Raw genomic sequence first — 72,089 nt, forward strand, 5'->3', positions numbered from 1 at the left:
AGTTCAGATCAGATCAGATCAGATCAGATCAGACCAGATCAGATCAGATCAGATCAGTTCAGTTCAGATCATATCATGCTTATATTTAAAAACTTATTATTATTAAATATCTTTCACTACATATTAATAAAAATTATAATAATTGAATATTAATAAAGTACTCATTGAGACGAATCAAACAAGACCCCACATGACTATATTTTTTTCTTATATATTAAGAAAAATCTAAAAGATTATCTCAAATTGTGAATAGTGTCAAGATTCTAAGTGACAAAGATAAAAAAATACAAAGGGGTATTATTATTTACTAGTACATTTGTTCAAAAGAATTATTATTGTTGTTGTTGTTGTACTTATTAATTATTAATATTGGTAATTATTATTAATGTTGTTGTTACCATTATAAATGTCATTGCTATTATTATATTAAGTTATTTTGTTGTTATTAAATAATAGAAAATTAAAAGCCACATGTTAAGAACATAAGATTGACGCAAAAATAAGAAATATATAAAATATGATATCTCAAATTCATGACAACGAAACTACTAATTTCGGATTACATTTCAAAATAAGCTAAGTGTGACATACAAATTAAATTTAGATTCGGTATACCTCTTCTTACCGAATTCCAAATCTCTCTAGCTATTTGAAGTTGCACGATATTTATTTATTTTTTGCTCAATCATAGTTGTTTGTATATCTTGTTCTATTTTATATGGAAAAAAAAAGAGTTCAGTTTGCCGACTTCTCAAGTGTGAAACTTTTTTTTAAGGGAAAGTGTGAAACATTGTATAAGGCTCTTATAAAATAATGACTTGAGTTATATAATTATTTTTAGTAATTAATAATAATATATGATTGTTGTTCTAATAATAATGATAATAATAATAATTATTATTAATAATAAAAGTTGTATAAAAGTTGTAATAGAAATAAAATGATAATAATAGTAACACTATAAAGAAGATCTTATAATGTATTGCATAATAATGATTTACAAAGTAATAATATAATAGTAATAATATATTTTATAAAAGATAAGATCTTGTTGAAAAATAAGTTCAGATCAGTTCAGATCAGATCAGATCAGATCAGATCAGATCAGATCAGATCAGATCAGATCAGATCAGATAGATCAGAAAAAATAAGTTCAGATCAGATCAGATCAGAAAAAATAAGTTCAGATCAGATCAGATCAGATCAGATAAGTTCAGATCAGAAAATTTCAGGTGAACTGAACATAGCCTAAGTTAGTTGGTTAATAAATGATTATCAGTCACCATTTGTTCATGTTTAATTTTAAATATTTGCTTGAAAGCGAAGAAGATTTGTCTTCTCCATTCGTACCCCTCTAGAAAACCATCGACCCCCTTTAACCAATTCAGCAGTCACTCGTTAATTTTGCTTCGGAGGGAAGGATTACAATAAATCGTAGACTGAGGTTTTATTTCTCTAAACAATAGAGAACCTAAACTTAGGGGGTGTAATCGAGTTTAAGCTTTTACTAATTCGAACTGGAGCTTGGCTAGAATTGGTCTTTGTTCATATTTTAGAAATGAATTGAGTCTGAACAAAATTAAAAATCGTATTTAAGTGACCTTTGAATATGATCATATGATTAGGCATCTATGTAAGTAAGTCCAGGGAGGAGTTATGGTGTTCCTTTTTTAAAAGACTTTTTAACCTTCATTTAATATAAATACTTATCTATTAAGATTTTGAGATTTTCCTCAATCATTACCCTTCCTGGGAATCTTTATAGTAAATCTGGGTGTACCATGCTCATGGTACACCCAAGGCTATTTTCGTCAAATGAGCAAATGAGCAAATGAGCAAAATGAGCAAATGATCAAATGAGCAAATGAGTAAAATGAGTAGATGAGTAAGTATTTCTACTCATTTAAGAAAATGAGCAAAACTTGAATGAGCACAAATACTCATTTAAGAAAATGAGCAAACTTGAATGAGCACAAATACTCATTTAAGAAAATGAGCAAACTTGAATGAGCACAAATACTCATTTAAGAAAATGAGCAAACTTGAATGAGCACAAATTATGTAAATGAACACTGCTGCACACCACCACCACCATGAATAAGTTACTTTCTCTCTCCTCAACAACTAGTATTATAATAACATGCAAATCAAATTATCAATATAGGAAGAAAAGAGAGAAAATTACAATCTCATATTCATCAAATAATCCTATAACTTACAACCTGTGAAACAATTTCGAATCATTTGGAAACACTTAAAATTCCATAATACACACAAAACTCCACTATCAATCTCTTGACAAAAACAAAGAAAATTACAACAATCGCATAAAAACAACTTAAAGACAAATTCATTTGAGTTCTTTCTGAACTGAAATTGACAGCGAAGCAAGCAATTCATTCCCATTTTGTTCAACTCTTTTGCTCTCAAATTTTCTCCACTGGTTGATTGCAAAAGTGCATATCACTGAAACCACAAAATCACATAATCACCATTAAAACACAATTAACTTAACCTAATCTAGAGAGAGAATGACAAAAAAGGATGGATGTAGAAGAGTCATGCTTCACTATATGCATCCATTTATCGAGTTGGTCGCTTTAGTTTATGTTGCTTAGTTGCTCACTATATTATAGTTATTGTTGGTGTAAGATAAGTGAATACTCCCCTAAGGAGGCTCTGTAATGTTATTCACAATATATATGAAGAGTACAAAGGTACAATATAACCTAGTTACCATATTTACATAATACTAGGAATGGAACATATATATTTACATATATTTACTCTAATACACCCCCTCAGTTGGAGCAGTAGGAGGACGGATGCTCAAACTGGAGCGAAAATCAACAAATAAAGGTTGTGGGAGACCTTTGGTGAAGATATCCGCAAACTGAGAGGAGGAAGGGACATGGAGCACCCGAATGAGGCCAAGAGCAACCTTCTCACGCACAAAATGGATGTCCATCTCGACATGCTTGGTGCGTTGATGCTGCACAGGATTATGAAACATGTAGACAGCACTGATATTATCGCAATAAACGACCGTGGCTTTGGACATGGGACAATGGAGCTCGAGAAGAAGGTTGCGGATGGAAGTCGTTTCAGCAACAACATTAGCAACGCCACGATATTCGGCCTCAGCACTCGTACGAGACAAAGTAGCCTGTCTTTTAGAAGACCCAGAAATGAGATTGTAACCAAGAAAAACACAGTAGCCCGATGTAGAACGACGAGTGTCAGGACAGCCACCCAAATCAGTATCAGTGTAGGAGACAAGGCCAGAAGCAGGAGTAGAGGAGAGATGCATGCCATAGTCAAGAGTACCTTTAAGGTATCGTAAAACACACTTGAGAGCGTGGAAATGAGGCTCACGAGGAGCATGGATGAAGAGACACACCTGCTGAACAGCATAAGATATATCCAGACGAGTGAAGGTGAGATACTGAAGAGCTCCAGCTAGCTGACGATATAATGTAGGATCAGTCATAGGTTTTCCACAAGTAGCACTCATTTTCGACTTCGTATCGACATGAGTAGCAGCTGACTTACAAGAGGACATATCAGCACGAGCCAGAACCTTAGAAGCGTACTTGCGTTGGCTGAGAAACATGCCATGTGGAGTACGAGAGACAAAGATACCTAGAAAATAAGATAACGGACCAAGATCCTTCATAACAAACTCAGAACTTAGTAGAGCAATAATGCGAGAGCGGAGAGCATCAAAAGAGCAAGTGAGAATAATATCATCCACATACAAGAGAAGATAAGTTGTTTCCGTACCACGACGGAAAATAAATAAAGAAGAATCACACTTGCTGTTAACAAAGCCCAAAGAAAGGATATAAGTGGAAAACCGCTGATACCAAGCCCGTGGAGCCTGTTTAAGGCCATACAAAGATCTCCGAAGAAGACACACATGCTTAGGTTTTTCTGGATGAACAAATCGGGGAGGCTGATGCATATAAACAGTTTCCTGAAGATCACCATGAAGAAATGCATTCTTCACATCAAGCTGATGAATAAACCACGGGCGAGAAACCGCCAAACTCGGAACAGTGCGAATGGTAGTAGGGCGCATAACAGGACTGAAAGTCTCACCACAATCAACTCCAACCTCCTGACTCTTACCATTAGCCACCACACGGAGTTTATGTCTCTCAAAGGTACCATCTGATTTTTCTTTGTGAGCAAAAACCCATAAACAACGAACAACATTGGCATTAGGAGGACGGGGAACTAAATCCCAAGTATGAGTGTCAATCATGGCCTTATATTCATCACACATGGCATTATACCAGTTGGGATCAGCAAGAGCACGCAAAGGAGATCTTGGAAGAGGGGAAATCGACGGGGAGGAAGAAGTAACAAGGACAAGACTCGCATACTTCGAATTAGGCTTAAAAATACATTATTGAGCCCGAGTACGCATGGAGTGGACTAACTGGACTGAGGAGGATAGGCTCGTGAGAAGCAGGCTGAACATTTGAGCCGAGGAAGCGTCATTAGGCGCAAATAGCGTCTGGGCCCAAACGCGAAGAAGAGAGGGAAGGATGTGGAGAGACGCGTGTGGGAGACAGAGAGGTTGGGCCTATTTTTGACGTGGGCTGAACAGAAGGCCCAAGAGGAGGAGAGTGGGGCGCTGAAGGAGAAGGGAAAGAAGGCTGGGTTGCGGAAGAAATAAATAGAGGGGAGTAGCTATGTGGAGAAGATTCATCATCGAAAAACCCAAAATCCGAAGGTTTAGGAGTATACTGAGAGGAATTAGGGAAAGTACCTTCATCAAAGATGACATGGCGAGATATAAGCACTTTGTTAGTGGCAAGATTAAGACAACGATATCCTCTATGATTAGGAGGATAATCGAGAAAAATGCAGGGTGTAGAACGAGGACTCATTTTGTGTGGAGATGTGGAAGAAAGATTAGGAACAGAGACATCCAAACGTTCGAAGATGATCATAGGAAGGAGCTTTGTTAAAAAGAATGTGCATGGGAGTGAGATTATTAAGAAGAGGGGTAGGGCGGATATTGAGCAAATAGGCCGCCATATTTAAGGATTCGACCCAATAAGTCGGAGGAAGAGAGGCATGAAATAAAATAGAGCGACAAATATTATTAATAGTACGAATCATACGCTCTGCCTTGCCATTTTGGGAAGAAGTATGAGGACAAGAATGACGCCATATCATGCCATGGGTTTGCGAAAACGAAGTGAATTGGTCATTATCATACTCCCGACCATTATCACACTGTAAAGCCTTAATAGAAATGTCAAATTGAGTGTGGACATAGGCATGAAAACGGACAAAATGAGAGAATACATCAGATTTAGTTTTGAGAGGAAACACCCATAAAAAATGAGAATAATCATCCAGAAACAACAAATAATATCGAAAACCTGAAGGACTATGAATAGGGTATGTAAATAAATCTGTATGAATAATATCAAAAGGAGCATAAGTCTTAATGTGAGAAGCAGTAAAAGGAAGACGACAATGTTTTCCTAATTGACAGCCATAATAAACACAAAAAGTGGGCTTATTATTACATTGAATAAAACTATTGTTTTTAAGAAAGCTAAGAACATGAGCGCCAGGATGTCCCAAGCGATTGTGCCACACTTCAGAAGATAGAGCTGCAAAAAAGATGGAGAGGATGATAATGGAGAAGAGGTAGATGACACTGGATAAAGATTGCCCACACTATTGCACCTAGTAGTCTCCCCGTCTTGAGGTCCTTTACAGAAAAACCAAAAGGATCAAATTCAACAGAAACACAATTATCAGAAGTGAATTGACGTACCGAGACAAGATTTTTAATAATTTTCGGAGCGTAGAAATGTTTTTAAGAGTAAGGGGAAGGGAGGAGGAGAGAGAAAGAGTGACGGATCCCTTAACTGGTATTTTAGAGCCATCACCAACCAAAATGTGAGAATTTAAATAACGACAATTAACCATAGAAGGAGCCATACCTGTATCATTCATGAGGTGAGAAGTAGCCCTTTATCCATATACCAATTAGAATCCGGAGGTTGAAGAGATGATGCATTGAAGAAGGTAGGCAACTCGGTAGGCTGATAACTACTATGGGCAATAAGAGCCTGTTGGGCCGTATTCGCATTAACAGGCGTGCGGCCCAAAACCCCAAGCTGCTGTGAGGGCGCACGCCAGGGCCCTTGAGATTGAGAGGGAAACGGGCAGGGGGGGTAGTACATAGGTTGGGCCCACGGATTTGCCCAAGAAGAGAAGACCATAGATTGGGCCTGCTGAGGAGACATACGGCCCTGATGAGAATGCTGCCCAGAATTTACATTCTTATTTTGGTGGCCCTTGTATTTCCCCTTCCCTTTTCCATAACCACTTTGATGTTTATGTCCAGTAGAAACCCGATTACCACCAGCACCACTAGAGGTGGTCTGAGGCGGTGATTGCGACGGCGGTGCACCGATGAGAAGAACCATGTCAGAAGGGGAAGAGTGTGGTGCGGATTTCTCACAACTAATACGGTTAAGTTCAAGCATGGAGCATACTTTATCAAATGAAGGTAGAGGGGAAGTTTGCTGAATCAAAGTGGCAACCATCCGATAATCAGAGGTTAACTTACCCACCAACTGGAGAACAAGCCGCTCGTCGGAAATAAGATGGTCAATGGCGGCAAGTTGAGTAGCAACCGTTTTCATTGCTTGACAATAATCCGCAAGACGAGAACTGGGAAAGATGGAGATTACCAAAATGATTCTCGAGGTGCACCACACGAGTGCCCTTATTATCCTGGAAAATATTACGTAGGTGTTCCCATGCATCCATGACAGTAGACTTGTCATCAAGAATCTTGAGTAGAAGATTAGTGGAGATTGTGCCATATATCCATTGACATACAATAGCATCCAATCTCCCCCATAGGGCATCATCAACGTCTTTGGGGCGCTTGATTTCAGGATCGATATGATCCAATACATTGTACACCTTGGCCGTGTTGCGGAAGAGAGTAGCCCAAGGATTGTACGAGACCTTCTCGAGATCAAGCACAAGGGGAATGAGGGCCTTGACATTGGTGACATTCAAGGCGGGATGATATATGTGCGTGACTGGGGGCGGGGGAGGATGGGCCTCAGTCATGGCAGAAAAAGAAAGAAGCGAGAGAGAAGCAGAAGGAAGACCGGAATTGGCCTGATACCATGTAAGATAAGTGAATACTCCCCTAAGGAGGCTCTGTAATGTTATTCACAATATATATGAAGAGCACATGGGTACAATATAACCTAGTTACCATATTTACATAATACTAGGAATGGAAAATATATTTACATATATTTACTCTAATAGTTGGTGTTATACAAGTCAATTTTCGCTTATAATTATGACCAAAGGACTTCTTATATATTTAAGAAGCTCATTCATTTTCATCTAGGAAGTTCATCATGCTGTTCAATAATCTCTCAAAACCTACTTAATGAGCTTGATATAAAAAAATGAGCCAATAAAAAGTCTGGCCTAAACAAGATCCTACATGAATCGAGCTTAAGCAAACTTTTGCATTTGGTTGATAGCTTGAGCTCACACTCAAGTTTTAAAGAGTTGGTGCTTTGGCTCATTCACACAATTACCTTTATCAAATGAAAAAAAAATCTTATTCCCACCCTAGCATCATGTAGAATATGATGAATACACCAAAGAAGGATGAAAAGGTTAACAACACATTATAAGTTGCTCTCTAGTAGAAGAGCACCATTGATCTCCAAGAATAAAGTAAAGCATTTTTTTTATAACGAGAAATCATACATTAATTAAAAGAGCAAGTATAGCTAATATTAATACAACCAAATCTAAACCAAACAAACAAACCTAAATGAGTTTTAGGAGCTCTTACAATCCATAGAAAACAAAAATAATCAAAACCTATAAAGAATTGCATGTGAAGGAGGGCATTGCTGGTCAATGCTGGTGATGGTGGAGTCAAAGGTTTAATGGTTGATGGCAGTGGTAAGCGTAGCGAGTGTTGTTCACGATTCGGACAACGAACAATCAACGGCGAGCATTGCATCTTACCACATGAGCAATCCAACAAACGCTATTGCTTGGTATTTTGGGACACCTCCGTTTGGTGAAATTGGAAAACACACATCCCAACCATGAAAAATATTCATCGCCTCGACCAAGTGCAAAATCCTCTTCATTCACCTGTACCCGCATCACAGATTACAAAAACACCACAAATTCTACTGTTATGAATCCCCATACCTTATCCAACCAAGTGACTCCTAAACTTTTAATAAGCACTACACATAATAAGAAATGGATAAACATTTTGTTACTTAATTAACCACTTGGGGGAAAAACTAACAACCGGGGGGGAGGGAAGCACAAAGACCAGGGGGAGGGAAAAGGGGTGCCCGACACAAACTTGAAAAGTCATACCATTAGACCCAAGGGTCCTTAGTATGTCGCTATTCTAATTAGGTACATTTTCTATATATAGTTGATATATTTCTTTAGGCACACTTGCCCATACGATTGTTTTAACCTTAATAACTCTAATTATTAATAAAATAAAATTTGCAAAAAGTTGAAATTTGGAAAATATAATATAAGACAAATCACAAATGTAACAAAATTACTACCTTTGTTTCACAATACATGCATGCACCATTTTTCACTTGAGTACTATTCATCAACCAACTTTAAGAGTCTTTCTCTTTCCATTGTTTAAGAAATAACATAATTAAGTGTGATTTTATTAAATCCTTCTCAATGCGAAGATTCCAAATACCAATTTTTTTATAATTTTTACTTATACGTAATTAGAGATATTAATGTTCAAAGAAGCGTGTTGGTGCATGTGAAAAAGTAAATGGTGCATGTATTGAAAAGCGGATGTGGTTTTTTAAGTACAAATTACAAAAGATAGTCAAAATAATGGATGTAAATAGTGTCTAACTCATAGTGAGGAAGTACATAAGTTGATATGAGGAGGTGGTAACACTAGTAGGTATAAAGACAAGATAAAAATTGAGGTGAGACGATACTATTCAAAATCATACGGAACAAGTGATATATATATTATACAAGAAAAAGGACTTTAACTAATTAGATCATCTTTGATAAAGATTATAGAAAGTCATGTTCGATAGTTGATTGTATTGGCAATAATAAAGTAAAGTCATTTTGTGTTTAAGAAGCCTCTCAATGTTTTTTTTGATATTATAGACGATGTAGGAGACATTATTATCTTCTGCAAGATCCTTCTGTTCACGGGACAATGAGAATAGAAATAGCAGAAATCAAACTCAAATCCATTGTCATAAGAAATGTTACACTCAGGTCTCCCTTTTTATTTTTTAAGGGAGAAATTTCATTAATGAAATGCCAAACGGCATCTCCATATTAAAGAAAAAAAAAGATGCAATCAAATAAGGTTAAATCAAATTCGCTTTCGAAGAAACTACAATGAACCAGATCGAGCAATATAGCGCAATCCCCTTATATCTGCCGAATCAAGCATCTATTGATGAGAAAGTCTATCATTCTGACATAGTTTGGGAAGAACATTATTGATCGAGTCATGTTTACCGCATCCAAGATTTCAATACCTTCATGTTGAGTCTCGAACTTCAACCAATGAGAATAATTTCTCCTACCTAAAAACAAAAAATCATACTCACAACTCCCATAGGGGAGAAGGAGATCTCCACTTAGAGACTAAAAGAATCCCATAAAAGAGATACTAATTTATTCAACAATACAAGAAAAAAAATTAAAAACTAAAAATAAAAGGAAAAAAGGGATTACCATGGATGAAAACATACATGACATCCCCTAACTGATGAATAAGGGGTAGGGGAGGCTAGGATTTTAGAGAGAGAGAGAAAAAAGAGGGGGGGCTATAAGAAAATTGTTCATCCGTCTCCCATTCTATTTTATTGGTTATTCCGTTGTTTTTCTACTAAATTTGACCGGATTAGCAACGCTAATAAAATTATTGTCGTTAGGACTTACTAGATTTGTTTCTACACCTTTATTTTTAAGATATTAGTTTTTTAAAAATAAACGATAAAATATGTAGATGATCAAACGTGTGCTTAGATAAAGTTGGAAAGCATTCACCCCATCCCAGTGGCGGATCTAGGAATTATGTAATAGGGGTACAAATACGACAATATCAAATAAAATAGCATAGGATGATAGATTCAATTAACTACTCAAAATTCAACTCAAAATAAAGAAAAATTATTGAAGGAAAATAGTGATAACATATTAGAATAATAAAGAATATAGTATAGCATATTCTTTATTGTAAATATGTCAAGGATTGTATTCCTTGATATTCTCTTGTAAATTAGTTAGTTTGTTATTTGTTTCCTATTTTGTAGTACTATAGCATTAATTATTTTCACATTTGAATGAATGAGAAAGTTAGGGAAAATATTCTTTTATGGTATCAACTTTTCTCCTATGCCTTGTTCTTCTTTCTCTTCCCATCTACCACTTCCGCTGACTCGGCCTCCTCCCTTCCGGCCACCTTCTCTTCTCGGTCGTTTCTCTTCTTTTTTCGATCAAACACCATGCCTGACGGGAAATCAAGCTTCCATTCGGCACTAGTGGTTTCGAAAATTCGAAATCATATCTCCATCACCCTAGCAATGGAGAATGTCCAATACTCTACTTGGGCGGAATTATTTAAAATCCATGCTCTTTCTCACAAGGTTCTTCATCACATTATTCCACCGGAAAAAGGGAAAGAGAAGGTTCCTACCACGGATGAAGAAAAAGAGCTATGTTCAACCCTTGATGCTATGGTTCTTCAATGGATCTATGCCACTATTTCGGATGATCTCCTACATACTATCATTGAAACCGATTCCACGGCCATGGATGCTTGGAATCGCTTATGAGATATTTTTCAAGACAATAAGAATTCTCATGTCGTCACTCTTGGACAAGAATTCTCAAATACGCATATCGAGGATTTTTTAATGCCTCCGCGTATTGTCAACATCTCAATTGGAAAATGTTGGGGCCCCGGTTTTTAACAATCGTCTTGTTCTCCAAATGGTTCGGCCTCACGGAATCCTACAATCAAGTTGCTACTCTTATCTATCAAAGTGATCCCCTTCCACCTTTCTACCAAGCCTGATCTATGTTAACACTTGAGGAAGCGGGTCTTGCTAAGAAAATATCCACTGGTGCTGCCATAGTGGTTTGTGATGATGACTCTGATTTGCCCATAAACAATTCTCACTCTCACCATCACTTTCATGGCGGGAAAAACAATGGCAAAAACCGTGGAAATGGGGAAAATCAACACAATTGGAACAACGGTGGCGTTAAGGGTGGCCAGAACTCCAGTGGTGGTGGTCGGCAGTCCGGCAGTGGTGGCAACAACGGCGGCACAAGGTTCTACCCAGGGGTTTGGTCACAATGCATGGCCTTAGGCTTAGGGTCATTGGCCCATGCCACCTTCTCCTTATCCTACCCTCCCATGGGCCCATACCACAATGAACTCCTTCTCCTTGGCCCAGACCTACTGTCAGCTTCCTTCTTATGGGCCAACGGGGGTTTTAGGGCCCAGACCACAACAACAAGCATTTACAACAACTTCAGACCCTCGTCCTATCCTAACAGACATTGAGGCAACTTTCTACACACTTGGGCTCACTCCTCCCGACCCAAATTGGTACATGGACACCGAGGTTACCTGACACATGACCTCGGATCAAGGTACACTCTCTTCCTATTTTAATACGAGCAAATCTCTTGGTATAATTGTTGGTAATGGTAAATCTATTCCTATTCACGGTTATTGAGACCCTCATCCTATCCTAACGGACATTGAGGCAACTTTGTACACACTTGGGCTCACTCCTCCCGACCAAAACTGGTAAATGGACATAGGGGTTACCTCACACATGACCTCGGATCAAGGTACACTCTCTTCCTACTTTAATACAAGCAAATCTTTTGGTATAATTGTTGGTAATGGTAAATCTATTCCTATTCACGGTTATGGAGACGTTCACTTACCTCCCTCCACTCCTCATCAGCCCTTAAAAATGTTCTTCATGCATCCAAACTTGTAATATATTTAATTTCCGTATGTAAATTAACCACCGATAATTCTGTTTCCGTGGAATTTGATCCTTTTGGGTTTTCTGTGAAGGATTTTCAAACAGGGAGGCACCTAATGAGATGTGAGAGTCGGGGAGATCTTTATCCACTTTTCACCATCTAACCACAAACTTTCACTTTTGCCGCCTTGACTTCCTCCTTATGGCATGAGTGTTTAGGACATCCGGGAGCACCTATTTTAGATTCGCTTGGGCTAAATAATATTATTGAACGTAATCAAACTCATATATCAAGTGACTTTTATTCATGTCCTCTTGGAAAACTTGTTAAGTTACCGTTTGTTGCTTCTAATCCATGTACTAGATACTATGCCGTTTGATATTATTCATGCCAATATTTGGACATCTCCCGTTTTAAGTTCATTGGGTCATCGATATTATCTTGTCTTATTAGATGATTTTTCAAATTTTGTGTGGACTTTTCCGTTATCTAAGAAATCTCAAGTATATGCCACTTTTCTTGCATTTCAAACATTTATTCGCACTCAATTTGAAAAAGATATTAAGACCCTCCAATGTGAGAATGGGCAGGAATTTGTTAATGGCCCTTTGTAAGAATTTTGTACCAAAAATGGCTTGATTTTTCTTTTTTCTTGTCCCTACTCTTCTTCCCAAAATGGAAAAGCCGAGCGTAAAATCCGCACCATTAACAATATTATACGTACTAGTCTTGCACATGCTTCCATTCCGTCCTCTTTTTGGCATCATGGACTCCAATTAGCAACTTACATACTTAACAGTCTTCCCAACAAAGGATTAGCCTATCAAACTCATCACAAAATTCTCTATCTTCGGGATCCTTCTTACTCACATCTTCGGGTTTTTGGGTATTTATGTTATCCATTATTTCCCTCCACCACCATCCACAAGCTTCAAGCCCGCTCCACTCCATGTGTAATCTTAGGGTATCCTCCTAATCACCGTGGTTACAAATGTTATGACATTCATCCCGCAAAATAATTATTTGTCGTCATGTTGTATTTAATGAGTCTCAATTTCCATTTTCTATCGTGTATTCCCCTCCTACACATGCTTACGATTTTTTGCAAGATGGTCTTCCTAATGCTATCATTCACACCCTCACCCACACTCCTCAACAAGCCCAGCAGACTCCTCTTCCTACTGGCCCATAGGATCCCCCTCCCCCAACTCCTCTTATCCCAACTACAAGAGGCCCAAACTCCTCCTCTCCCACGCTGACCTCACGTCAACCCAGCCCCCAGCGCTGCTATCCCAGCAGCAGCCCAAGCCCATACGAGGCCTCCACTCCACTCGAGCCCCATTCCTCTCTCCTCCCCAGCCCAATTCCTCCTCATGGCCTACTCCCATCCCACCTCCACCTCCAGTGCACTCTCGGCCCGTTACACGCAGCCAACATGGAATTTTTAAGCCCAAACGCCACTTGAATCCCCATACCCACACTTCAAATCTCCATTGCCTCGTAACCCCGTGAGTGCACTTTGTGATGTGAACTGGAAAACTGCCATGACTGATGAGTATAATGCTCTTATTAATAATAAGACGTGGGAATTAGTACCTCGTCCACCTGATGTGAATGTAATTCATTCTATGTGGATTTTTACTCATAAAGAACATTCTGATGGTACTTTTGAGAGGCATAAAACCCATCTTGTAGGTGATGGTCAAACTCAGCAGGTGGACATTGATTGTGGGGAGACTTTTATCCCGGTTGTCAAACCGGCTACTATCCGTATAGTATTGAGCTTGGCTTTATCTCGCTCGTGGTCTATTCACCAACTGGATGTCAAGAATGCATTCTTATATGGAGACCTCAAGGAGACTGTCTATATGCATTAACCACTGGATTTTCGAGATCTACATTTCCCCACTCATATTTGTCTCTCGAAGAAGTCATTATATGATCTTAAACAGACCCCATGTATTCTTTATTATTCTAACAATAACAAACATAGGTAAGAAAAAGTTTTACCCAAATAGAGATAATCCACTACAATCTGCAACAAAAAAAAGTAATACACTATAATTTGTGTCACAAAATCAAAATTTTTATATGGGATTAAACAAAAGCAAAATTATGTCAACTGATACAACTAGAAACAAGAACTTAATTCAATAGTTCATATGTCACTAACCCACCCCCTTTTTATTTCAATAGTCAGTAAAGAGATAGGATGATAAGGATAAAGATCATTCGACTTAGTTTTGATAATTATCTATATTCTTGTTGTTAATATCTCATTATCTCTTTGGAACCACCTACGTAATTCTATCTTCTGTTAATATTAGTTTGCTTGTCTTTAGAATATTACGTTTGTAAACTCTATCCCCTAAGATAGACTTGATGTAGCCTGTAGCTACATTTGTAAAGGCTTTACATAGCCTACTCTTTTGTTGAAATAGATTATTCAATTCTCCAAACCTTCACATAGGGAATAGATGTTACGGCCGACAGATGAGAGAGTAAGAGAGAGGGAATAGAATCAAGAGAGGAAGTGTGCTGACTGTTGCGTAAGTACTTGTGACTTGTGAGGAGTGATTGACATTTTTTCCCACCTTAGTCAATTTTACTTTCTTTTTTTCTATTTTTAGGAATGGGGGTACAACTGTACCCACTGCACTCTCTCCAAATCCACCCCTGCCCCATCCCGACCTACTAACTCAACTTGAACCTAAACCGGCAATAACGATTAAGGGTGGATATTTATAACCTATTTAAGCAAATGGGTTGACACGACAAAGTCTTTTTGTTAGTAGGTTAGGTAAGGTTGGCATTTTCAATCCTATGTCCTGAGTAATATCCAAAAATCTTATGCTGAGAAATGTAAAACTTAGTGAAAATTTTAGAAATATTAGTAGATAGAACACATTTACTGAAAAAAAAGTCTAATCATGTATTTGTATTTTTAAAAATAATAGTTTTAATTAAATTTGATAATAAGAACTATGTAACTGAGTTAAACTGTGTAATAGGTAACCTATTAATTACCATCCTAACTATGTACCTGATATATTGACAAATCCTATACTTGGATGTTAGAAAAGAAAAATAAATGAAAGAACTAAAAAGTAGTCGATTTTAACAAAAAGAAACATTTATAAAGATGAGGAAGGAATATTTTTCAACGTATCTTTAAGCCAATTAAAAAAATAGAAAACCTATTTTGAAACTTAGAACCCAACGGAAGACAAATGTTGTGTCTGGATCAAGTTAACACAAAAATCAATCTAGTCTTATATGATATCAGCTCGATCCGAGAGGGTTATTAGAGAGTTGCTCATGGATGCCATTTTTACTATTTTCTTGGCCCGAGATCGATACTAATTAATAGCACTATGGGCTAATACGCCTCTTGCGGTTTTATCCTACTCATTTCAACCAAGAGAAAAAAGTATAATTCTAAAAGGAGAACTACTTATGTAGAAAATGGGATAGACGGACATACCTCTCTTTTGACATTGCACGAGTCCCCACTCCCCACCACAAATTTTACTAGCGTCTTCCAAATCTAACCCGAGGGCGGAGAGTCACAAGACTTGCGGCTGCTAGCTTGACATGTGAGTCGGCACTTGGCACGACCCGAATAATGGTCGATGCCAAAACTCTTGTTGCACACCTGAAAACACTACGAGTCCAGGTCCCTAACTTTCTACGGACCTTCCACTTTAAAAAATTCTCTTTCTTTATTACTTCCTCCGTTTTTTTTACTTGCAATACTTTCCTAAAAGGGAAATAATTAATTGCTTGCAACACTTTCCTAAAATAAGAAATAATTAATTACTTGCAACACTTTCCTAAAAGGGAAATAATTAATTACTACAACACTTTATATTTTTACTTTTCTTTCTCTCTATCTCTCTCCAATCATATGTGGTCCTCTCTTTTTTTTTTTTCTTTTCTATCTCTCTCATACCCAAATTTTACATTGGAGTCGATGGAAAAAAAAGAGTTTTGCTAAATGCCGCCCTGAAATTTCTTACTAACACCTTGTATTTTTGTACACAAATACATGGATTGTATTTAATACATGGCATTCTCTCCTTTCATCTTTCCCTTTTTATATTTAAACCCCCACACTTTTCATGTTTTTGACATAAATCACCACCAAACTTTCTTTATTCACTTTCATTTTCTATCAAGATTTTCGGAATTGACCAAGGTGTTTGTCGGCATTGACCAACATTGATCGGCGTTGACCAATCAAGAAGAATCACCTCCGGCGTCATGGCAAACGATATGAGCTTTTCAACGGTGAAACTGGTCAGACGCCTAATTAAGTTAGGCGCTTGATCAGCTGGTCAGGCGCCTAAAATAGGCGTCTAACCATCAGGTCAGGCGCCTAATTTAGGCACCTAACCAGCTGGTTGAACGCCTATTTTAAGGGTCTGGCCAGCTAGTTAGACGCCTATTTTAGACGCCTGAACGACTGGTTAGATGCCTATTTTAGGCGCCTGACCAGTGGATATGATTTTTTTTAAAAAGCATGATCTAACTAAGGCGCTTAAATTATCAGTTTAAGCTTAAAATTTTGAATATCTAGTAGAATAATATCTTTACATGGTAGAATATATGGAAAATTTAAATGATTTTAAGTAGAAACGTAGAATTTACATGATGTATTATCTGTAGATTTTTAGCATATTATAATAGTTATATTTACATTTTTAACATATTAGATGTAGAATTCACATGATGTATTATATGTAGACTTTTTAGCATATTATAATAGTTATATTTACATTTTTAACATATTAAATGTAGAATTTACATGATGTACCATATATAAATTTTTAACATATTATAATAGTTATATTTACCATTTTTACATATTAAATGTAGAATTTGCATGATGTATTATCAGTGGATTTTTTAGCATATTATAATAGTTATATTTACATTTTTTACATATTAAATATAGAAATTACATGATGTATTATATGTAGTTTTTTAGCATATTGTAATAGTTGTATTTACATTTTGTACATATTGCAGTAGCTATAATATAGTAGACATAAATTATTTAAATAGTGAAAACTGCACGTAAATAATATTAATTTGCATATTTAGAATAGGTTTTAAGCTCACCTTAAATTAAAATGTATGAAATATGGACATTATTTTTTTTCGCATTAAATTATTTACAAGCGCCTCGTTTAGACGCCTATTCCATGCTACAGGCGTCTAATAAAGGCGCATGCACCACTTGTTAGGCGCCTTTGTTAGACGTCTGACCTATAGTGCATGCGTCTTTATTAGACGCCTGACAAGTGGTGCCGGCGTTTTTATTGGACGTCTGACCAATAGTGCAGACGCCTAATTTAGACGCTTGTGTAAGTTTATTTCTCATGATTATTATTTTTTTAATTTGTCGTTGGATTTTAACTTTGTAATTTAGATTTATAATATATTAAACAATTTATATTACTTGTATGGTCTTTAATAGGTTCAATAGTCGACAATGATAGGGACGGGGTTAATTCTCATGGTAGGTTTAGGATAAGTGATGGATTCACGACGGTTATAGAGGCGTGTGATCATCTTAATGAAATCGGAGTTTTCATAGGTTTTGAATTGGTTATTCACTCGTATAAGCAGAAGGCAAATGGTTTGCGCATTTACCATTTGAAAATGTTTCATGGGGACGAGATACAAGGGGGATAAGGTAGGCCCGAGACAGGTGAAACGACCTAATACATCGATAAAGTTTTGTTGATGTCCATTTAGGACTAACTTAGTTGTAGGGGGCCAATGGTATGTGTTTATTCCAATTAGTAAATATGGTTTTCACAACCACACATTCATAGTATATCCGGAGGGCCACAGACGGGCCAGGGGGCTCGATGATGATGCTAGGTGGATGGTTCGACAAATGACTGATGCTGAGACCGCACCCAGAAACATTCAAGCTGCTGTAACAGAGGCTTACCTGCATCTTCATGAAACGATAAAGCATATATACAGCTAGAGGTTTTTTACAAGATGGAAGGGCGTGAAGAGCGGACTTCAGCTGAAAATTTTCTGCACCTTGCTCGGTCGAAAAACTATGTGTCATGGTCATTACAAGATGATGATGGAGTTATTACTCATGCATTCATATCTCATCCTGGTGGTACTTCCGCATTTCGTACATATCATTGGGTAGTTGGCATCGATTCAACGTATAAAACAAATCGATACGGTATGCCTTGCATTGAGTTGGTGGGGGTGGCACCGACAAATATGAACTTCCTTATCGCTTATGCCATAGTGAAGGATAAGACTACATTACTGTTGGGTGTTGGAGTGCCTACGTAATCTACTTGGCCATCATGTGAGTCTGCATGTCACATTTACAAATCGTGAGTTGGGTTTGATTAGACCCATTAATCAAGTTTTTCCAGATTTTATTTGTTCATCTTCTTTGTACATGGCATATTAACAAAGATGTGGAGGCACGAGTTAGTAGAATATGTGGGGCCGCGTCATTTGGAGAGCGATTTCGTGCTGGTCATTAGTAGAAGTGCTAAATGCAAACGCATAAGATGAATATGAGGTTGCATTGGCAAATTAGAAGTCCGGCTGGGCATGCATGGAAGCATTCTGTTATTGATTATGTTGAGACAACGTGGTTGAATCCCCACAAGACCAAGTTTGTGAAAGCATGGACTAGCGACGTGCTTCATTTTGCGAACACAACCACATGTAGAGTAGAGAGCGCACATGCAGCTCTGAAAGCATGGCTACAAACTTTCACTTATGCCTTGGATACATTCTTTACACGTGTTAATTTGTTCATTGATAGCCAAATTATCAAGATCATGGATAACTTAGAGAAATCTAGGTGCAGAATTAGTAGGCAACATATGATAGAACCTTTTCGTCATTTGGTTGGTCATGTCTCACATTACTGTCTCAATTTCCTGAAGTTGGAAAACACTAGACGCCTAGACATGGGAGATGGGGTGTTCGATTACTGTGGTTGTGTGCTTTTTCTACTTTTGCTATCCCATGCGCATGTACTAGCCATGAATTGTCATCCTCTGTCACCTTCCTCTTGCCCGCCCTACTACTCCCGGATCCCTCAGCATTGCACGATGCTCCATCTGAAGAACGTACAAAATGACCACAAGAGGTACATGGTTTGCATCCCCGAGAAGCACAACCTTCCTCTGGGCCCGTTGATGGATGCTCCGACTGACTATCATAATAAGCTCCCGCATCTTGCTTGTTCCTCGCCATTGGATTGCCTGTCCAAGGTGAGTGAGGTCTCCGCACTTCTACAACCATAATGGTAGTAGGCAATGCAACGGACAAAAGAGGAATTTCCAGTACTTCCTCTGTTTCTGCACTTGATGAAGACTGAGTGCTCCTGAAAAGCAACTCTCTAGCCTTCCTCGATGAGATTGGCACTCCTCTATCATGAGGATGACGATGACCCGAATCTGTAGGCAAAGACTTTGCTTTGCCCTTGTCTCCCCCACTCATCTTTAATTAAACGTATAAAATTTTAATTAATGTTAATAATGTAATAATATGAAAAATCAATTATATTCAATAATTTAATTTGTTCTCAGATATATAATTATTTTTCTAAAGTTTATTAACTATCTTTTCCATTATATTTCATTAATTTTCCGCAATAACACATTTTTCTACTTTGATACACCATAATTAACAATTTTATAATCATTTTTTTTCTAAACTAAACAAAATCAAATATATAACATAAAAAAATATCAAAAATTACCTAAATTAAGCGCCGAAAACAAAAAAAAATGGTTTAGGCACCTAAATTAGGGGCTTGAACCAGTGGTCAGGCACCTAATTTAGGCGTCTGCACCAGAGGTCAGACGCCTAATGTAGACGCTTGTACCTTAGGTGAAGTGCGTAAATTAGGTGTCTATACCACTGGTGGGGGGTTTAAAATAGGCGTCTGACCTCTGGTGCAAGCGTTTAATTTAGACACCCCACCAGTGGTTCAAGCGCCTAAATTAAGCGTCCACCTCCAGATTTGAATTTCAATATACATTGCAATCCTAGTCTAACATATGCAATTTTAACAAGAATTTACAATACTCGAATCAAATATGTAATTCTACACATGCAATTTTTTTTAAAAAAAAATTTAAAAATGTTGGTGGGTGTATGAAATAGGCGACCCACCATAGGTATAGGCGCCTCAGTTAGGCGTTCCACCAATGGTGGAGGCGTCCTCATCAGGCGCCTGAATTTTGTTTTATTTTTTCTACACTAACCTTGGTCGCCAGATATCCGGGTTAAGCCGAGGTCTTGCCAGAGTTGTCGTCGCCGAAAATTCCTACGTCGCCGAAAAGTTAGTATGCCGCCACGGAGATGGTAGTTGGTCGCCGGAGTTCTTGTCGCGCGGAGATCTTGATGGGAAATCCTTGTTGATGAGAGAGATAGAGTAAGAGAGTGAAAGAGAGTGGAGATGGAGTAAGAGAGTGAAGGAGGGTGAAGAGAGTGAAAGAAAACAGGAGAGTTGGAGAGTGGTCAAGTGAGTGGCAGGGTGGGAGAGTGAAAGTATTAGAATACATATACATATATGTGTATTTTACATAAAGTCAGTTGGAAATTTCAGGGCGGCATTTAGCAAAATAGAAGAGCAGCAGGTGATAGCGTAGTGATATTGACATCACCTCCGATCTCATAGATCAAGAGATCAATTTCCCCCTTCCTTATAAGGAACTTCATCTTACCTTTAAAAAAAAATTAAAGCAAACCAAAAAAAAAGTAATGCAAGAAAAAAAAAATTATAAACTTGAACCCACACTAAACCAAAAAAAAATCTTCTCCAGTATTCTTCTTCAAGGACATACCACCCGCCATATTTACGTGGTCCGTTTCCACCCTCAAATCCCCTCTCTCTCTCTCTTAAATTTCCCTCTCCTTTCTTCCCTGACACGTCAAACTCCTTTTTCCACACTCTCTCTTTCTCTCAACATTTTGATTTTTGCCACAAACTCTCTTTCTCCTCCAACTTCAAGCAACTCACAGAGCGAACGAACAACAATGGCGGAAACCTCCATTGGAGAAGGAGCTCTAGTTCCTTTTGTGAAAGCAGATTCTCCGCATGAGACCTCCGATGGCGGAGAATCAATCTCCGGCGACAAAGATTTTCTCTGTCCTATTTGCATGCAGATTATAAAGGACGCTTTTCTTACTGCTTGCGGCCATAGCTACTGCTACATGTGCATCTTTACTCACCTTCGTAACAAGAGTGATTGCCCTTGCTGCAGTCGTTTTCTCACTCCTAAGCTTATTTTCCCTAATTTTGCCCTCGACAAGGTTCGTCGCTGCAATCGTCTCTCTGTTTTTTGTTCTCTCTCTGAAATTTGAGCTTTTCTGTGTTGAAATTTGATGATTTTCTGAGATTTCCTTGCTGATTGAGTGAAATGTATCTTGAAGAATTGAAATCGGTTGATTTTGACGGCAAAATGCTGTCGTTATTGACTAATTGTAAGAGCTTTGTTGTTTTATGCTAAGTTGAAATTTGAGTTTTGATATTTGACTGCGATTCTCTCTCTTGTTTTTGGAAGAAACTACGTAGGTTCGTTGCTGTTGAATTTCGGTTGTTTTGTGAGATTTGGTTGTTCTTGAGTGAAATGTGTCTTGAAGTCGCATGATTTATGATGATAAAATGCTCTGCGATTGGGAGATTTTGATCGTAATATACGTGTTAATTTGTTTAAAACTTGACATTTCAGCTTAATTAGTTCTTGGATGTTGAAGCAATTATGAGAACTTTTTGATGTTCGATTGGACCGATTATTTGTGAAGACTTCTGTGGTCATGAGTAAGATGTGTTAATACAATTTTAAATTTATTGTAAAGTTCTCCACTTGCATGTGCTTGATTGTGTTAAGTTGATAGGATTTGAGACTTCAGGATCATCTTTGAGTTCAAAGACAGTTCAGCTTAGTTGGTGAGGCATCTCCTTGTATTGTTTTGTGAAAATTAGTTGTTTACATTCCTAGGGAAATGTGTAAATCCTGTGATCTTGATGCAAAATATTCCAGTTTTTGTTCAACTATCATGAACTTTGGTAATTTGGTAATATATACTGTAAATAAAGCCACACATCAGAAACCATAGAGTATATGGTTAATGGCCTCCAAGAGGTGAAACTAAGATGAAGTACTGGTAAATTTTACAAATTCACAAATTTTGCACACGTCACTAGATTTTGGACTCCGGGAAGCTGATGGGGACATTTAAGAAATGATTGGTGAATGTTGTTGCATTGACATATTGTGGATATAAGTCTATGCATATTTTGCCTCCTCTTTTGAGTTTGGTAGTATCGTCAACACTGGAACCTTGTGGAAGGCTGAACATTGTGTGATTGCAGCTGTTTATCTAGTATTTAATATCGAAATGCAGTATGATAAGAAACAACGTGTCTCCACTTTGCAGATATTAAAGAAGATGTCTAATTATCAATTTGCAAAAAGCGCCTCCTCGAGTGAAAAACTACGCCGGGCACTGCTGCAGGTTAGTTGACTTCCGTAAGAAACATGTACAAGTTGCCATGAACAAGTCCCTGCGCGACCTACAAATTTGCTTTATCATATTGTGTTACTATTTTTAGTCATATCTATACAGAAGGTTTAAGGAAATTCTGCTAATATAATCTTACCTTTGAGTGATGTTCAATATGCATTATATAGTCCTATCTAGAGAAATAGAAACGAACACTCTTGTCATATCAATATATAAAATCGTAGCGTATTGCTTTGGAAGAGAATATCTGGAAGATAGACTTAATTTATTTCCCTTCCAACTTGTATTGGACTAATTATTTTGATGTTCTTTTTTAAAAAGCAGAGAATATTAAGTGCATGTTACTTCTTGGAATGTTATTTTACACATCTACAATGGTTGGAGTTGCTCTAATCCAATTTGCCAAATTTGCTATATCATAAATTAAGTGCTAACTTCTGGAGGAACCATTGTTGTAGACATTGTTCTGAAATGAAAACTTTCTAAGTTTCTCCTTTCAGATGATTTGATTGTTAAATTTTCTTCTCTTAGTAAGCTTCACTATTATAGACATAGGTCGTAGGCTGGTTACTGGTAATTAAATCAAGGTCATTTCGTCATGTAAAGTGCGTTTGTAAAAGATTTTACATGTCTTCAAATATTACATTCCATTCATCATAGGTCATTACGTTACGTATTAGTCCTTGAAATCTGCAAGTAAAGCCATTGTGCACGTTGAATACTTAGAAAATTCACGTACAAGAGATCTTCAAACTCATGATATAGTCACTGGCTCACTGCAAATAGATTTAAATCCTCTGATGCTCTTGGAAACATAGCAAGATAATGTGCCAAGTGGTATACTTTCAAGTATGATTAGATTACTTGTTCTAATAATCTTGAATTACGACGACAAAGTTAATTTAATTTTAATATGTCAATTTATACTGCAATGGCTGTAAAATTGCAACGTAATACCCACAAGAAACCGCGTGTCCACGATTTTTTTGAATGGGGTAGTGACGGGAGATTTGAGCTCCAGACCAATAGCCAATAGGCAATGGGAATGAGCTGCACAAGGAAGCTAACTTGAACCCCTTATACCACCTCCATAGGTGCTGAAGACAACATACCAAATATCACTGGTGTAGAAACCAATCTAGATTCTTATTCCTAAGAACAATTGACAGAACTGTTCTGCTTGTCAAGTTAACTTCTTGAATATGTGATCTGGGTATTTTTCTTTTTCCTTTCTTGTTATTTTGTACATAGCTGATTGGCAAGATAATTTGTGAAAGACGTGTACGTCAATACACAGAACATCGTCCCACTTCTGTAGTTTTCAATTATCTTTGGTGAATGGATGATTGGATCATGAAGCAGGTGGATTGATAATTGATATGTTACCAGAGTTTTAACAATGAAATTTCACAGTTATGAAGTTGATATAGTTGTCAAGTGGATTCTTAGAAGTTACTTGGTATATGTTCTTTATGACCCTTTCTTTCTGTGGGAAATATAAATTACTTCTTAGTATGTCTGCTTATCGTAGTCAGAACCTCCTCGTAAACGCATGCTCCATTTGTAATTTATCTCCAAGTTTAAGCTCAGTCTTTGATATCATCTGTAGACAGGGTTGTGATGTGTCTGTAAAGGATCTTGACTGCCTTTTGTCTCAACTTGCGGAAAAGAAAAGAAAGATGGAGCAAGAGGAGGCTGAGACCAATTTGCAAGTTCTCCTTGAGTTTTTGGTGTGCTTAAGGAAAAGAAAGTTGGAAGAGCTTAGTCAGGTGTGTTTAACTAAATTTAAGATCTCATGTATTGTTAATTATTTCTTCTCCTGTAAGAGTTAGTGCTCTCAGCTCTGTGGGTGAAAGTTGAAACATCCTAATCAAATGTTAGCCAATATGTTTGCGCTAATGGTTGCACCATTATCAAAAGGTAGTCTAGGACCTTTGATTTATAGCCTGTTTTGCATTAGAGACTAGGAACATTCATCTAATACGTAAAATTGTAGTTAGTGTCGCAATGATGTAAGGCTTGATGGGAATCCCATCCCCTCATGATTCTCTTCAGACGACTCGTTATTACTAATATGTTCGTTTCTCTGTTCCAATGGTATGTTTTATCTAAAAAGTAAAGTTAAATGCTAAAAGATCTAATTTGTAGTGAATAAAAAAGTCAAAACTTTTATGGGGAAAAACAGATTTATTTTGAACACTCTTCCTCTATTACATTGCTTCTTTATAGGATGTCTTTCAATTATGGCAGGGAAATTGATGGTTAAATAAATGATAGTTTCTATATTGGTAATATTAGTAAATAAGAGTATAAGACACTCTTTATTGTCTTAACTATTAGATATTATATATACCCAAAAAAAAGATATATACCATTCTGCGAAAAAAGATAAAACTAAAAGGCTTTGGTGGGCACTTAGGGCACCTTGTTTAAGGTAGTTTATGTATAATATCTAATGCTGGTTCTTGATTGATCATTCGTCCACTTCATCACATGTTAAACTGCATTCTATAGCTTTAAGGTGTAAATGCACTTTTTTGTAGCAATTATTGTAGTATATCAAGCTACCACCCCAGGCTCCTTATGTTTTAACACTACCTTGTGGTTACTTTATAGATACAAAATGATCTTCAGTACATCAAAGAGGATATAGAAGCTGTTAGAAAACACAAAATAGATTTGGGGAATGTAAACAAGAATTGTACTGTGAGATTGAGATTTAGTGGGGATGACTCTGATACAAAGGGTGATTGTCCGATAATACCAAGGCCTGTGGCTGGTAATTCTGGCACACAACAATTGATATTTTCGGGAAGTCAACATAATGGAAGAGAAAATGTAGGTCCTCTATGCTCTCAGGAAATTATCGAAAATGATGGCTGTGCTGGCTCAGAATCGCAACAGCAGGCTCCAACAGAAAGATTTACAGCAAGGAAAAGGCAGGTTGAGGCGCAGGTTTGTATTCTTGGAAATTCTGAACACCTCCGTGTGCACTAGGGTGTACTCATACAAGTCCATTTACATTTTACATGAGAGAGTTATGATCTGTTGTGGAAATGAAGATTATCTGTCAAGCCTATATCCATAATTTACATTCAGCTCTCATGTGATGTCACGATGTTACGGCTTGCAAATTCTTAGTGCATGTTAAGAAGCTAACTTTAGTCCCTTCAATCCAGCTCAAGTCTCTATGTATAGACTGGATTATGTCAGTAGTAGTTTTTGACTGCATAATTAAGTTACTGATGAAGTCGGGTTAAAGTGTTAAACAGCTGTGTAAAAGAAGCTTAATTAATACATATCAGCTGAGCCTCAATTTTTTTTCATATGTAATCACTTTATTTCGTGCAGCTCACTGACCTGCAAGAATGTTACCTGCAAAAAAGGAGACATTGGGCCAAGCAGTTACAAGGTGGAGGAAGGGATCTGAATAATATAAATAGCTTAGGTTATCATGCAGGACTTAGGGATTTCCAGTCTGTGCTAACTTCCTGTACTCGATACAGGTATGCACCATATCTGCCATTTGAATTTGTTGCTTTAGGTCCTCATATTTGGTTTATTGAAATGTGCTCTAAAATTTCTGGTGAACTTGGTGTAGCCAATTAAGGGTTATTTCAGAGTTGAGACTTGGCAATGTTTTTCAGCCTGCCAATATTATTTCCAGGTGCGTTGTGCTATTCAAATTTAAACTTCTTTGAATTCTTGATTCCTTGCTATGAGATCGACACAATTATAATTCATATGTTTCTGTCGTTTAAACAATGTTATTCTTAAATTGTAAGTTTTATGAATAAGTGAATAACTGTATTGAGGTTCAATTAGACCTGTTTGATTCTACATTTTGTTTGATTGTGGCCACAATCAACTAAGCTAGAAGCTGCTTTAATTCTCTAAGATTTGCACTCCGACTGTGCCATGTCTTTGCTGGCTTTTCAGCATAAGCTGTTACTAATGTGAACTAAATTTTCATCTTACATATAATCTTTACAAGTTGAACTGGTAATGACATGCTAGAGTTGCACAATTAAGCTTCATGGAATACATAGCTGCTGGTGGCAAGTCTATGATGACATGAGACTAACTACTCTCACTCTCCCTATCTTCTCTGTTTCCTTTCTTCCTATCTCTTTGCGTGTCTATTATGCTTGCTACAGAAGTTCTGTGATAATTTTGTATACTTTTTATCCGAGTTGTCCATTGTCCGGAAAGAGTAAATTGTTTGCCACTGGAACTCACCTAATATCCGAGACCTGAATGCTTTTGTTGCTAGCAGAACTCACTTTGATCTCTGTTTATCTGCTCTATTTATTTTTTTTGCTTGTTTTCATGCTATTCTCGTGTGATAATCAAGCACTATTCTGATATGTGCTTCCCATGTGCAGCATAGAATTTGACAGAGACCACGAATTGTTTGCAACTGCTGGTGTCTCTAAGCGTATCAAAATTTTCGAGTTATCCTCTGTAAGGAATATCATGCTAAAGATAGGAATTTACACTAGTTCAATTACTTTTCAGCAGTTTAGATTTGTAGTTTCTCTAAATCTTTGTGGACATCCCCATCTCCCAAACTCAAAAAGAGGATAAATTAGAAAGAAGGGACAGAAGAAGCCAAAATAGAAAGTGGGTGGTTGTGCTCCTCTGCATACATGTGTGCACTTGGTTTGCAGTAAATTTTCCTGGTCGTACTCATTTTTTGTAGTATCTTTTGCTGTAACAAACCTGGTCTTGCTGTGTTGATTTGGAAATTCAAGTTGAGTTCCGACTTTTTTTACTCACCTGTAAGTGTTTTAACTGAAGTGCTTAACTCTGGGACCGGATTGATCTCCAGGTGATTGATGAACCAGCAGAAGTGCACTGTGCTGTTGTTGACATTGCCACAAGATCTAAACTAAGTTGTTTGAGTTGGAATAAGTATACCAAACATTGTATTGCAAGCAGTGACTACGAGGGGATTGTAACTGTTTGGGATGTTGCTACTCGTCAGGTGCCACCAGTGCTTATCTGCTGTTTTGTTCCATTGAACCGGTTCTATATTCTTAAGGTACTAGTTATGCTTGTACCACAACTTATGACAATTGTGTTAACTTTCTTTCTTAGAGTGTTGGAGAATATGAGGAGCATGAAAAACGAGCTTGGAGTGTGGACTTTTCGTGCACTGAACCTTCGCTGTTGGTATCTGGCGGGGATGACTGCAAGGTATTTGAAGCTAACCTGTGCTTTGGCATTTTATAATGAGATACTGATCTGAATTTTGACATTAATAGGTTTCCTTTCTACTAGAAATTGGACAGATTTTTCTTTTCCCAAGCATGAGTTGTGGGAACAAGTGGGAGTTTACTAACATGAAGGTTGCACATTCTCTTTGAGGTCAAAGTGAATTATAATTATCCTACTTTTTCTAATAAGTCATCTGGCTATTATGTGTAAGCTGTACAACCTGTCTTTTTGGCCAGGGACACTCTGTCATAGTCTTTTTTTTTTGGCATGTTGAGGCTGTCTTGAGTAACCCCTCTTTTCTTATAATGGGTGAGGCTGCATATATGACCACCCACCAAGAGCCCACCTGCAGTTAGATCCTTACTGGTTGGTAGTGGAGGAATGGAGGTATACCCTGCTAAAGTTCGAAGTCCTCTTGGTGGCAGATCTCTTCAGATTGGCGTTGATGTAAAAGCTTAGGTCCAAGTGTTATTCTAGTGACACTTCTTTTTCGTTACCAAAACAAAATGGGAGGTGGAACATACAGAATTGTTTCTAGGAATAACTTGGACCTAAGGTCTGTTTGGTTGGACAGAAAACATTTCCAACGGAAAGTGGTTTTCCATGAAAACGATTTTCCAGAGGAAAACTCAGTTCTATATTGATTTTCCTTTGTTTGATTGCGAAGAAAGTAACTTTCTTTTGAACCCATTTTCCTTTGTGTTTTTGTTATTGTTTGATAGAGAAAGTGCGGCTTCCCTTGCCTCCCTAGGGAAAGTAATTTTTTGCCCTTGGAAAATGAAGTTCAACCCATATTTTGCCATCCTTCTGATCCAAACCAAACAGAGGAAAGTGAGGAAAACTTAGTTTTCCTGGAAAATACTTTCCTCCCAACCAAACACACCCCTGATGCTTCATTTGGGGAGCCTATGGGGATAAGAGCTGCTATAGTGTCCTCCCTCCACCCCCATCCCCCATATAGAAAGTGAGGAGATATTAGTTCCAATCCTCTTTTTGTTTCCTATTATAGGCCGTCTTTGCATCTGTTAATGCATAGGTAAATAACCCTCCACAGTCCCCACCCCCAATCCACAAAGAGAAAGAGAGAAGGCAAGTTGTGATGGAATTAGCTGCAGGTATATCTGTGACCATTATCATAGAATAGTAAATGGAATATTCTGTAGCAGTCCAGTAAACCAGCTAATCATGGATGCCTTGCTGATTTGCGTTCTTTTTTAACAGGTTAAAGTCTGGTGCACCAAACAGGAAAGGAGTGTTCTTAATATTGACATGAATGCAAATATTTGTTCTGTGAAGTGTAATCCTGGATCTAGCATGCATGTGGCGGTATGTATCCTTCTCTGCACCAAACAGGATAGGAGTGTTCTTATTCTGTAAATGTTGGTTGCTCCTGCTCAATTATTGTCATCTGTTTCTTCTAGGTTATTTGAATGCTTTTTGTGATCTCTGCTCAGCATGTATATGTTACACTTTACAGCACAATCACTGGGCTTATCTATTTTGAAGTATTAGTCACTTATCTTCTCCGCAGGGCCTGTTATTGCATAGTTTGACCTTTGATGTTGGCTATCATTATGTGCAGGTCGGCTCTGCAGATCATAATATTCACTATTATGACTTGAGAAATATTACCCAGCCTGTTCATGTCTTCTCTGGTCACAGAAAAGCTGTTTCATATGTTAAATTCTTGTCTACTAATGAGCTTGCTTCTGCATCAACTGATAGCACATTGCGCTTGTGGGATGTCAAGGAAAATAAGCTGGTAATAGTCACAGTAAATCTCTTCTCTGTAGTAACAAATAACAACTTGCTAGCTAGTTGTCAGAGAATGAGAAGTTGATATTAACTTTCGGAAGCATGTAAGTGAACTATTTAATTTGCTATAACTTACCTGTACGGGTAATGATTATGCATACCTGAGTTTTGGGAGAGTGGTGCTGGTTCATATTCCTAAATCTGGATGGAAGTGGGTAGCTTAAATGAATAAGCTACCCTCCAGATACAATATATTCTCCACTTGTAGGTTATTTAAGAGAAATTCAGAGTCCCGTCAAAAAAAAAAAAAAAGAGAACTTCAGAGAAAATAGTGTTCCTTTTTTGTGAAATGTTGCTTAATCAATTACATCCATATGCTCATTTTCTTCCACGGTGTTGCAGCTTCAGATATATAGAGGCCACATGAATGAGAAGAATTTTGTAGGCCTCACTTCAAACAGCGAGTACCTTTCTTGTGGCAGTGAGACAAACGAAGTCTTTGTTTATCACAAGGTAATTCAAAAGACTCCAAAAGAACTGTTATATCTTTAGCAATGTTGTGGTCAACTCAATTCTCCTCTCTTTCAGGCTATCTCTAAGCCCGTTGCCCGGTATAAATTCAATACATCTGAATTCCATGATGCTGATGAGGATCGAGGATCACACTTCATTAGTGCAGTTTGTTGGAAGAGTGATGGTAGCCCAGTGATCATGGCTGCTAACAGTCAAGGAAATGTCAAAGTACTTGCTCTTGCTACCTGAGATAAATTACAAAGGTAGATAGGACATGGTAAATTTTTGTAACTTCCGTCTAGCTGAAGCCTTTTGTGTATATAGTCATCTCCAAGAGTTTACTGTCCTTGGCAATATGATCAGTCAACCATATAACTATGTGATTTTCTCCTTTCTCGTAGAAGAGAATATGATCACGTGAAAAAGTTTGGTTCGATGAATATGGTCCTTCTAGCCTGAAAGGCATTTGGCATGAAATGCTGAGATGTTTTTGAAGCTGTCCGCCATATGGTTGGTTTTGATGCCCATTAGTGAAGATTTGTTTTGGTCTACAACAGAGCAATTTATTTGAGAAATCCAGACCGTGCATGGAAGGTTCGCGATGATCATCACTCCCTGTGTACTCATCGATGGTCATCTCTGTGAAGATTTTTAAGCAACTTTTTTTTTATTGCTGCCATTACTTGCTTATAACCACTCAGTTATATGTGCTGTCCATTTGGCATATCTTCTAATTCCATAATTGAGGAACTGGTTGCTTATATCGCGAATGTTAGAGCTTAGGACTTCGGAGGAAATGGGTAGCAAATATCTAATTATGATTTGGGGGATCTTTTTTTCTTTTGCTCTTTTTCTCTTTTTCCGGGAGTAAGTTTCCTCATCTTACAACATCAAAGTTTCTTCATTTCAGGGAATACTTACTGGTTACTTTAACAGTTTACAAGTGTAGAAAAGTGAAGTCTGTTTACTTGTAGAGTTACAGACTTACAGTAAACTTTAATACTGAATGTATTAGATCTGGTGTAGTAGTAAGTGCCATGTTAGCTTAATTTTTGTTTTTTTTTTGTTTTGTTTGTCTAGTGCCAAAATTTGACTTTGTTTTTTTAAAAAAAATACACATGATTATACAACTTATATCATATGAATTTCAAATTCTTAAAACTAGAAACTAAATTTTGAGAAGAAACTAAATTGTGAGAAAAAACTAATTGAATATAATTGTAATTGTGAGAAAAAACTAGCTGATAGAACTGAAATTGTCCAAAAGATCAATGCGTTAACGGTAATTTTCGTCTATTTTTTGTCTTCTTACATCAATTAACGTCCTTCTGGCCATTTAAATTGTTTTTTGGTCCATTTAGCCACCTAATTTTGATTTTTTAACACCTATAGCACTATAAATTTATAAAGTGATTTTTTTCTTGAGTATTGTATTCACAATAATAACTTAATAAGGTAAGCGCCTTATGGAACCAAAAAGAATTGATATGGAGATATCTTTTCTCAAAAGGACTACACACATAACAAATTAACAAATGATTAGTTGAAACTTAATTTGCATGTCACATGAACTCATTCTAATTTGCAATCAACAACTTGGATTTTATATTTATTCGTCCTAGTCAATTTTTACATATTAAGATTGTAATTTCTTTATTTAAATTTACTGAACTAGTTTGAATTTTACTTATCATAATTAATATGAATTTTGAAGTTACTAATATTGAAGTTTATTTTATCCCGTGTACCCATGTTAGAACTTATCTAAACTTATTAGACGTAAGTTGAAGAAAATACACTAAAATGGAAAAAACATAAGTATCTCTAAGTTATGTTTTTTTTATGTGTTGACTTTCTCATATTACTGTCTTCAACCGAAAAAATCTCATATTTCCTCCGTTCTATTTTAAATAAAACGTTTGTTTTTTCACGCAACTCAACGCGCTTCGTTAAGCATATATATATTTAGTTGTGCACACATAAAAAATGAAAAAAAGGTTATAATTTGATAGTATAAAACGAAACAAATTTAACAAAATTTCACTTGATTATGTTTTTCTTTATACAATAGCAATGAATTGAAATCAAAATTAATTAACAAATAGTGTATTTCACGCAATATTTCATATAAGGAAAATGATATATGTAGCCCTTAGGGTTATGTATAAGGTGCTTAAAATGGAAATAAAATATTGAATCAAGCATTTATTACCTCAGTTGATGTGAAAATGTGTCTTGAATTCTTAAACTTTTTCCATTTAAAGAAATGTATTTAATGCTTATATGTAGCCCTAAGGGCTACATATAACATTACCCTTCATATAAAATCGAATGGAAAAAGTATTACTATGTCAATGGTTTTCATTGCTTGCTCCCCCCACGAGTCCACTTTCCTCCCTCTCGGCTCTCGTCAAGCCTCGCCCTTCTCAACTCGAAGTTAGATTAACTCCATAAATCAGCCAACCGACAAAACACAAATAAAGAAAAAAATATCTTCCTCGATGATTCACCCATTCATTCTTTTTGTCTTCCACCTAACCAACTTCCGCATAACTCCCAAAACAATTCCCAGAAAATAACAATAATAATATAATAATCCAAACAACAACACTACCTAAAAACTCCTAATTAATTTCCTTACTTTATTTATTTTCCATCCATTTGGCGCGAAAAATCATGAAAGACGACTGTTCAACCGTTGACGGCGTTTCTTTCTCCGTCAACGATCATGGCGCTTCTATCTCCGTCACCTCCACAACCGACGCCGTTAATGGCGGCGCCATTAACGACGAGCTCGATTATATTCCGCCGTTTAATTTTGCTATGGTTGATAACGGCATTTTCAGGTCTGGATTTCCCGACACTTCTAATTTACCCTTTTTGCAAACCCTAGGCCTCCGATCAGTCATGTATGCTCTCTCTCTCTTTCTCTGTTTTTAATTTCTCTTTTTTCTGTTTTTTTTTTTTTTTTTTTTTTTTGCTTTTTTTGTTGATTTTTTGTTAGGAGCGATTTTGTAGATGTTTGTGTCCGGAGCCGTATCCGGAGGCGATCGTGGAGTTTTTGAAAGATAATGGGATTCATCTGTTTCAATTCGGCATCGTAATGTGCAAGGTTTGATATATGATTGAATTTTTAAGCTTTGAATTATAATGTTTATGACCAAGAATTAAGCATGAATTTTTCAAGCATTTAGATTGTTTTAGAGTTGTTTGTGAATTATGCTGTATTTGTATGCAAAAGTAGCAATAATTAAGAACGTTATTAATATTTGTAATTGTACAGGATTAATATCATTACTTTACAGCTAACAAAAGTCAATGGAGTAACACTGTAGTAGTAGTTTTGGTATAATGCAAAGTAATCCCTCAAATTTTTAAGGGATTTTCCTATTATTATAGTAACGTAAACCAAAGGCAAGGAGGAGAGAGATTGTGAAAGTGGGTGCTTTTTTTTTTTTTCAATTAGGAGAGGGAAGGTAAGAGAGTGTTGAATTAAATGGGTCTAAACAATTGGAGTAAAGTAGTGTGGTGCGGAAAGGGAACAAAATTTTTATCTAATAAAGAATAAAGTAAAAGTAGGAAGATCTATAAGGATAGTACTCTAACTGAAAGTTTGAAGATCCTTAAAGATAGGAGGGAGTAATAGTTATAGGATCTTTAGACAAGAAAAGGTGACTTTTAACTTGCTAATTGTGGAAATGTAAGAAATTTGTAGATAGGGAAAGTTTCTTAATTCAGTAATTAGCAAGTAAGATTGTAGAACACATTCTAACGAATTTCTTGCCTGAAATGTATGCCGATGGGCCTTTGACTTTTTGGCGAAAAAATGTCCTTTTGGAAAATGAGCAAATTGAATCTTTGCATATATAAAATGTAAGAAGGGTCACTTTCTTAATCCAATAATTGGTGCAACAAAGTTTTAGAAACTGAGTTTACATAGCATTTATCCATCTAGTAGCTTTTGGCGAATTAAAAGACATAAACTGTTATGTAGCCAAACATGGAAGTTGCCTGAGGTGGTGCACTGCTGGTTTTTGACTTTTTGTTACTGATGTTTCTTGAAGTAAGTTCTATGCTTGAGTAGCTTCTAGGTTGTGGAGTCACTGTTAGACATTCAAGTTCTGATTGAATCAAAGATATTGCATCAACGAAATTTTGCTTGAATTTGCTGTTGTGATACCCTTTACCTAAATGAAACTTATATTCGTAGAAGTGGTGAATATTTAAGCAATATGAAAGCATGTTTAATCATCCTAGTGACATGGAAAGGCTTAATTCCATTCTTTTCTGTTTATTTGTGTGTTACTTTCATGTCTAAGTTCAGGGCTATGTAGTTCACAAGTATTCAAGAGACTTGACAATCTCCGAAACCTAACTAAGCAAAGTAAAACTCTTTAAATAATTTTTTAATTTTCCTTCTCTCCCTACTCTCCTCTATTTATAGCAAATATTCCTTACATTTCCTACTCTCTCCTCTAACTAACCTATCCTCCTTCCTCCCCAAGCTAATCATAACAAAATAATGTGCATTAACAATAGTGCCCCTCCCGCCTAGGCTAATCTATTACGCTGTGTAACTTTATGTCCAAGTTTGCGGTTAAGCAGCACGAAATCTGTCATTCTTTTGATATAGTTTGGACTTTTGATGATATAGCCTATTGAGCACCTCAAATTTTCAGACTATCTAAAGCATTGCTAAAAAGTTTTGGGAGGGATAAGAATTTGGAATCACCATGTGTGCTGCACAAATTACATCTTCATTGTGGCAGACTGGCGTAGTGGCATTAGGAACAGTAACTGATTGTTATGACAGTTTTCTTAAGCATCCGGTGGAACCTTCTCTTGTATTGCCTAGAAGCATATGGTGTCCAGAACTTCATAGGGAAGTTACTAAATTCTTGGGGAGAATGTATAGTGAGAGACTGCAGCAAACTGACAGTGTCTTTCAGGATTTGAAGGTTTTTATGTTATTGGAACCCGCTTTTCAATCACTGGGTTGAGGCCTGAGCGACATACTTTTTCTTGTTGGATATGATTCTATGTAATCAATATGCAATTCTTCTGAACTTGATGTTGTGGTGTATTATTCATTTTTTCACATTTATGATTATTTTTCTTGTTTAGTCTCCTCCATAACCCCGTTAGAGATCACTGTTATGTTAGAAGGCAAAGGCTACCTAAGCTGGATCCAGTCATACCTGTGCTATGATGTACAATGTACCTGTTTGTGCTATGTTTCATGTGCTTCCCCCTCTCAGGACATCTTAGCGATGTTAATTTTTCTCTTTATGTAGTTAGATCCTTAGTGATGTACAAAAAATCAAAAAAGAAAGAACTTCGAGAGAGTTCTGTAGAAAAGCAAAGTGAAACCCAAGCTTTGCCTCACCCTCATCCAAGCTCGTCGGTAACTGGTACGGCTTGTTACCCGCTCTATTCGCCGGCAAGTATCGATCTACTCTAATAAGTGCTCAGCTGGTCCTTGTGAAATCTTTTCGGTGTCGTTTGGGTGTCTTTTGTTTTTTTCCCAATCGTAATTTCGGCACAGCGTCGCTTTTATCAGGTTCTTTCTCATCTAGAATCCAATTTCTCTTGTAGTTTCTTAGTTTTGTTGTTTGTCGTATCTAGTGCTCTTGATTTCCTAAGTTACTACGTTTCATGCTCTGATTTTAAGTGTTGTGGTTGTCTTTAATGAATTTAACTATGCTATCTTTAGATAAGTGTGAAGAATTTAAAGGGGAAATTAGAACTCTCCTAATTGAAGGGTGTAATTTGAAAAAGAAGATTGAGATTTGTATGTTTATATTCCAAATCTTGAAAACCCTGGTGAAGTTTTGGAACATATTAAGGTATTCAAAGAAGAAGGGAACTTTCTATTCAAACAAAGGGACATTGAGAGTGCCTTAGAGAAGTATGGTTTTAGTGGTCTCTTTCTTTCTTACTTAGATATTGAGAAGGATAATGTTAGAGCCTCGTTTAGTGAGTTAGGATGTAGTGTTGCTTCAAATATAGATCTATTTCTTCAAGAAAAAGGAGTTTGATCAAGTTGGCAAATTTTGCACAATTGTTCTCAGTTACTATCTGCGCAATGTTAAGGTCTTGTTTAGAAGAGTGTATGCTTCCATGGAATTGGGGGAGAATATCTTGGCTTATTGAGGTTTATCACTTGCATATGAGATAGAGCCATTGAATCAAGAAGTGTCAAAAAAAAAGTTAAGTGAAGTAAAGAGTCTTCTTCATAGTTGTCCACCAAATGAGAATATCCCAGTTGGTTTAGAAATTGGATTACCCTCTCATAGAATGGAAACCAAGGAAAGGTATACGTGTACTTCATTAAGGGAGAATGGTGGGCCTGATTTCTTAGTAAAGGAAGATCCTAATTGTGGCAATAATATTGGAAATGGAAAGCTCGACATGGTTGAGAATAAACAAGAGAGGGAGGAACTATTGTATACCATCTCTGACCTATCTGGTAGCCTATGCGATGAAGAGGCAAGTCTCCATACAAATGGCAAGGTTCAAGAAGTAATTTCTTTAGAAACATCTTCAATGAGTTGTTTGATGGATGAATCTAGAATTTGTCTCAAGACTGAAAATGTTAATTTTGCGAAGGCCAAATATCGGTTTCATAGCCAAAGGAGGCAGAGCTCTTTCTTAGCAATCTCAAGAAAGGATTACCATTTAATGACTTAAAGGAAGGACTCTCCGATTGCACAATGCAAGGTCGGATTCCTTCATGGAAGTAAAAATGGCTAATGTGATGGAGGAGAAAATAAACAGCAAGAGTCGGAAGCACATTCAAGAAAGGGTTTGCTCAACTCAATCGAGTGATCATTCAAGCTTTGAAGAGGAGGTTCAGGATAATGCAGATATATTAGAGATGTTATCTGGAGTCAATTCTTGTTTGACTGCCGAAAAGAATCAACCAATTTGTGAAGAGGCTAGTACTACCTCGAGAGAGGATTTTAGTCATCCTTCTCACACAACAATGGATCCCCTCTTCTGTTTTTCACCCAAGCCCGAGATCAAGACAAGGAGGAGGAGGTTTGATGTAAAGACACATGGATCATCCCAAATTAAGTCGAGGAATAGTAAGAGAAGGAAGGTTTCTACCAACAAGAAGGTCCCATATTTCTTCACTTAACCTTGATTGTGATTGCAGGTGTGAAGCTAGAAGAAAACGGAAGTGTACACATCCCCCTTCACTGGAAGTCTATCACCCAATGAAAAAGTGTGCTACTCATGTTTATAATTCATATAATATTAAATGTCCAAGTCGTCCATGGTCTTGTAACAAAAATTGTCGTTGTGTAAGTCCTAGTAGTCTCAATGTATGTGTTTCTGTCACCCATGAAAAGGCTAATGGTCTTAGTAATGGGTATCATTTAACTTTGATGTTTGTTGTGTGTACTTGTTGCCAAATAAAATGTATGTAATTCAATTTTGACATCACAACTTCACTCTGTCACCTCGAACAAATAGGATATTTATTGGGTCTTTTACAAGTAGGTTTATCTATTTTAGACTTTGAAGTGCTACTACTCTGATTAACATCTCCTTTACCTTAGATGGATGGATTAAGAGGTATGTCATATGATTGTATACTCTTGTTGGACTAGCCAAATTTTATGTGTGACTTGGAATAATTATTTTTTTTGGTAAGTAGAAGTGGCCCGGACTCCGCTCGGGTTGAGAGTAAGGGGAATCCCTACCCCTAAAGTGCCTCTAGTGGGGATTGAACCCCCAAAGTGCCTCTAATGGGGATTGAATCCCCAACCTTCAGGTAGGAAGGGTGCTTTCCTTACCACTAGACCAAGTACTACTTGGTGTGTGACTTGGAATATGTATGTGGAGCATCTATGTAGAACATCTCCTTTATATTAGATCTTGTTGACTGCATACAGGAACCTTTCGTTAATATTCCTGAAGATAGGGTACGTGAAGCTCTGAAGGCCACTTTGGGTACGCAGTTCGTATTAAACCAGATATCATCATACATATATTAGACTTTCTCTCTGACATCTTAATTTTGTCACTCCTGTTTTTGCTCAGATACAAGAAATCACCCAGTTCTTATACACTGCAAGCGTGGGAAGGTATGTTTATCGAACTCAAATCATCTCTTCATTTTCGTGTTGCTGCATTATTTCAGGCTGTTATCTATACCATCTATGTTATCTATGCAGCATCGAACCGGGTGTCTTGTGGGATGCTTACGGAAGCTGCAGAAATGGTGCCTGTCCTCAATCTTTGACGAATACCAGCGATTTGCCACTGTGAAATCTAGGATATCAGATCAGAGATTTGTCGAGATGTTTGATATCTCGAGCTTGAAAAACACTACTCTGCAATTTTCGTGTTCTAAGAAGAGATAGAAGATCATTTATGCCCAATTTTCTTATCTTGTAATTTCATGTAATTAGTGTTCTGTCAACGAAACACAAAATTGTTCAGTTGAGACTGAATTCTCTATAGTGGATATGTATATTATGTCTTTACAGCAACAAAACAAACATAAAACAAATTATTGTGTGATTGAGCTGTCGTTTTATGTCAAATTATACCAAGTTCTATGATCCAATAGTGCAATAGACATTATAGCATAACATCAATGTACCCTTTTTTGGCAAATACTATTAGAGAACCTCCACATTTATGATTTATAAACTCTAAAACCAAGCTAAAAATTCTAGCCAAATCAAACTTATGCAACACATTTTAAGTTTTTCACCTCTAATTTACCATTGTTTTTTGCACCTAAAACGTAAAAACTTGTCCACTTTCAAGTTTTTCCTCTGCAATTATTATGTTCAACTTGGTAATGGCAATAATGAAAACAAAAAATCCAAAAAAATTATGCTAAAAGGATAAGTATCAACCAGTTCAACAGCACGAAAAAAGAAAATCTATCACAAGAAAAATAAATTTGAAAGTAGCAAAATGTTTCAAAAAATGGAAATAGAAGAGCATCAGTAAAATCAAAATTGTCCACAAGGAAAAGTTTCAATTTCTCCATTCGTGTCAAATTTCTGCAAAAATAAACCATCATATGCCCTGTATATATTACGATATCAACTTCAAATATTCAAAAATAACAGAAAAAAAAATTTAAAAAATGTAGGCGAGTCAACAATCGAATCGTCAATTTTTAGAACAATATGACGACTGAAACGATAGCTCGTCTTCAATTTTGCCTTTGTTAAATTGATGGAAGAAAATCATAAATTCAACTTCCCTCTAAAAATATGAACAAAGGCTCAAATTCATGAGTTAATAATACTACTTTTTAATCGATAGATTTCGTAGAAAATTTGGATAAAATTAGATGATGAAGATTAAATGATAAATAGAAGCTAGAATTTTCGAAAGACTATGAGCAATAAAAGAATAGTAGAATACTGCAAAGTATATTGATGTTGATTGCTGAGTTAAATCCCAGAATTTATAGGAGGGCTGGTTGTTGGCGGCGAGCACTCGTTTTGCTAACCCTAGATCTTAGTGCGTCATTTACTACTATGCCCTCATCGTTTTCATTGAGATAGTTTTTAGAGTTACGATAACACATTGGAATTTTTTCCTTACATGATGCAAAAGTGGGTTTTAATTCCCAAAATATGCCCAAAAAAAAAAAAATTCCCTGCGTACCGTCCACGTAGGACAGCACGCGAGAATTTTTTTTTTTTCAACTTAAGCAAAACCGCTACTTGAAGTAGAGGTTTACAAAAAAAAAAAAATTTTTTTTTTTTTGTGTGTTGTATAAACCACTACTCAGAGTAGCGGTTCATTACTCAAGTAGCAGAGTTTGATTTGTGCTTGCAATATTTTGCCCAAGTAAACCGCTACTTTGAGTAATGGTTTTCTTGGGCAAAAAAAAAAAAATCAGTTTTTGCGTGCCGTCCTACGTGGACGGTACGCAGGGAATTTTTTTTTTTTTTGGGCGTATTTTGGGAATTAAAACCCACTTTTGCATTGTTCAAGGAAAAAATTCTAACGCATTGACATGTCTAAATTCTAATAAGTTTTTTCAACTTTTTTTAGGAGTGTGAATTAGTTTGTAGGCTCGGGTTATGCCGCCGATACTTATAGCTTTTGTTATGGCTAAATTTTCAAGTTAATATTAACGCAGTGAAATAAAGACGTTGACATGATCAGATACGACACCGACTTTAGTACTGAGTCAAAGACCTAACAACTGTCCGATGAATATGGGAGTGTGGCTGCTATATTGTTGCTAAGTTACCGTTCAAGATTGAAGTCAAAACTGAATGGCATAAGTGTAGGAGGTCAGATGAGATTATGCGAAGCTACCTCTAAGATCCTTGAGCGCAAGTTGCAGCCAGATAAGTGTTATTTAAAGGCTTTAGAGCTACGAGGAAAGGGATTACAAGCTTCACACACTAAACATACCTGCAACATTCATTATTCTGTGATTATTCATACATACTTTACATTTGTAACAACTTTTCTACTTTACTTTACTAAGCAATTCTTGTACTTTAAACAATCATCTTAGAGTGTACCGACTGTCGTTCATTCTAGACGTCAGTTGCATAAAGTGGATTGGTGGACTCATATCCAGCCACGATTTTTACCCACCACTAGTAGAATAAATGCTACTTGCTGCGGTTAAAAAGTGCCCTATTGCTGCGGTTTTGGGCGCGCAGCAATTAAGGGCGCAGCAATAGGTAATAATAATATTGCTGCGGTTTTTAGGCCAAACCGCAGCAATATTTGCAGATATTATCTATTTAACATAGAGTATTGCTGCGGTTTTGAGCCGAAACCGCAACAATATATCATACTATTGCTGCGGTTTTGGCCCAAAAACCGCAGCAATAGGTCCTGGTAACCAAAAAAAAATTTTTTTTTTTTTTTTTTGCATATTGCAATTAAATTTGAAAAATTAAAACCATGCAACTAACCCATCCACTATCCACCAAATTTGTAACAAACTGAAAATAAAATAACATATGAATCTCTAATATATAAAGATAAAAAAAAAAACTTGTTACATATATAATACAAAGGATTAAAAAATAAAATAAAAATAATAAACAACCATTACAATTTGATGACTAATTACAAAAATATAATAAAAACAAAAAATATATTAACAGAACTGATTCCTAAACAAAAAGAAAATCTAAAAACAGATTAAAAAAAGAAACGAAAAAAAAAGTAAAAAGAAAAATGGATCTGATACATTTCGAGTTGATGGTACGGTGAACAACGGACAAAAAAACCAGCTTCTCGAACGAATGAACAAAAAGGGTGGAGATGGCGCCGGTACAGTCAACGACGAGTAGAGTTGAGATGGAGCGCGAAGGTGAGCAAACACCCGGTAGATCGGAGGAAAACAAATGTTAAAACTCCCACTGTCAAAAGAAACCAGTCGATGAAGAAGATAAACTCCGGTTGGCTTCATCAAGCAAGGCAAGCGAATACGTGTTAATGCAAGCGAGGCGGGTGCCGGACGACCGACAACGTTGTTGTTGTTGATGACGTCGAGGGGTGGAGCGAACGATGAGTGGAGCAGCGAATAATGAGTCGAGCGACGAACGGCCGACGAAGTAGCATCACAGCCGACGAACGACGAGTCAAGCGTAAGGAAGAGGAGAGATCGACGAATGGAAGGATGGCAGAGGAAAGGAGAGTGAGGAAGAGGGAAGGACTAGTCGAGAGTGATGAAGAGGAAGGACGAATGAATTGAGCGTGAAAGAAGAAAATGAAAACGGCGGGTGTGTAGGAAGACTCAAGGAAAACCCTAATGGGTCGCGGGCCTTGTTTTATAAGAAAATAAGAGTATATTGCTGCGGGTATTTAATGTAAAACCGCAGCAATATTCTTATAAAATTAATGTGGATATTAAAATATTATTTTAATATATTGCTGCGGTTTTTTTAAAAAAAACCGCAGCAATATATCTGGTCAAAAATTAAAAATTTTTTCAAAATTTTTTCGCTGAAAGCATATTGCTGCGGTTTTTGGCCGAAACCGCAGCAATATCTTTATTTTATATTTTACTTTTTTTTTACGTAATATATTGCTGCGTATAGGTAAAACCGCAGCAAATAGCATTTATTCTACTAGTGCACCTTCACTGGGGGTTTTCGCGTCAACAGTTTTTTGTGTCATTACCCTCTTATTCCCTTTTGCATTACATCACATAAATTTGGTTATTGTCGTCCCCATATCAATTCGTTTCGCTTAGGCGAAAATCATCATAAATAATTTTCATTATTAATATTTATTGTAAAATGATATCATCAAATATCATTTGATTTAGTGGTTAAGACTTTAACATATAAACTTAAAGTCATGGGATCAAATCTCATACAATGTATTAGAATAAGATTATGGTAAAATGACAAATAAGAACATGTGTATAATTTATGATTGTACCTTTTGTTGTTTATTAATGTAAAGAAAATTTTGATAAAACTACTTTTTATAAATTATTTTTTTTTCAAAAAAAACACCTTTTAATAGTTTCTTTCAAAAAAACTACCTTATATAACAAATTTATTTCAATATACTACCATTTTAAAGTAAATGGGGTTTTAATCACTAATAATTGAGTCATCGTAAATTTCTTTTCTTTCTTCCCCTCTCGTTTCTCTCCCTCTTTTCTCGCTACCTCACCTGCAGTTAGAGATGACAATGGGTCGGGTCCAGCCAGACCCAGACCCGTTTATTTTTTTAAGATCCAGACCCGACCCAGACCCGTTGGGTCCTGAATTTTTAGACCCAGACCCGTTGGGTCTAGCGGGTCCATGGGTCCTAAATGGGTCCTTCTTAATTTTTTATTTCAATGACTATAACAGTAGGCAGTGAGCCAGTGACTTTGCGTGACATTTTTTATCAAACTACAATGACATTTTAGAACAGTAGCTAGTTATTCACAATAGCACTATAATTTCACAATAACACTATAAGTCTATAACAGTAGCTAATTATTCTATCAAATTACAATGACATTCTATCAAATTCAACTCTCCCTTAGAAAAGAAGGAGAACCAACCAGTTTTACGGAGGTTGTGCTAGGAGTATCGAGTTACTGTTACGCTGTTAGAGAGCCATGGAGTTAGAGTCTTACAGAGTTAGAGAAAGAAACAAACGTTAGGGATGGGCAGGGCAGATGGCGAGTATTAGCGTTTTGATTTTTTAGAATTTTTTATTTTTTTAATATATTAATATATATGGGTCTGTGGGTCGGGTCTGGACCGGGTCTGGGTCTGACATTTCTGGACCCAGACCCGACCATGTACTCAAGGACCCAGACCCATTGGGTCTAAAAAAAATGGACCCAGACCCTTATAAATGGGTTGGGTCTAAGCGGGTCTGGGTCGGGTCCAGGACCCATTGCCATCTCTACCTGCAGCAACACCTACAACAATTGTCATTTATTAATTAGTATTAAATATAAACGTAAAATGATAGTACATTGAAAGGATTTTTTTATATAATGTATTTTTTTTAGAAGAACAATTATTTTTTAAAAAGTAGATTTTTGAAAAAAGTTGATTATAAAAGATAGTTTTTGAAATTCTACCTTAATGTAATTTTCAACAACTTTAGGACATAAAAGTAATTGGCCCACTCATTCTCAAACCTCTAATGTCAAATAACTCCTCCCCCCAACTTATTCAAATATAGATTTTTGTGACCAATTACCAATTGAAATCTCTCTTTACCAAATACTCAAATTAGACGATTGACTATTTGTACCTTTTGTTGTTTATTAATGTAAAGAAAATTTTGATAAAACTACTTTTTATAAAAAAAAAATTCAAAAAATACCTTTTAATAGTTTCTTTCAAAAAAAACTACCTTATGTAACAAATTTATTTCAATATACTACCATTTTAAAGTAAATGGGGTTTTAATCATTAATAATTGAGTTATCGTAGATAGGGTTTTAATCACTAATAATCACTAAATGGGGTTTTAATATACTACCATTTTAAAGTAAATGGGGTTTTGAAATTCTACCTTAATGTAATTTTGACTAATTTTAATTTGCATCCTTAGTGTAAACATATGGAGCTCTAATTTGCATCCTTATAGAACATGATGGCGTGAACCACATGTATGGAGTAGAAGAATTAAGTTTGACTAAGTCACTAAAAAGATTCAACATTGGAAGCTAATTTCCTCTCTAAAGTTGATAGACATGCGTTCATCCATATAATTTGGAGGCCCTCCCTACTTTATCTTGCTCGTCAAAGGGCACCAAAATAACAATCCGACTTGCGTGGACCCGGTTCACACTATAAATAGTGTGGACCAGGTCCAGGCACGTGACCCGTTATATCACTTTAACATACACTATATCATTATAACATACACTATATCACTTTAACACACCTTATATCACTTTAACATACACTATATCACTTTAACATACACTATATCATTTTAACACACACTATATCACTTTATCACACAATATATCACTTTAACATATACTATATCATTGTAACATACACTATATCATTTTAACACACACTATATCACTTTAACATACACTATATCACTTTAACATACACTATATCATTATAACATTCACTATATCATTATAACATTCACTATATCACTTTAACATACACTATATCACTGTAACATACACTATATCATTTTAATATACACTATATCATTTTAACATACACTATATCACTGTAACATACACTATATCATTTTAACATACACTATATCATTTTAATATACACTATCATAAACTCACGTGATATGGATTGGGTGCACACTAATTAGTGTGCACCGGGTTCATATTAGTTTTTTTACCAAAATAAAGAGAAAAATAGTACTTCTCTCATAAGATGGAAAATAATCAGCTCACCTAAATCGCAAGAAGGCCTTGGCTTCCATGAAACTCTACTGCTAAACAAAGGTTTATTAGCTAAGCTAGGTTGGAATCTCTTATCTCTGTCACCTCAGTTATTGGGCTACTCTTATTAAAGAATGATACTTATCAGAGTTTTTGATCACATACCAAAATCTAGTGACTCACCTATTTGATGTAGAATTTTGGCTCAAACAACCTCCTAGATGTTTCAAAATTGATCATTCTTCTGTAGATCTAAATCTTAAAGTTTTTCATTTTATTACCCGTGAGCACACTTGAAATATCACAAAATTAGCACAAGTGTTACCTCCGCATTTTGTGTCCAAAGTCAAAGGTATTCCGTCACCAAGATAGCGAATTCTCAGCAAAAGCAGGCAAGCAACTACTTGGTTGGCCCATAATTTGCCTAAGACCCCTCCATGGCCTTTCAGATGGATTTGGAAGGTCAATCCCCCCCCCCCCTCAAACTTCAAATCTTCTTGTGGCAGATATGTCACAAAAGCTTGCGAGCTACTCTTTCTTTTAGAAAATTAATCCTATTGAATATGTGTGCTCTCTATAATAGCCATCCAATGATTATGTTTTATCTTTTCTCAACTGTACACACCTAATGAACCTGTGGAATCTTGGTGAAACGTCTAACGAGTGTGGTCTAACAAGTCATTCCTCGACAATCCTTGGTGTTTTAACCACTTTAAAGAACAAGGTTCCACTTCCTAAATTTGTCTCCCTCCTTTGGAGCATTTGGAAAGAAAGGAAGTTGATCATTTTCAATAATGAAAGATGGTGCCCCCATCGAGTGCTTCATCGAGCATCACGATTATTGCACAATGAATGGCATCTCTGACTAGCTGCTGCTGATTGTCACACTATGGGATCTCCCCTTTGGAGAGTACCACCCTCTTCCCCTCCCCATGCCCCCCTGCTACACTTGTATCATGGAACCTCCACCACCTCTCTTCTATAAATTAAATTTTGATGGTTCGGTTCGAGGATCCGCTGCAGCTGTTGGGTTCATAATTCATGACCAAGCATGTAATATAGTTCAAGCGACAGTTCTCAACATTGGAGTTTCTTCAGTCATCATAGCAGATCCAAGCCACAACATTCCACAATGGTCTACAACTTGCGGCATAATTGGGTATCTCCAACACTATCATTGAAGGAAAAATCTTCTTGTCGTCAAAGCAATTAATAATCTTTGGGAAACTCTGTGAAAGAATGCAGATATCATAGCCGATTGTATAACTATTCTTCGACAGTACAACTCTTGGCAAGTCCGTCATGTCTTTTGTGAAGCTAACAGGGCAACCGATTCGATAATTGATGTAGGACATTTGATTATTTTTTCGTTTGATATTACTCCATGTAACAATTCTTCCTTATAAGATATTCTTGTATCTGACGCATTAGGAATCTCCCTTGCGAGAAGAGGATCCTAATGTTTTTTTTTGTACTTCTTTTAAAAAAAAGGTTGGGATACTAAGTTTTTGGCAACAAATGAGAAGGGATTCTCATTGAAGAAAGAAAATTATTTTTAATTTTTTTTGAAAAAAAACTCAAAAGTTCAAGTTAAATAAAATGTTGTGGGTATTACACATAGTGTTTCTAGTTAGATTTAATTCACGAGCGTCTATTACTTTAATCGATGATTTTTTTTTTTTGTTACTTTGGAGAAACCAACTAGTAGTTGGGAATTCTCGGAGAAGAGGAGTGTACTGAAAATACTAAAAAAAATATCGTTAATATTTGCACTTCACTATATCAAGGGTGCATTATCGTCACCATAAAAAGAATAAATTTCAGGATCGATCAAGTCCAGTTAGATTAGATAAGATGTAATTCCGTGTAAACATAAAGTTAGATCAAAATAAATAAAATATAATAAATTTAATTTATAAGAAAACCTAAAGAAACTATCAACATTTAGGTAACTACTCCATCCGTTCCATAATATAGTGCTTGTTTGCTTTTTGCATAGTCTTCAAGGTATACCTTTGAGGCTTTGATATTCAATATCTTAAATTTTGTCATAATTAAAAATATAAAAAGTTGATATTATAAAAGTAGTGAATCTAACAAGATCTTATATAAATATGTTTTTTTTGTATATATTAATAAGAATATTTAGTCAAAGATTTTAAAATTTGACTTCAAAAGAAAAAAATAAGCACTATATTATAAGATGAGGGGGTAAAATTTAGCCAATAATCAAACTAGATGGGCATAGAGATTGAGCTCCATGGCTAATTGAATCCAGTATTTACCCTTCTAGGGTTTCACTTTCTCTTTCTTTTTGCCAAAAACTCTTCCCTAAACCCCATCTTACACCCTCCCCACTATCTAGAACATTCATCGAAGGGTGTTTTCATTTCCACTACTAGACGCTCCATCAAACCCACCTCACCATTTTTCTGGGGAGTTTCAAAGGCCAATCCTGCTATCAGATAGCACCAATTTCAGCACCAAAGGTCTGAACTTTCCTTAATTGTAAGTGGGTTCTTTTCGTTTTCCTATCTTTTATCGAAATTCAGGAAATTTAGAACATTCAACAGTTGAATTAGTTGTAAAAGATTTTATCTTTTTATCTTGATATTATCATTTTTCTAGTTTCTATCTTTTCTGGGAAAATTTCTCTTCTTTGTGTGGAGGTTGAACTTGTATGGGGAAGTCTGGTGGGAGGAAAAAGAAGGGGGCAGGAAACCAAGCTTCAGCTGGTGATGCTCATAATAATACTAATCATGTTAACAATGGTAGCATAGATTTGGATTCAGCAGTGTTTCTGAAGAGAGCACATGAGTTAAAAGAGGAAGGGAATAAGAGATTTCAGGCCAAGGATTATGTGGGTGCCCTTGACCAATATGATAATGCAATTAAGCTCATCCCCAAAACCCACCCTGATAGGGCTGTTTTTCATAGCAATAGGGCAGCTTGTATGATGCAAATGAGACCTATTGACTATGACAGTGTCATTTCTGAGTGCACTATGGCCCTCCAGGTTCAACCTCGCTTTGTTCGGGCCCTTCTCCGGAGGGCTCGAGCTTTTGAAGCTATAGCGAAGTATGACATGGCTATGGCTGATGTACAAGTCCTTTTGGGTTCTGATCCTAATCATGGGGATGCTTTAGATATTGCTCGCAGACTTCGAACAGCTCTTGGACCTCGTCAGGAGGCCCAACAGGATCTCCAGAGCCGTCCATCACCCGCTGCTCTTGGGGCTTCTGCTGTTAGAGGTGCACCTATTGCGGGACTTGGCCCGTGTTTGCCTGCTAGGCCTCCTCCAGCTAAGAAAGGTGCAGGTGCTGGAACGAATGGTCCATCTGGTAACAGGAATGAAAAGCCGCAACTAGTTTTAGCAACAGAGAATGGTCCTGATGTGAAAACACAAATGCCGAAAGTTGTTTTGAAACCTGCAAGTGGTTCTTCGAAGCCCTATGAGAATACATTGAAGAATTTTGTGAAGGACCAAGCACCCGCATCATCCACTTTGTTTTCTGCTCCTAGGCCTTCTCGAGAGGCTATCATTCAATGGAGGCAATTGAAGCTTGTATATGATCATGATATAAGACTAGCCCAAATGCCTGTGAATTGCAGCTTCAGAGTTTTAAGGGAGACAGTGGGAAAACGGTTTCCATCATCAAAGTCTGTTTTGATTAAGTACAAAGATAATGATGGTGATTTGGTGACAATAACTTGTACCAGTGAGCTGAAATTGGCAGAAGATTTTGTAGACAACCTTGCACCAAAAGACCCAGAAAGTGATAAGATCGATCCCATTGGAATGTTAAGGTTGCATATTGTGGAGGTGAACCCTGAACAAGAACCAGCAATACCAGAAGAAGAGGAGAAGCCTGTTGACAGCGAGGAGATTAAGGGAGATGAGTGGCTCTCATTCTCCTGTTGAAGATGTTGGAGTGGACACTGTTGAAACCGAGGCAGAAAAGACAGATGATAAGACATCAATAGAAATCCATAAAGGGAAACCAGAAGTATCAGAAGAAGCAGAGTGCAAGGAGGTTGAGATGGATGATTGGTTGTTTGAGTTTGCTCAGCTCTTCCGTAACAATGTTGGCATTGACCCTGATGCTCATGTTGACCTGCATGAAATTGGAATGGAGCTGTGTTCCGAGGCTCTTGAGGAGACGGTGACAAGTGAAGATGCACAACTTCTCTTTGACAAAGCTGCGCTTAAGTTTCAGGAGGTTGCTGCATTGGCATTTTTCAACTGGGGGAATGTTCATATGTGTGCAGCAAGGAAAAAGATCCCTGTAGATGAGAATGCATCTCCAGAGGATAAGGCTGCACAGCTGCAGAAAGCATATCACTGGGTTAAGGAAAAGTATTCCTTGGCTAGGGAGAAGTATGAGCAAGCACTTTCGATCAAGCCAGACTTCTATGAAGGTTTACTTGCGATGGGGCAGCAGCAGTTTGAGATGGCAAAGCTTCATTGGTCTTACGCCCTGGCGAAGAAAGAGGATCTTTTGAGCTGGGATTCATCCGAGACATATGAACTTTTTGACAGTGCAGAGGAGAAGATGAAGGCTGCTACTGAAATGTGGGAAAAGTTGGAGGAGCAGAGAGCTAATGAACTGAAAGACCCAAATACTAGTAAGGTGGAGGAGCTGCTAAAGCGAAGAAAGAAAGCAGGAAATGAAGGTGAATCCTCGGGTAAGATCCCTGGCGAGCCTACTCCTGAGGAGTTGGCTGAGCAGGCAGCTGTTATGAGATCACAAATTCATCTCTTCTGGGGTAATATGCTATTTGAGCGCTCTCAAATTGAGTTTAGACTGGGAGTTGCTGATTGGAAAAAGAATCTCGATGCTGCTGTTGAACGCTTTAAGTTAGCAGGAGCTTCGGAAGTTGATATTTCTACGGTTACAAGCAATCACTGTTCCAATGGCGATTCTGCAGGAGGAGAGGAGAAGAAGGCTGGTAATGGAACTCAAATTGCATCTGATGGAGCAGGTGTCCAAGCTGAAGCAACATGATCAAAATTGATATACGCAGGAGCTTGCCAGTTTTCACGCGCATCAGAATAAGTTACTAGCGTGGGATCAGAAACTAAGTGCCCTACTGACTATCAAGCAAGGTAAAGAAAGGGTAGATCCCACCCCTTCCAAATGCGCCAGGCTGGAATATTGGTGGTCGGGTACTCAAGCAAGATTATATGGTGGTTGATGATTTTAGGATAACCTGTGCACGCAAATGCTTATGTTACACAAATGTAGCAGTTTTGTCTTCTGATATTCTAAAACCTTTGATTGATAGAATTTTTTTTTTTCATCTGCTTGTCTTGCTCAAACTTACTATTGGATTTTTGACTGCCAAACTTTTCACGTTTGTAATGTCTAGTTTTATATGTGATAGGTCTTTTTCATTTGTTTGGCTTGCTTAAACTTAATGTTAAACTTTGAGTGCCAAAATTTTCATATTTGCAATGTCTAATTATTTGATAGATTTTTAGTCATCTGTTTGGCTTGCTTAAACTTAATACTACACTTTTTGGTGCCAAACTTTTATATTTGTAATATTTGGATTTATATTTCGTAATGTTTCTCAGGTCATTGATGAAACATTATTTCACTTACTAACTTGTTCTGAACACATGGTCCCATTGTTGTTCATTGCTACACTTTTTCTTTTACTAGACAGTCTCTTATGGTCCTTGCAACCTTGCATCTTATATCTCATTGTTGCATGTTCTGAAATCTCTTAAAAGTCACGAGTCTTTTGACCATTTAGGATTACAACATGTGAGGAATCTGGAAGCTAATATCTTTATTGATGAGGATTATTGAATGATTCCTTCCAATACCAACAAATTGAATGTTGCGTTTTGTTTGGAAAACTGTATTTTGTTGATAGTTGGTGCCAAGCTCGTAATTACATCAATAAACATGTTCACCTGACTGGTTGAGGTATTCCTTAATGCAGTTTCAGGTTGAATAGTTAGCCAACTTTACATCTTTGTATCTTGGATGCTTATGTGTTGATTTATCAAGTTCTCCTACAGGCTGAGATATTTTTGCAATGCAGGTTCATAATTAGCCAAGTCTACAATTTTCTATTTTGTTGCCTAAACTGTTTTTCTGACATTTGTGGTACTGTCCATCAATGGCCAGTATATAGTCTAAACATGATGTCTTCAAGAATTGGAGTGGCATACACTTGCTTGTTCTCATTCAGATTCAGAATGTTGACAGCTGCTGCCTGCTGTCTTCGCTTATGTGCTTTCTTGTATAGTGGTCATCATGGTGTGTATACATCGAGGTTGCTAAAGTCACTCTATAGACCTTGAAGTTCTGCTTCAAGTTTGTATAAAGCTTGAAGACCCGTTTGAGCTGCACTCTGGCCAGAACTGAACCTCTAAAGGATACTTTCAGCATCTTTCATCAACTCATGGTCTTCGTTAGCTTTACTTTGACAAAGCTGTGGAAGTCTGGGAAGCCGCCAAGATGCGAAGTCACTCAAAGCTTGTGCTGGAGTTGCATATCCAGAGGGCATTAAAGCTCATATAACTCGTTTTACTTTAGGTGAGGTAAATTTCATTTATGCGGTTTTACAACTTGAATTGCAATTAACTTTCTACTCTATCTGGGGTTGGTGCTTAGCTGTGCTAAAGTTTGATAATTTAGTCATTAGTGTTGAAAATTATTGTGTTAAAAATTATTGTGTTGATATTCCCTCTGACCCAGAGCTCATCTAACATTGATGAGGTCTCATGGAGATCAGAGGCGTGCCTCATTTATAATTGAGATACATTGAAAGGCATGTCGAGTGATAATTTTTGGTAAATAAAGAGTTTTACAATTCAAGAAAAAGAACTGAATATTGTTCAAGGCATAATGCTCATCTTCTATATATTGTTTGTCATGCAATGCATATTAGATAATGGATCTAAAAGTTAATTCTCTCATGCTCTACAAAAATTAGAAAGAAGTGGGAAAATAGAGGAAAAAAGCAAAAACAGAATTTACAAAATAACACTGATATGCCTCTTAAATTATCTCAGTTACAAATTAGGAATTTCTTTGGAGAGTGAGGGCGGAAAAACAGAGAGAAAAAAGTATTTGTCTGAGAATCTCAACTTTAGAGGAAAAATTAGAGTGAGAAAAGCTACTGTAAGTATGCCTTAGCTGATTCTATTTTATTGTTGTGTTACTTGTACTTCTATTATTCCCTCTTATTTGGTTAGTATTCCTCATTGGTTCAGTTAGCATCACAATTAGTCAGGGGATAAAGTAATTCCTAGAATAATTGTACTTTTATGCTAATTATTAGTTTAAGATGATTTTGGAATTTGTTTCCTTCATTCCAATATGTTTTCTTGACAGTAGAAAGACAAACAGAGGGTTTGGAGCTTTACATAATTGGGCAGAAAAACCACTTCTGCTTTCCCATCCATCATGTCAGTTATGTACTATCTTAATGCATTTTTGGAAGAATTTTCCTATCTAAGTGGCTAATTATGTAGTAACTGGACCACCTAGATACTCTTGCTACTTTGAAAGGTAATTAGCATAGAATTGATGCTAGAGATCTTTGTTTCTTCCAATATTTTAGTCACATAGGACCATAGGAGACAGAAAAAGAAACAGCTAATCAGATTGCTGAGGGTATCTAATTAAATGAGTTCTTTAATTAAATGAGTTCTTTAATTAAATGAATTCTTTAATATCGATTCGCTGATTCTTTCGTTCTTTTACTCCTTTTGTTGTTTGTAGGATTGTTATGCAGACTCTGGTACTTGCGTTAGACTCAGGTATGTGTTCATGTGTTAGACTCGGCTATTGGGAAAAGTTCCATGTTTTGGGTCCAAATTCGAGTGTCATATATCCTATCCATGTCAGAGTTCAAAAGGCTCATTACTCATACGAGTATTTGAGGTGAAATAAAGACCGAGAGTAACACAGTGTGGCTATCGATTAGTCTCTCTCTTTTCCTTTTATAACCCTCTGTTCTTTATCTTCTTTTGATATGTTATTTCATTTTCTTAAGTACCATTTGCGTCGACATTACTTCTAAACTCCTTTCAAGAAGAGCAAGATGGATTAGTTCAGGCAATTATTTTGGGTAATGGGATTACGATAGAATGATCTGCTAGGTTATAATCTAGCATCAAAGTTGCCAAATTTCTCAGAAGAAATGACCACCTAATTGGCTACTTTTAACATGAATAACTAGTTATTAGGTCCAGGCTATGCCCCGGGTGAGATAAAATTTCATTTATTAATATAATACTTTATGATAATAACACCGAATACAACTTAGCCTAGTGGTTAAAACTTTAGTATATGTATTTGAGGTCTTGAGATCAAATCCTATCCTATTCAATTTCTTAATTTTTTTATTGTACATGGATTACATGAACTAAAACTCCCTAGGGAGAGCGCCACGTGGCACAGTTTCACATGCCTTTTAATATATTTGTATAGATAGATAGATAATGGCCAAACAGCTGATTGTTGTCTTGTTCATGTTTAGAACTGTAATACACACACAGATATATAGGAATATAACAAAGTTTCAGATTACTATTGTCTACCTTGCATATAATATAGCATAAGATTCTTTCTTTTTGTAGTAGTAAAGTAGTAAGTATATGGACTTATTTATAGCCACCTAGAGGCTAAAGCATATATATTTTATAAATTATTCAGTGTTGAATATTTGTTTAGTCGCTATACTAAATCTAATCTTTATAATGAATATTGATGATTACATACTTTACAAGTTGATTACAGTTAGTGTACAGGGAAGAAATATGGCATGTTTGTTTCATTGTCGTAGTACCTCAGTCTATAATCTTTATAATCTATTTACTTTCTGGGCCATTCTCATCATCTATATTGATGGAGATTGGTGGTTGATTTATTATTGCTATTTTTAAGAGTGGACCAAAAACATTAAATTTCTTTTTTTTTTTTTACCGATAATTTTGAATAAGATAATGTCTCCGTTATAGCACTTACATTCCTTTTTTTATCTAAACTGTTATTACTTGTTAGCTGTTACTCGAGCTTATATGCTCTTATGTAAACTTGTTTACCCTTGTGTTGTTGAATGAATGTGCGAAACCCTTGTAAACAAAGCCTAAATTGTACCAATGTTACCCATAATTTATATATTTGGTGGTATAAGTTGTGGTTGAATGGTTAAGTTTGAATAATTTGGCCTATTTTAATATAGAGGTAAGGTTGCATATGCCCATACTCCAGTACGTCATTTGTTCATGACACATTTAGAATCACGTTAACGTTAACCTAACAATATTATTGTGAACAAGCTTAGTTGGTAAAATCTTGTCGTGATGGTTCTCTTAAGATCACATCATGTCTACGTCACTGTCCAATGTCCATGGACTATGTGTCTCCCTTTGCGCCAAAGAAAAATACCCGAGTATTGATCAAAACTACACGGAGGTTGTGTCTTCTATGGTTATGTCCTTTGTGATGATAATGCCAAGGGTTCTCAGCCTCTAATTGGTGAAGAATGACATTTGCTGCTGTGCAGATATTGCCAATTTGGGGATGGATCGTTGTTTTTTCATATGAATTATTGCTATCTGCCATGACTACTAACATTATTCTTGGCAATGTTATTTTGATTTTTCTTCTGAAATTTAACATCTTGCCTAAATTCTGGTGTACTATCTTTAATGATGTAGGTTCCCAGCTGTCGGTTTTCTCTAATTGTTCTAATAATTGGTGTGAATTACTTTATTTTTCTTCGCCTACCTAATTTCTGTCTGCAAAGTAGAAGTTTTTTCTGTCCAGAATTTTCTACACATGTAGTAAGTACTAACTACTTAATAATATGATTGATTTTCAGTGGAAAAAAAAAGTCAGTTTTTTGACTTCAGATTATAGTGACTATATACTATGCTTGACTAGGTGACAGAAGTTGAACTTGAAATGTTTTACATGTTTGAAAACTTTAAAACAAGAGAAACTATTAACATTGTATCTATGTGCTAAGTTCAACAATATCCCATCTGTCTCTATGACTGTTTTTCAGATCTTATTTTCACTTATAATAGGAAAATTATGGTGTAATTAGCTATGTTCAGTAACAATGAATTAAATTCGGAGCCACTAAGAGCAACTCAAGTTCAGATTACTGAATGATTATAATTTTATGCCGTTATAAAACTGTTATTTTATCTCAACTCTAAGATTATGATTTAGGGTCTGTTTGAATCAACTTATTTCTTATATTATTTCATAAGATTTTTTTTTTTTTTGAAATAAGTTTAAATAAGTTGAACAGAATAATATAACATTAGGGATTAGACGTATACGTTACAAGTTTGAGAAAGAGGATATGTGAGTAATGGTACATAATTTGCAGATCGCTCTATAATGCGAAACGAAGTCAGGGTTTAGGGAGGAGCCTTCTTTCTAGTGAATTGCAAATTGGAGGAATGAGGATGAGAACGCTAGAGCCAATTCGCATGGGTACCCACCGAATTGTGACACATAATATTATACTTCATATTGCTATTATTCTAATGAAGAAGATACATTACAATCCAATATGGTGGTCCTCCAACCACACACTCCTCACTATTGCTTTTGCTTTTTAATTGAATTTTACTAATTAATTTCTCAAATTTTACTAATAAGTAATCTAATGATATATTAATTCTATTTCTTTTTAATTGTTATACTTTGATATTTTATACTCCCTCTGTTTTTTTTTTATCATTCCTACTTTTCTGTGCGCGTCTTCCAATGCACGTTTTGAAACTTAAATATCTTTCATTATATATTAGTAAAAATTATAACGATTGAATATTAATAGAAACTAATTGAGACGAATCAAACAAGACCCCACATGACTATGTTTTTTCTTATAAATTGAGAACATTTGAGAAGATTCTCTCTATGCATGAATAGTGTCAAGATTCCAAGTGAGAAAGATAAAAAAAACAGAGGGAGTACTACTCAACAAATTGCATTTTGACCATTGTTTGTGATTTATACGTGAATAAAAACATAGTAATGTGTGATCATGTTATATTTGTCTTAATATGTACTCCCTCTGTTTTTTTTTTTTTTTATCATTTTCACTTAGAATCTTGACATTATTCATACTTAGAGAGAATCTTCTCAATTTTTTTCAATTTATAAGAAAAAATATAGTCATGTGGGATCTTGTTTGATTCGTCTCAATTAGTACATTATTAATATTCAATCGTTATAATTTTTACTAATATATGATGAAAGATATTTAAGTTCAAAGATGTGTATTGGAAAATGTGTAAATGGAAAGTGAGAAAGATAAAAAAAACAGAGGGAGTACTTTTTATAATTTTTACAAACTCAAAACTAGAGATATATAACCTCAAAGTTTTGCATTGGCATGCGTAAAAAGCGTAAGTGTAACAATTAAAAAGAAAGAAGAGTGATATATTTTCATAATATTTTTTATATGAGAATCACGTGGGAGCCCAATGGTTGAAGCTACCACCTTCCAACCTCATATTATACTCCATAAAATGACAAGGTTTGATTTTATTTTTTTTCTCTGCTGTAGCACTGTGAAGAAAGCAACTTTAACAACTTGGGAGGATTCTCTTTGCTCATTGCTGAATAATTGACGATTGGAATACCAGAATTTTCAGATATCATCAGATATTGGTAAGGTGATCTTTCTTCTTGCATTTTTGTTTGTTTCTTCTGTTTTAAAAAAATAAAAAATGAAAACACTAAAAACAGCTTCCAGCTCATTTCCTGTAGATAAGTGCTGTACAACCCTCAGAAGGAACAATCAAATGCAACTTTAAGATGTCTCTTTCTTGAGTAAGGTAAGGTAACAAATTAGGAAATTATTTAAAAGATAACATTAAATTTTTCATTGAAACACAAATAACTTTTGGTCACTTTTTACAACAAACAAACACACACAACACTTGAGAATATCTTAATGCTAAACAGAAGAACAGATAATGCCCAACAAATTCTAAAACAGGTTAATCTTGAACCTTTAAGAACACCCCTATAATTATATATTAGGTAAACATATAACTTAATTAGGAAAGGATTGATTGACAACTAATTGGTAAATTAAGCAGTTGCTATAGGACCAAAATTCACTGTGCTCTCCACTGCCTTCATGGCCTCAAATCTAGGCTCTTTCTCCTGGAACTTAAGTCCTGCATAGAGTTTCATGTAGTCCTCAAACACGAATTTCGGGTACACTGAACACTTCTCCTCCTGTTTTTCCACCAGTGTCGGCGCCGGGTAGATCACTGCGTCGCTGCCCGGGTTGTAGAATGAGGCTATTGACATCCTATTCCCATCTGTCTGTGCTATCACCCGGTGCATCACACTCTTGTACTTACCATTAGTTATGACCTATAGTAAAAAATTAGGGATACATTAGTTGTTAATGTAGTATGAAGATCCGTTCTGAAATAAGTGAAATACTTTTCTCTTTTATATGAGAGTTTTTTCAGAGAATTATTTCGCTTATTTCAGAACAGAGTAAGTATATTGATATGTAATTCTTAACTTGACTACATATGTAGAGCTGATATTTGAAGGAACATGACTAAAACTTGAGATGTTGTGGGTGAGAGAACTTCAAAAAACACAAGAAAATTCCAAAGTGGACTTAATTTGACCCGTATACGGCATACATGTTTGCCACATATATCTATATCTGGTAAATGTCGTGAACAACACGAAATTTACACAAAAACTAAACTCAAACATGTTACCTGAATTCCTAACTCTTATCTATTTTTGTGTAATATGGACTTGTTTGCAAGTTTTCAACATGAATAGGTATATAGGTGTCGAATTATTTGGCTTAATTTCAATGTTTAAATGGCCATACTCAATTCATATCTAGGAACTAGGAAGTATACAAAGAAATCAGTAATAGTTAGTTTCAATATGTAGAATAAAGAAGTTACCTCAAGTTGGTCACCCAAGTTAATGACAATGGAGTGCTTCATAGGTGGGACATCAATCCATTGGCCATCTTTGAGGAGCTGCAATCCACTGACTTTGTCATCTTGGAAGAGGAGGATGATGCCACCGGCATCGGTGTGAGCCCGGAGTCCCTTGATGAGGTTTGGTTTAGGACATGGTGGATAGTTGCTAACCTTTGTGCCAAAAGTTGGTCCATTGGCTCCATAAAAGGCCTTCTTTAGGTAACCTTTTTCTAACCCAAGGTTCTCGCATAGCAAGTCCAAGAGTTGTTCTGCTAGCTTCTCTATTTCTCCTGCAAATTCCTTCATCACCTTCCTGAAATCACCCACATAAATCATGCGGGTAGCCGGAGAAAACAAGATTAGTCGATGATAAACAAGTTGAAAATTCGTAACAAGAACTACATACTGGTGTCTTTAGGAGGTCCATATGTACGCAACCTTATTCACAATATAGGAAATTGAGAGGTCCATATGTACGCAACCTTATTCACAATATATTAGAAATTGAGAGGTCCATATGTACGCAACCTTATTCACAATATATTGGAAATTGAGAGGTCCATATGTACGCAACCTTATTCACAACATATTAGAAATTACCTATATTCGTCATTGAGATCAGGGATATCGGTAATGTTGGAGATGGGGTGATGGCGAAGGTAGAAAGTGCTTTCCCAATCTATGTCATCGATCTCAGATTGAGTATTTTCTAGGCCTTTGAGTGCCACCATCTCCTTGAACTTCTGTTCCATGCACTTCTTGTAGTGTTCTTTTGTCATCCTTTCCACAGTGTCCAATAGTTGAGTAGATATAGGATGGTTTACAACCTAAACAAAAATAAGATACATAACAAGTTACACATACAAGTCAAAACTAATAGTATACAATAATAATAATAATAAAACATTGAATGTACTATGTTATTGTTTTTTAGTTCAAATTACCTCAAAAAAACCCCAATTTTCACAAGCATCCTTGATTTTCTCCATTACAACATTCCTCTCATCACCATAAAGTTTCTCCATATTAACAATGGGGAAATTATCCATTTTTTGTACCTTTTTTTGGTCTCTTTTGTTTTCCTCACTCTTTTTGAACTCTTGGTAGGTAAATAAATAATGGCTTCTTAGTATATTGTTTGTGTAAGTTTTGGCCTCTATTTATAGGCATATGTTGAAAGTGGGGTTTAAGATAAAAACTCAAAACTTTATGGAGAAGCTTGCAAGAAACTTGAAAAAAAAAATAGATATTTTTTTTTTTTTGGAGAAAAATAACCTTGTAATTAATATGTACACGTGGAGCATGGATGTGAGCCAATCTACCTGGGCCACATCATACAATAAAGATGACCTATTGTTGCCCTATTCTTGACCATAATGTAGGTGTTGTTAGACCATATCTCTTTGAGTTGGAGTGGGCCCAATTTTCAAGTGTTGAACAGCCCAAATAAACAAGTGAGAAGACATCTTACCTCCTTTTTTTCTTTGGGGTTTGCCTATTTGGGAGTGGGGCCCAAAATACCTCACTGTCTTTTTACCATGCGCCAATCTTTTGCTTTTCTTTCATGTAATAATTGATCATATTTTTTAAAAGTAAATCAAGGTAACTTCATTTTGTTGTCTTAATTTTTGTAATTAAAGTTGGTGCATAAGGAATCATCAATCATGTTTTCTTCCTTTTTTTTATTTTTGTACTTTTTGAATCAACTCGTGCATGCTTTCATGTCTCATCTATGCTATAGTATACTAAGGAGGCTTAAACATCTATGCTATTGTGATAAACATGTAATTCCTTTGTATTTTTTTTTTTTATCTTTCTCACTTAGAATTTTGATATGACAAGTTTATGAGAGGAGAGAAACAATATAATTTTATTAAGGTGTGTTCAATAATGAACGATGACTACAATATAGATAGGAGTACATAGAAACTCTTATTCGGAAACCATCTCCAAAAGATATATTATTCTTAAAATTTATCTGAAATGAATCACAAGATTATATTTTCCTAAGATAATTAATATCCTAACTACTAATATATCCTAAAGATATTTATCATATCTTTAGTATCTTAATATATCTCTAACACCCTCCCGCAATCGCAACGACAGTAATACGAACGTTGCGATTGGAGAAACAAAAAAATTAAGTCAAATCAAATTAAATAGATATATTGTTGGGAACACTATTCTTTTCGAACCCGCCAAATTTTTCTTCTTTTTGATGAGAACGCCAATTCTTTTCGAACTCACCAAATATTTCAATAAATCGGGAACGCCATTCTTCTCGAACCCGTAATTTTCTTTTTCTTGAAGATGAAAACGTCAATCTTTTCGAATCCATCAATCGTTAGTCAAATAGGGACGCCATTCTTTTCGAACCTGCAAATAATTTTTTTTTCTTGATGAGAACTCCATTCTTTTCGACCTCACCAAATATTTCAGCAAAACGGAAACGCCATTCTTTTCGAACCCCTTAAGTATACGAGGGATGCCATTCTTTTCGAACCTCTTATCACATATATATCAATCCACGGAAAACATCGTTCTCTTTCTATCACTTCTTCTGTTTCCCTCCCGCGATTCAAGACCTCTCTTTGAATCATCTGTTTTTCAATTTTATGTTTGATCGCAACGGTGGTGGGTTAAAATAAAACCTCATGAAACCCTATCCACGACATAGGGAGAGCCATATATATTTTTTTTTTTTAAAAAATAAAAAAAATAAACCAATAGTGTTGACTGTTGAATTTTCTTGTGCGCCACCAAGAAGAAATCCAATCCCAACTCCTAACATACTTAACATCACGGAGACGCTTGATGCACTATGATTGATTATGCAGCACCTTCATCACCCGAGTCAGTAGGTTTAATCGTTCCTTAACATTTTTTTTATATTTTATTTTAGGTAAAGGTTTATAAATCCCACCGGTGGGTTTAAGTTTCTAACCCACCGGTAGGCAGAAAAGTTTTGTAGACGATCCCAAAATCTAACCTGTTCTTGATACCATGACAAGTTTATGAGAGGAGAGAAACAATATAATTTTATTAAGGTGTGTTCAATAATGAACGATGACTACAATATATATAGGACTACATAGAAACTCTTATTCGGAAACCATCTCCAAAAGATATATTATTCTTAATATTGATCTGAAATAAATCACAAGATAATATTTTCCTAAGATAATTAATATCCTAACTACTAATATATCCTACAGATATTTATCATATCTTTAGTATCTTAATATATCAATATTTCCCTAAGATAATTAATATCCTAACTACTAATATATCCTAAAGATATTTGTCATATTTTTTTTTTTTTTTTTTTGAGGGGTATTTGTCATATCTTTAGTATCTTAATATATCTCTAACATGATACTATTTACAATTAGAGAGAATTTTTTAGATTTTTCTCAATATATAAGAAAAAATATGATCATGCGGGGTCTTGTTTGATTCGTCTCAACGAGTACTTTATTAATATTCAATTATTATAATTTTTACAATTTTGTAATGAAAGATACTTAATGTAGAATAAGCGCATTCGCAAACGTGCAAAGTCAAAGTAGGAAAGTTAAAAAAATACATAGGAAGCATTATTATAGTATACTAAAATGAGAAGAAAATTTATGAATCAATGCTATTAATCAGAGTGTAGGATAATTTGTACTTCTCAAAAGGAAAACCTAAAGTGCATTTCCTTAATGATTTTGTATCAAACTCTACATCAGTTGTGGGCTAAGATAGTTACGCATTGGATTTTACTTTTACATTTATACTTTTGATTACCATTTCTCTTTTTACGGAAAAAATATGATATTTCTAAAATAAGATTTTGACAAAAATGTTTGATTAATTTTAGCGCAAAAGTGATTACTTATCTATCATAAAATCAAATGCTATGGAAGTTTGATAAGGTATGAAGATTACTTTGTAAATATCTTGTAATAAAAAGAAACTTGTATTACACTCTATTATTTTCTGTTAGTTAGTTAGTTAAATGATAACTACCTAGCTTATAAATAGTAGTTTTGTAATAACAGAAAGTTTAGCTTCAACATTCCGCATTAACAAACTTTAGAGCTTTTGCTCTCTTCTCTCTACCTTGACTCTCATGGTATCAGAGCAGGTTCAAATTGAACCTTGATTTTTCGAAACCTCAAAATTTAATCATTCTTTCTTGATTCTTTGCGATATTGTGATTCAACAATTGCAAAGTTAAAAACGTTTGTTGTTGAGAGAATCTATTCATTTCCAGAAGCATAAAACTCTTTTTTTGGAGCTTCATTAATGGCGGAAAATACTGGAGAAACCTCGAATACTGGTGATAACAATGTGAGTAACAATGATCCTTACTATATTTCTAATTCAGATCAAACTATGAATAAGCTAGTAGCAACTAATTTGAATGCTACAAATTTTGTAAGCTGGAGAAGAAATGTTAAACGTGCACTGATTGCGAAAAATAAATTAGGTTTTCTTGATGGTTCAATCATGAAACCTGATTCAACTAGTAAAGATTTTAATCGTTGGATAAGATGCGATTATCTTGTTACCTGTTGGTTAGTCAATTCTATGGAACCCGAAATTGGTGAAAATTTTACATTTGTAGAAAGTTCTACTCAACTTTGGAATGAGGTTTGTGAACGTTATGGTCAGTCTAATGGACCACAAATTTATCAACTGAAGAAAGATTTAGAGAAGTTGAAGCAAGAAAATATGTCCATAGTTACATATTTTGGAAGGATGAAACGACTGTGGGATGAATTACAAAACCTTAGGAATTTTCCTGACTGTAGTTGTGGTGTTCTATCTAAATGTACTTGTAATTTTCTAAAGAAAATAGCAGATTTTCAAGCAGAAGAGAAACTCATAGAGTTTCTGTTAGGTCTCAATGAAGGTTATGACAATGTTATCACTAACATTTTGTCAATGGATCCTTTACCATCCTTAAATAGAGCGTTTTCTCTAGCTCAACAAATTGAGAAGCAGAAACAGATTTCTGCTCTTCAATTTTCTACTCATGAAATCAGTGCATTAGCAGTGCAAAGAAATTCTGGTGTTAGGAGGGATTGGAAGAAGGAAAAGATGGAGAAAATGAATTTAAAATGTGAATATTGTAAGGGTAAAGGACATACAAAGGATCAGTGTTTTAAGTTGATTGGCTTTCCTGATTGGTATCATAAGAAGCCATCATCAACATCTGGTAACACATCTGGTGGAAAAATTGCTGCTCATGTTGCTGTTGATAGTCTTGAAGAAGATACTCCTCTTGATTTTGTTGCTGCTGGTCCATCTCCTATGGCAAATCATGTTGATACAACAATGATGCATTCATTGTTTCAAGAATTTCTCAAATCCATGAAAGGACCTGCTGCTCATGCTCACTCTGCAGGTACAAAATGCTCTCAATTTTGGATAGTAGACTCAGGTGCTACTGATCATATGGCTTATGATGCAAGCTTATTTTCTTTTAGAAGAAAACTTGATAAAATGATTGAAGTAGGATTGCCTGATGGTAGTATTTCATATGTGTCTGAAATTGGTGATGTGGTTATCTGTCCAAATGTTGTGTTACATGATGTGCTATTAGTTCCCAGTTTCAAGCATAATCTATTGTCTGTTGGACAATTAGCTAAACACAACAAAATTGAAGTGAAGTTTTCTTTTTCTGAGTGTATATTTGTTGATGCTTATGGTACTCAAATTGTTCAAGGGATTAAACTTGGAGGTCTCTATTATCTGAAAATGCATTCTGTTACACAGGATATTACAGCTTGTCATTCTATTCTTGATCCTCTTCACACACAACAATTTTCTGCTCATAAAGCAAATATAACTCAGACTTCTCTTGACATCCTACATGCCAGAATAGGCCATCCTTCATTTTCAAGAATGAAATATATTGACTCTGCCTTATGTTCTCATAGAAATGATTACTTTTGTGAGATTTGTATTTTTGCTAAACATCATAGATCTGCTTTTCCTAGAAGTTTATCTAGAGCACCTGAAATCTTTTCTCTTATACATATTGATCTCTGGGGCCCATATAAAGTCAAAACCATTCATGGGGCATCTTACTTCCTTACCATACTTGATGATTTTAGCAGAACAACCTGGACTTTTCTCCTACAAAATAAACAGCAAGTTTATAGAACTATAGCCAACTTTTTCATACAAGTTGAGACACAATATGGGAAACAAATCAAAGGAGTTAGATCAGACAATGGTACAGAAATAATACAAGACCAATGCCTTAGTTTGTTTAATAACAAAGGCATCATACACCAAAGAAGTATAGCAGGTGTACCTCAGCAAAATGGAAGAGTAGAAAGAAAACACAAACACTTATTAGAGGTTGCCAGAGCTTTAAAATTTCAATCCAATGTTCCTTCATTTTTTTGGGGTGAATGTCTACTGACTTCCACTTTTCTTATAAATAAACTACCTACACCTCTTCTCAATTTTAAATCTCCCTTTGAAATCCTCACAAATACCATACCTGATTATTCTAACCTTAGAGTGTTTGGTTGTTTGTGTTATGCACATAACACAGACAGAAAAAGAGATAAATTCAGCCCTAGAGCAACAAAATGTCTATTCATAGGATATCCTTTTGGTCAAAAAGGCTACAAAGTTTATGATTTACAATCTAAAAAATGTTTTGTAACTAGAGATATTGTGTTTCAAGAGAACATATTTCCATATAACATGACTTCTACTCCTACTTCCTGTTCTAAACCTACTGATCACTCTCTTGTTAATTTTTCTGATGAACCTTTACTTCCTGCTTTTAATCACATTTCTAGTTCCTCTTCTGATCAACCTACTCTATCTTCCTCATCTTCTGATAACCATTCTATCAACTCTATTCCTGTCCCTTTCTCTTCTACTTCTTCATCATCTGACTCTTCCTTACAGACACCAGATAACACTATGATTGAACAACCTATTTCTCCTGCATCTTTTGGCACTGTTTCTATCTCTAATAATCCTTCTAATCCTTGTCACCTTCCCAAACGAGTTGTTAAACCTCCTATCAAATTTAAAGACTATGAATGTCCCACTTTACCTTCTTCTTCATCTCTTTCCTTTTCAGTTCATTCTTCTCCTCCTATTACAGAACCTCTTTCCTATAAACAAGCTTGTTTATCTCCTGAGTGGCAAGATGCTATGGATAAAGAGCTTCATGCTCTTGAACAAAATGACACCTGGTATTTAACAGATTTGCCACCTGGAAAGAAGGCTATTTCTTCTAAATGGGTATACAAGATTAAATATCTTCCTAATGGTGAAGTTGAAAGGTATAAAGCCAGATTAGTGGCTGTGGGTTATCAACAAGTTGAAGGGACTGATTATACTCATACATTTTCTCCAGTAGCTAAAATAGCAACTGTTAGAATTCTCATCTCCCTTGCAACTGCCAAAGGCTGGCCCTTATGTCAATTAGACATAAATAATGCCTTCTTACATGGGTTTTTGGATGAGGAAGTCTTCATGAAACCTCCTTTAGGTTACACAAAAGCTCAATCTGGTGAAGTGTGTAAACTAAAAAGATCTTTATATGGTCTTAAACAAGCATCAAGGCAATGGAATAAGGAACTGAGCAGATTTCTTCTTAGTCATGGCTTTATTCAATCTGTGCAAGACTACTCTCTCTACACCAGGCATCTAGATGGTGAATTTGTTGTTATATTGATATATGTTGATGACATGGTGCTTACTGGTACAAGTCAAAATCAAATTGACATCATGAAAAGGGCTCTTGATGCAGCTTATACCATTAAGGATTTAGGGGAAATGAAATACTTCTTGGGCATTGAAGTTATAAGGAATAATTCTGGGATTCTTCTTAGTCAAAAGAAATACATGACTGATATCATCCAAGACTTTCATTTACACTCTTCTAAGTCTGTTACTGCTCCATTACCAAAAGGTCTTAATTTATCTACTGAAGAAGGGGAAGTTCTTGATCATCCTGAAGAATATAGACAGCTTGTAGGTAGATTGTTGTACTTAAACATCACCAGACCTGATCTTTCTTATGCAACACAGCACCTCAGTCAATTTCTCAGTTGTCCTAGGAAGCCACACCTACAAGCTGCTATACATGTAGTCAAGTATTTGAAGAGTACTCTTGATTTGGGTTTGTTTACTCTGCAACCTGTGATTTACAACTTACAGCCTATTCTGATGCTGATTGGAGTTCTTGTATATTCAGTTGTAAATCTTTAAGTGCCTATTGTATGTTCATGGGGAATCATTTGGTGTCTTGGAAAACCAAGAAACAAAAGACAGTAAGCAAGTCTAATGCGGAAGCTGAATACAGAAGCATGTCTAGTGCTGTTTCTGAGATTGTTTGGTTAGAAGGTTTATTGCAGGATTTGAATTTACATGTTGCTAAACCTATCACTTTATTTTGTGATAATTCTGCTGCTGAACACATTGCACAGAATCCGGTTTTTCACGAGAGGACAAATCATCTCAACCGTGATTGTCATTATGTTCGAGAACAGGTGGTTTCTGGCTTTATCCAGACCTCTCATGTTCCTAGTTCCATGCAGTTAGCAGATATCCTTACAAAGCCATTGGCTGGTCCTCTACATCATCAAATTAGTTCCAAGCTTGGTCTTGTGTCTTCTCCACATGTCCAGCTTGAAGGGGGAATATGAAGATTACTTTGTAAATATCTTGTAATAAAAAGAAACTTGTATTACACTCTATTATTTTCTGTTAGTTAGTTAGTTAAATGATAACTACCTAGCTTATAAATAGTAGTTTTGTAATAACAGAAAGTTTAGCTTCAACATTCCGCAATAACAAACTTTAGAGCTTTTGCTCTCTTCTCTCTACCTTGACTCTCAGATGGAAAAGTGAAAACGTGCTTGTAGAATTGCTAAAATTTTCTATTTGGGTGATCTTATGTTAATACTTTGTTACATAATATCGCGTATACTTCATTGTAACTTAGCTCATTAATGTCTTGGTCATTTCTATCTTAAATTCTACAAATTGTCTTTGTAATAGTAGTTACTGAATAACAACTCATTTTGATTTTATAGAATTGATCTTAGAAATTAGAACCATTCTTTTTGCAAAATGTACTCGTTTCATATACTACTACCGTTTTCTTGTGCTTTTCAATACGTCTCTTCTTATATATTGCTTCCATATTTCCTATATATTGAACTCCTTTTTCTTTTTCTTTTTTTTCAAAAAAGAAAGCTAGTTAAGTGTAAGACGACAAATATTTATTCGATTTCTTGTTTGGCATAAAATTTACATCAATATTGAGGGTGGTTGCAGTAATAAAGTAATAATAAGGGTTACTCGCACCAATACCAAATACTCTTCGCCGAAACTTCCACTTGAAAGTTTGCATGTTATTTCAATTGTGGTAAAAAGAATAGTATGGGTTGAAGCCGGCTAGTATACATTGACTAATTAAGTCTTGTTTTGATCTTACTGTCAATCAGTTTCATTGGACTAAGGAAAGTTCTATAAATTAGTAATTTGGAATTTTTGTTATTTTGAATTCTCACATTCTATGCATTAATCAAATGAAATATGCAGAAGACCCGAAGTCTATTGTTTAGCTTCAAATAAATAATTCTTAATTATATGCGACAGACATACCACATTATCAGTTGCGATGTGGCTTAATTATTAGCATATGTGGATTGATTGTATCTTGATACAAGTGTGGATGAGGTTAGTAGCAAGGCATATACAAGAATGCTTATAAGTTATAATCCTGCACCATCATTTAAGCGTGTGACGTGTTATACAGAAGATCTCAGATAGAAAATGGATGGTATATGTAAAACAATGGGCATTATATTACTAGGTAAATCCTATGGGCCTGACTTGACAGAAAATTTTACCTACCACCAAAGTTATGATCAAAGTTTTACCCACTGTAATTTTGTAATGGTAGGTTACACATTCTCATTTTATTCTTACAGTATTGCTTTTCTAACTTTTTCTAACTTTTGCTGGTGGTTCATGACTGAGATGCATAAATTTCATTCATCCCTTCAATACTTTAATTCTCATAAATGTTGTTGTAGAGCCAAATCATCGACTATGGTATTAGTACTCTTGGTAGAAAATTTTTATTGTTAGGAGATTCGACCTTGTATCTACTCAAACTATTCACCAACTCATAAACCACGAAACTAGTAATCTCCTTCAAGTTCATAAAACCCTCATTTAATATATAAAAAAATATCTATATGGGGCCTAACTAAAAAAATATTGGCCGTGAGGGGGTGTTGGAGGGGACAGGCCTTTATCAGGCCCCTATGTGGTTTCGCCCATGCTAGAGCTTATCCATGGATAAGTGGATTATCCACCACCCGCCCTGAATAAACGGGTGAAAACCGGCGATGAAGCGGGTGGGTGATGGGTGGATCGGGGGTGGGCCAAGTCGAATATGGATGCTATTTTTTGGATTCATCACTCACCTCATCCATCCATCCACCCATATATATACTACATCTGTTTTTATTTAGTTGCAACAATTTCTACTTTTAGGTGTTTTTTATTAGTTGCAACATTTCCCTTTTTAGGAAAGCTTTTGGCATAATTTGACTATATTACCCTTACTTCACCTACTCTTTTGAACCTGATCAATACTAGTAGCAGGGGCAAGTGAGTCAATTATACTCTCTTTTCTCATTTCTTAAAGTTTGTGCAAGAAGGTGAATGTTGCAACTAAATAAAAACAGAGGTAGTATGTATACATATATATGTATATATATTGTCACATTATAGTTAATCTATGAGACTATGATTAGTTTTTCATATAATTGTTAAGTCTAAAAAATAGTTTTTCTTTCTAGTATCACCGATTTCCCACCCTCTTCACCTGCCCCATCCGCATTTGATGGATGGAGCGGATGCGGGTGAGATTTTTGACGAGTGATGGATAGTGTGGATGGAGATTTGGCCTTTGGGTCGCAGGTGATGGGCAGATGGAGGTCCACGCGACCCATCTTCGATTCATTGTCAGCCCTAGTCTGTGCTTGAGAAGTTCTTGGGAAGTACTACTATTATGCTTGATATGATGTAGAGACTTGCATATAGATCTTGATATAAATTTAGAACGCCTTGTTTACTAGCTATTTGAGCTACATTTAGTCAATTCGATTATTATTTTGCTTTAATTTCTTTGGTTTTTTCCGAAATCCAAGCCCTCCCTCTCAACTTCTTGACCTGATAGGAAGAACGACGACATACATCTGCCTTTTTTCATATAGAACTCAAGAGTTTAATTTGGTGTTTTTTCAAAAGTTATTTCACTTGACTTTCTAGGGATACATTATTGCTTGTTTGATTGGTCAATAAAATCATAGTATTTTCTACTTCTTAGGAAGTCTAAGATGTTGTTTGGTTGATAAAAAATTTACAAAATTAGGAAAGTAGAACTTTACATGAACTTCTACTTTCTAAAAAATGGAGGAAATAGTTTAATTACTTCCTCCAAATTCATGTGTATTCAAAACTCACGGGATATTTTACTTTCTATGGTAATACTCATCTGTATAGGTTTTAATGTGGTCTATATTGAGGAAGATATCATTTGAAACAAAATATTTCTTTTTCTTAAAGAGTCCGTTTTTGGAGAGACGGTCTCACGTTAATATTAACGTGAGACCGCTGATGTCATGCTGACATCACGCACATGCATCAAATCAGCAGTAGAATTAGTTTACCGCTTGCACCTATTAGTTATGCTAGCCTTAAATTGCTTCTGGATGAATTTGTTAAGCGCTGAAGTATATTAGTCAAGCGTTGGAGTATATTAGTTAAGTGGTGGAGTATATTAGTTATATGATGTATTTCAGACTATAATGCATTTTATTGACCCTAACTTCAGTATCACACATAAACACATTCTCTCTTTCTTCTCTAATCCATCGTGACGCCCTGAAACCTATATTATTTTCCTCCTCCATTCTCCATTGGATGTTTAATTTGGATGTAAGTAAAATATTAGAGCACGAGTTTGCAGTGACAATGTCCATAAACACTTTGTTTTTTCACATGATAAGATGTTTATCATGTTTGAAGTGAAAGAAGAGTTTGACACATATTCATCACAAAGGGTAATATACACTACTGTCCATTGTTAGATGATAACTTGCACTTGCAAAAACATTGAAGAAACATATCAGATCACTTTTGGTACCGAAAACTTAACTTTTGCATTTGAAAGTTTAACTTAGCTTTTGTTAGGAGTATTGGGCCATAGCCCATTAGGTTAAGTTGTGTTAGGTTAAATTTATGTTATGTTTCTCTATATAAAGGGTTGTAATCTTTATGATATCGAACAAGCAATAGTAACATCATATTATTCTCTCTCTTCTCTCTTTCTAATTTAACATGGTATCAAGAGCAGGTTAAGATCTTGGGTAAAAACTACAAAATATTGTTCTCTTGCCGGTGGGTTTGAGTTTTAAACCCACCGGCTGGATTTTTCCCTTCAAATTTTTTTTTCATCTTTACCCCACTTTCTCCCGAATATTCAACAATAAGAATATACCCACTTTAATGTGTTTGATTCATCAGATTCACATCAATCAAAATCTCGAAAAACAAAAACACTCAAATTTACAAAATCTCCAATTTTGGAGAAATCTGAAGTAGAATTGAAGTGGGTTTGTCTCACATTTCGTGATGGGTTCGACGAAGAACTCAACATTGTCTTCTTCGTCGAATGTTGCTGGTCTAATTGTGGATGATGATGCAACACTTGCTGATTCGTTGCCGATTTCTGTCTGAGAATTGAAATTAAAATATTGATGTTGGTTTATTTGAAAAACATAACTAATACCTAAATGTTATTAGTTATTAATTTATTCGTAATAGTTAAATAATATGAAGTAATAGTTATGCTACTCGGATTGTTGTATTTTTATGCATTGAGAATCATGCACATGCGTTCAATCACAAAAATCTACATAAGTATATGTGCAAAAGGTGGATTAGATATGTAAAGAGGAAAATATGGAAAAGAGAAATGAATAGATAAACCAATGTAACCCCATGGCGATATGAAACCGTGAGAAAATTACTTCTACAATCTCATTCTCAAAAGTCAAGATAATCAAGATGCAAGAAAGACACTCCAAGAAGTCTACGAAAATACTACTACAATTACAAACAAAGTCTTAACTACAAAACCAATCATAGAATAACTATGCTCATCAAGTACAACTACATTGGTTATTTTACACCCATATGGTTCAAAAACAAAGAGAGGAAGTGCAAGAAAGAAAAGTCATTTTGAGAAGACTAAAAAAATAAATTCCAAGAACCAAACAGAAATTGATACACTAATTACTCCAAATGCTAGGTGGTTTTAAGTTATTTTTTCGGGTTGTCTTTTGTATTTGACATTTTAGATTTGTAAAAAAGTTGTTCCTTCGTTTATATTAGAAACCAAAATAATGCTCAATTAATCTTAACTAATTATAGAACAACACTAACTAATGTGTTGAATATGTTAACTAAAAAACAATGGAAGTCTACATAAAGATCACCAATTCTAAACTATTGTGCTAAAATACTTAACTAATTCGCCAAAAATATTAACTAATTCGCCAAAATATTATCGTGAGAATTTGTGAGACGCGGTCCGATTTCTAAAAATATATATCTCTTGGGCTGGGCTGGTCTCACGTTAAGACTAACGTGAGATCGTCTTTTTTAAGACTTTGTGTTTCTTAAACTAGATTATGGCATTAATATTTTGATATGATTGAGAAATTTTAGTACACCCAATGACGGTATGTTTGCTGAGATATAAACTGTATACATGATACACCTGAGTAGTGAGTATACCTAAAATGGTGCATATGTTATGTCCTTACTCCTCAATCTTCCTAAACTTGGTAGATATCCAGAGAATGGTATAGAATGCTGGCCTATTGATCACTCGCTATCAACCAAGTGCATCACTTCCTTGAAGTCTCATAACATAGTATACGATTCTGACAAAGCCATTAAGATAATGGATCAACTGTTCAAACTCTTTTTTCGTGAGCAAAAAGCTTAGAGGATATTTCCTTGAGCATCAAGTACTTTTTTTTCAAACGGTATACTTTTATTTTTTGGGGGTTGCTTTAAGATCAATCAATTATTGTCGTTGCACTTGAACTCATATTCTTATAACTCAGTTCTTTT

The 72,089-nt window shown here is 35.8% G+C and overlaps 4 protein-coding genes and 1 non-coding gene across 8 annotated transcripts; 3 read left to right on the forward strand and 2 right to left on the reverse strand.

The window, feature by feature from the left end:
• The first annotated feature begins 20,511 nt into the window (after positions 1–20,511).
• LOC104900925 (E3 ubiquitin-protein ligase COP1) lies at positions 20,512–31,154 on the forward strand. 4 transcript variants are annotated; one of them, XM_010688456.4, is made up of 15 exons: positions 20,513–21,390; positions 22,519–22,596; positions 24,219–24,374; positions 25,222–25,560; positions 25,957–26,111; positions 26,207–26,272; positions 26,991–27,069; positions 27,437–27,592; positions 27,706–27,804; positions 27,873–27,956; positions 29,047–29,151; positions 29,408–29,587; positions 29,983–30,093; positions 30,169–30,370; positions 30,495–31,154. In XM_010688456.4, exons 1-14 carry the CDS (start codon positions 20,839–20,841, stop codon positions 30,340–30,342), a joined length of 2,334 nt encoding a protein of 777 aa, XP_010686758.2. In that variant the 5' UTR covers positions 20,513–20,838; the 3' UTR covers positions 30,343–30,370; positions 30,495–31,154. The 4 variants fall into 4 exon arrangements, with proteins under 4 accessions (XP_048491053.1, XP_010686758.2, XP_010686757.2 ...); XM_010688455.4 differs by having other exon boundaries at positions 30,169–30,356; XM_048635096.2 differs by lacking the exon at positions 25,222–25,560 and having other exon boundaries at positions 20,512–21,390; positions 30,169–31,154.
• Positions 31,155–32,431: 1,277 nt separating this feature from the next.
• Positions 32,432–38,666, forward strand: LOC104900927 (probable tyrosine-protein phosphatase DSP4). The gene is made up of 5 exons (XM_010688458.4): positions 32,432–33,002; positions 33,112–33,205; positions 37,995–38,052; positions 38,143–38,186; positions 38,277–38,666. Exons 1-5 carry the CDS (start codon positions 32,770–32,772, stop codon positions 38,463–38,465), a joined length of 618 nt encoding a protein of 205 aa, XP_010686760.1. The 5' UTR covers positions 32,432–32,769; the 3' UTR covers positions 38,466–38,666.
• Positions 38,667–39,205: 539 nt separating this feature from the next.
• LOC125493034 (small nucleolar RNA snoR111) lies at positions 39,206–39,333 on the reverse strand. The gene has a single exon (XR_007269415.1). It is a non-coding gene; the product is annotated as a small nucleolar RNA snoR111 (small nucleolar RNA).
• A 7,841-nt stretch (positions 39,334–47,174) lies between these two features.
• Positions 47,175–50,330, forward strand: LOC104900928 (hypothetical protein). The gene is given in 2 exon segments (XM_010688459.4): positions 47,175–48,835; positions 48,837–50,330. Coding segments are annotated over 2 exon segments (2,325 nt in total). The 5' UTR covers positions 47,175–47,615; the 3' UTR covers positions 49,942–50,330.
• A 6,453-nt stretch (positions 50,331–56,783) lies between these two features.
• On the reverse strand, positions 56,784–59,036 carry LOC104900929 (1-aminocyclopropane-1-carboxylate oxidase). The gene is made up of 4 exons (XM_010688461.4): positions 58,841–59,036; positions 58,497–58,723; positions 57,876–58,209; positions 56,784–57,312 (listed from the first exon to the last, which is right to left on the reverse strand). The coding sequence occupies exons 1-4, from the start codon at positions 58,943–58,945 to the stop codon at positions 57,022–57,024; spliced, it is 957 nt and encodes a 318-aa protein (XP_010686763.1). The 5' UTR covers positions 58,946–59,036; the 3' UTR covers positions 56,784–57,021.
• Positions 59,037–72,089: the final 13,053 nt, after the last annotated feature.

The sequence above is a fragment of the Beta vulgaris genome, chromosome 8 (assembly GCF_026745355.1).
Source record: "Beta vulgaris subsp. vulgaris cultivar EL10 chromosome 8, EL10.2, whole genome shotgun sequence".
NCBI lineage: Eukaryota > Viridiplantae > Streptophyta > Magnoliopsida > Caryophyllales > Amaranthaceae > Beta > Beta vulgaris.

Bases quoted from the DNA above. Each gene is read 5' to 3' on its own strand.
- LOC104900929 (XM_010688461.4), bottom strand. From the start codon at position 58,945: ATGGATAATTTCCCCATTGTTAATATGGAGAAACTTTATGGTGATGAG. The intron at 58,210-58,496 runs GTAATTTCTAAT...GGGTGATTTCAG, and splicing joins GATCTCAATGACGAATATAG to GAAGGTGATGAAGGAATTTG. The intron at 57,313-57,875 runs GTAACTTCTTTA...TTTTTACTATAG, and splicing joins ACTTGGGTGACCAACTTGAG to GTCATAACTAATGGTAAGTA.
- LOC104900925 (XM_010688456.4), top strand. From the start codon at position 20,839: ATGCAAGAAAAAAAAAATTATAAACTTGAACCCACACTAAACCAAAAA. The intron at 21,391-22,518 runs GTTCGTCGCTGC...TCCACTTTGCAG, and splicing joins CTAATTTTGCCCTCGACAAG to ATATTAAAGAAGATGTCTAA. The intron at 22,597-24,218 runs GTTAGTTGACTT...ATCTGTAGACAG, and splicing joins TACGCCGGGCACTGCTGCAG to GGTTGTGATGTGTCTGTAAA.
- LOC104900927 (XM_010688458.4), top strand. From the start codon at position 32,770: ATGAAAGACGACTGTTCAACCGTTGACGGCGTTTCTTTCTCCGTCAAC. The intron at 38,053-38,142 runs GTACGCAGTTCG...GTTTTTGCTCAG, and splicing joins AGCTCTGAAGGCCACTTTGG to ATACAAGAAATCACCCAGTT. The intron at 38,187-38,276 runs GTATGTTTATCG...TTATCTATGCAG, and splicing joins TACACTGCAAGCGTGGGAAG to CATCGAACCGGGTGTCTTGT.